Source organism: Triticum aestivum, chromosome 4B, assembly GCF_018294505.1.
Source record: "Triticum aestivum cultivar Chinese Spring chromosome 4B, IWGSC CS RefSeq v2.1, whole genome shotgun sequence".
Taxonomy (NCBI): Eukaryota; Viridiplantae; Streptophyta; class Magnoliopsida; order Poales; family Poaceae; genus Triticum; species Triticum aestivum.
The window spans coordinates 615418666-615490754 of NC_057804.1; positions in this window are offsets into that span (position 1 = coordinate 615418666).

Genomic DNA, 72089 nt, shown 5'->3' on the forward strand with positions numbered 1-72089 from the left:
CATAAGCAGATCGTTTATCCATAATCTAACATGACTCCAAAAATACTAACACTAACTTAGTCAACTTTCTCACTTATTGTAATCCAACATATTCACATAATCTAGCTTCCAACAGAATGAAAATAATATTTACTAGGTGATTCAAAATGCATGAACTAAATTTAATCATTCAAGTTTGAAAATAAATCACAAATATTGCAATGACACCATGAAAATGTTGTTGTGGCTTGCCTTAGTGCATATGAGAGTCACACTCCTCCTGGTGATCTTCAAGACAAGCTTCTTTCTCTGAAAACATTTATAAACACAAAAAGAGATCATCAAGAAACACTCTGAAATTCACCAGAAAATCTAGGCATCATAGAAAAATCTCATATCTTGTGAGCTGCTAAAGATTTTCATACAGAACACAATGCAAAAAAGAATCAATTCATTTGGACTTATGGTTAAAAAGTTGTGGCTATCTGAAGTGTTCTGTTATTATTTAAATTTTGAATTTAAATAAACAGAACTGGGGGGTGATGTCAAAGGCGTAAACCCACGGGGCGCCTCCCCTCGTACCGCTTCGGTCGCGTATAGAGTGGCTGACTAGCGGGCCCCGCTAGTTAGGTGAGAGAGAGGGCGAGAGGGAAACAGGGCACGGCGAGGCTCCGCCGAAGCACACGCCAGCGAGGAGAGCTCCTTGGCCCAAACTGGAGGGAGGGATTGAGAGAGGGGATGGAGACGCACCTGCCCGTATCCGTAGACTAGCTAGGGGTGGTGGGACGACGTCGAAAACGGCCTCTCCAGTGGCAACAGAAGGCAACGGTCGCCGGAGTTGAAGACGACGGTGACTAGAGGCGGCACCAGATGCTCCAATCGGATCGGACAACTCCACCGAGGCACGGCGGAGGCCCTGTAAGGGTTGCCTGAGCTTGGGAGGGGCTGGAGTGGTGCGGACGGACAGAGGGAATCGCCAGCAAGCTCGAGCTCGGGGACGGCGGCCCGAGGCCTGCCTGGCCGGGCCACGGCTTTCTACGGGTTTGCGGAGTGTGGGCGAGGAGAGGATGAGGCTCGAGGAGGCTGGGGAGAGCTCTTTTTATAGCCGAGCAACGGAAAGGGCTTGGGCTCCACCGGAGGACACCTGGACACTGCGCCTGGCGACGAGCAGCGTCAGTGAGAGAGGGGGAAGGCGACGCAGCTCACGCGGGAACTGTGGGCGCGCAGAGACGAGCACATGAGCGAGGAGAAGGCAACGAACACAGTGCGCGGCGCACTGTTGGATTGGCTGGACCGCGCCTGTGCTTGCTGCGGCTAGCTCCGGTGCTGGCGAGCTCCATTGTTCGTGGTTTGAGCCCAGGCGCAGTAAAGAAGAGTTTTACTTCACTGCAAGTTACTGGACAGTAACTTTGAGAGCTTGCTGTGGTAAAATGGCTGGGAGTTGGGAGCTATGCTTTGGTGTGCAGCAGTGAATTAGGAGGGTAGTGATGCACAAGAAAATACAGCACCAATGGAGCAAGTAAAATGGTAGTTGTTGTAGAAACCACCATTTCTGGCCAGAATATAAAATATTTTCTGTAGCAAAAATATTCCAAAAAGTGGCATGATATTTTTGCTCAGGGTGGTGCCCTAGGGTTCAAAGGATTTTTGTGATTTTTCTCAGATTTTTTTGGGCAAGAAAAATAGGGGTTGCTTTGGAGCACAAGTTTCTGGTTAGGGTTTTTGAGAGGGAAATGAATATTTTTCATTAAAGAAAAATATCCATGACATTATTTTGAGGTAGAACAGAGAGGAAATAATGATTTGGAGGAGGAGTGAGCCACTTGGGTGAAAGACAAGGTGATTCCCAAGTGTTTTAAGTCCAACTAAAGTGACTCAAATTCAAAATTCAAATTAAAACCCAACTGAAAGCTAGAAGAGAAAAGAGGGCAAAAACCAGGCTGTCACAACAACCCCTTTAACACGTCGGGTTGCGAGTATTTGTTATTTGTGTGCAGGTGTTGTTTATGTGGTGTGAGGAGGTTCTCCTACTGGTTCGATAACCTTGGTCTCATCAATGAGGGAAATACCTACCGCCGCTATACTGCATCATCCCTTCCTCTTTGGGGAAATACCGACGTAGTTCTAGCAGACATCACACCACTAAGGGAATCGCAACATACATATCATCAAAATATCAAACACATATCAAGTTCACATCATTACTTGCAACATTATTTCTCCCATGACCTCAAGAACAAAAGTAACTACTCACAAATGATAATCATGCTCAAGATCAGAGGGGTATTAAATAGCATAATGGATCTGAACATATAATCCTCCACCAAATAAACCATATAGTAATCAACTACAAGATGTAATCAACACTGCTAGTCACCCACAAGCACCAATCTATAGTTTCGGTACAAAGATTGAACACAAGAGATGAACTAGGGTTTGAGAGGAGATGGTGTTGTTGAAGATGTTGATGGAGATTGCCCTCCCCAAGATGGGAGAGTTGTTGGTGATGATGATGACGATGATTCCCCCCTCCGGGAGGGAAGTTCCCCCGGTGAAACCGCTCCACTGGAGGGCAAAAGTTCTCCTGCCCAAGTCCTGCCTCGAGACAGCGGCGCTTCATCCCGAAAGTCCTCTCCTTATTTATTTTTCTAGGTCAAAATGACTTATGTACCAGAAGAGGGGCACCGGAGGTGGGCCGCGGGGAGCACAACCCACCAGGGCGCGCCTGGGCTCCCTGGTGCACCCAGGTGGGTTGTGCCCACCTGGTGGGCCCCTCGGGTACTTGTTGGCACCAATATTCACATTTATTCCATAAAAATTCCTTGTGAAGTTTGAGCTCATTTTGAGTGTGCAGAATAGGTAGCCTGACGTAGCTTTTTCAGGTCCAGATTTCCAGCTGCCGGAATTCTCCCTCTTTGTGTGTACCTTGCATATTATGAGAGAAAAGGCATTAGAATTACTCCATAAAGCATTATTATGCAATAAAAGAACATAAATAACAGTAGGTAAACATGATGCAAAATGGACGTATCACCCATGCTCTTGGTCTAAGTTGAGCTTTTCAAAGCATAGCTTCTCATGAGTTTTTAAAAGTTCTCGATGATCCTCTAAAGTAGTTTCATGAGCTAACATAAGAGTGTTTAGTTCTTTAGTTAGGTGCTCAATCTCCTTCTTATCATTGTCATTCGTTTCATCTTGATTATCAAGATTAATAGTAATTTCATCATAGTTTTCATCACTAGCATTATCAACAAGCAAATCATCTTCATCACTATTGAAATCAATATACTCGAGGTGTGATACCTTAGGGCCTTTAGCCATGAAGCATCTTCCAATTCCTTCATTTGGTGAGTCAAATATGTCGTAGGAGTTGGTTGACACAAGTGAAGACCGGCAACACCTTCATCTTGAGTATATTCGGAGTCGGAGTGATAACTTCTCTCAGAGTGGTTGTCAGAGTCGGAACCCATACCCATTCACCAACATGATCTTGATATTTTCGTTTTGTGTAGCTCGTTGATGACTTGTCCTTCCTTTCCAAATCCTTGCTTCTGCAAGAGGGTCTTCGTTCATAACGATCATCACTACTCCTTCTCTCTATTGGAGGTGATTCATCTCTTCTACTTATCCTTTTAGGTGAGTCTTCTTTTCTTTTGTAGGGAGTCGTACACTCATTGGAGTAGTGTCCGGGTCTTCCACAATTGTAGCAATTTCGATCACGACTAGAAGATCTTGTGTCATTTAGGATCTTGACTTGGAGCTTCTCCCTTTGCTTCTACTCTTGTAGAATTTGTTGACGTTCTTCACCATTAAGCTCAATTCTTCATTGAAGACTTGTTTTTCACTTGATGTGGTAGGAGCATCACATGAAGCTTTGTAAGCACCACTAGACTTGTTGTGAATATCTTCCTTATCCTTGAGTGACATATCATGAGCGACAATTCTTTCAGTGACTTCCGTTGGCTTGAGATCTTTGTAATTGGGCATCACTTGGATCAAAGTGCACACGGTCCATCCAAGGCTCTTAGGATCTTCTTGATGATGAATCTGTCAGTCATCTCCTCACTTCCTAAGCCGGCAATCTCATATGTGACGAGAGCAAGCCTAGAGTACATTTCAGCGATACCTTCACCATCCTTTATTTTGAACTTGGCAAGTTGACTTTGAAGCACATCCAATTTGGATTCCATGACGGACTCGGTATCTTAGTGCATATCAATCAAAGTATCCCAAATTTCCTTTGCATTCTCAAGACGGATGATTTTGTTGAATTCTTTGGGGCACAATCCGTTGAAGAGGATATCGCAAGCTTGAGTGTTGTATTGCAGCATCTTCAATTCTTCAGCAGTTGCTTCATGATTTGGCTCTCTCCCATCAAAGAATTCACCTTGCGAACCAATACACACAAAAGCCCAAACGGCGGGGTTATGTCCAAGAATATGCATTTTCATCCTATGCTTCCAACTAGCAAAATTAGTACCATCAAATTAAGGACCTCTACGGTAGTAATTTCCCTTGCTAGACGCCATACTATCCTAGGTTGTGAAACCAAGGCTATGATCACCAGAGCTATGGGAATCAAGGAAAATGGAGACCAAAGCTCTGATACCACTTGTAGGATCGAAAGCAGGTCTAGAAGGGGGGTGATTGGACTACTTGACCAAATAAAAATCTAGCCTTTTCCAATTTTAAGTCTTGGCAGATTTTAGCAACTTAGCACAAGTCAAGCAATCAACCTACACATGCAATTCTAAGAGTGTGGCAACGGAAAGTAAAGCATTGCATATGAAGGTAAAAGGGAAGGGTTTGGAGAGGGCAAACACAATATAGACATGGAGATTTTTGGCGTGGTTCCGATAGGTGGTGCTATCGTACATCCACGTTGATGGAGACTTCAACCCACGAAGGGTAACGGTTGTGCGAGTCCACGGAGGGCTCCACCCACGAAGGGTCCAGGAAGAAGCAACCTTGTCTATCCCACCATGGCCATCGCCCATGGAGGACTTGCCTCACTTGGGTATATCTTCACGAAGTAGACGATCTCCTTGCCCTTACAAACTCCTTGGTTCAACTCCACAATCTTGACAGAGGCTCCCAAGTGACACCTAACCAATCTAGGAGACACCACTCTCCAAAAGGTAACAGATGGTGTGTTCATGATGAAATCCTTGCTTTTGTGTTTCAAATGATAGTCTCCCCAACACTCAACTCTCTCACATAGATTTGGATATGGTGGAAAGATGATTTGAGTGGAAAGCAACTTGGGGAAGGCTAGAGATCAAGATTCTTGTGGTTGGATTGGAATGTCTTGGTCTCAACACATGAGTAGGTGGTTCTCTCTCAGAAAATGAGTAGTGGAAGTGTAGGCACGTTCTAATGGCTCTCTCGCAAATGGAGAAGGGGGTGGAGGGGTATATATAGCCTCCACACAAAATTTAACCGTTACACACATTTTACCAAACTCGGTCAGACCAAATACATAAACTCGGTGAGACCGATTCAGTTCAAAATGTGAACGTTAGGAATCTCGGTGGGACCAACGGGATCAACTCGGTGGGACCAATGTGGTAGGGCTAGGGCAAAACCTCATCTTGGTGAGACCGATCGCATGAACTTGGTGAGACCAATTTCAGCACTTAATCAAACAGAGAGTTGGTCAAGCAAACTCGGTGGGACCGATCTCTCATTTCGGTGAGATTGAAATGTTACAAAAAGGAAAACATAGAGTTTGCAATGCAAACTCGGTGGGACCGATCGCTCATTTTGGTAAGAATGAAATGTTATGAAGGGAAATAGAGAGTTTGCAAAGCCATCTCGGTGGGATCGAGAGCCGTATCGGTGTGACCGAACTGATTAGGGCTTCTGGCTACGGCTATGTCAAGGGGACTTGGTGGCGCCAGATAGATCAAATCGGTGGGGTCGAGTTTGACTTTAGGTTTTGGACAAATGTGGAAACGAGAAAGTGGTTGAGGGCTTTGGAGCATATCACTAAGCATTTTGAGCAAGTAGATCATTAAGCAACACCTCATCCCCTTTTAATAGTATTGGCTTTTCCTATGGACTCAATGTGATCTTGGATCACTAAAATAGAAATGAAGAGTCTTGAGCTTTTGACAATATGTGCCTTAGCATTTTGAGGGGTCCACATCTCTAGTCCATGCCATGCCAAACACTGAACTTTCTGAAATATTTAACTTGAATGACTATTATTTCAATGAGTTATATGTTGTTATGAATTACCAAAACCACCCAGGGATTAGTTGCACTTTCAAACTTTCAAAGAGTTATTACTCACAACTCATATGTAGATTCTTAGAAAACCGATAATGTGCTAAAAAAATTAAGAACTTTCCAAACATTTGAAAACATGCTATGGAAATGCGATGCATCGGATGCACCACAAGCACCGGTGCACCATATTCTCCCAACAACCATGGCCAACGACGTGATGATGTTCAATGAACCTTGTTAACAAATATTTTATATCTTGTCTATTTTTTGTAATGATCAAATAACATAAATTCTAACAAGAATATGGGTCATGATGTAGCATACTATATACTGTTATACATTGACTCTGCACTTTGTCTACACTTGCCTACTAGAATACCACGAGCTAGTGACATCGGTGTGCAAGCAACTAGTAAATTGGGCCTCCTTTTGGTTTGTATAAATTTATAGGAATTCTAGAGGATTTTTGGACAAAGGGTAGATTTTATTAGCTCAAAATGATGCATCACAAGAATACATAACACAATGAGCACACACATGGTCACTGCGTAGCTAGGATGAACATAGCCAACCCAACACACACGCGTGAAAATATCCAGACAACTAGCAAAGTCATATAAGACCAAACCTATGCGTAGGCGAGAAAAAAACCTAAAGCAATGCACGGTTGGCAAATTGCAGCAATGGCCACATCCACACGAACCATCTCATGACACCATACGAATGACGAAATTTTTCAAAGCAACACCTTCAAGAAGGGAGTGATACTAAAGCGTCACCGTCATCGAATCCAACCATGAAGGAAAGAATCTAGGTTTACACCATGAAGAACCAACCCGAGCATATCCGAGCAATGCCTTCAACAAGTTAACGACGAAAAAGAAACATCGCCATTGCTAGGTATAATCAGGTTGGGTCAAACCTAGGGCTTTCACCTCACAGCTCGAGACCGGGTGCTTAAGTAGCACCACCGTTGCAGTCATTCAAGTGTTTTCGCCATTACTTTTCCGCGATCCCAGCAGCTACATGCGACCATCGTCGTCGTACAATCATACCATTGTGTCAAGTTTTCGTCCATAATTTGCATCTCACCACCGAAGTCAACCACTAGATCTTGAAAGATGAACACTCGTGAATATCTTCTTGTGCCCACCGCTGTCGTGGAGCCATAGGAGGTCACTGCAACACTATCTGCAGTCACCTCCACCTGGCCGATCGGATGTGGATCATCCACCACCAAGCAGTGGACCATAGCACCGCCGGCCAACCACTACCCGAGCAGAAGGCTAGCACCACGCCACCGCGGTCCACCTCCCAGTAGAGAGCAGAAGGTGTTGGCAAAGAACCAGCCAGATCTAGCCGCCTGAGCCAAATGCCACCTTCCACCGAAGACGCCACGCCTCCCAGCTCGAACCCAACCAAGCGTGTGCAACTTAGCTATCAGTGGGAGATGCGCTGCTGATCCCCATCACTGTGGGAATGCTGCCCTTGCGTCGAGTGGCACTGCGCGACAGAGCATCACAATCCCGTTGTCCTCGAAATGTCTTCGGATCGGTGATCCCGCCGCCATTCGACGCAGTGCACTAGCCACCACCACCAAGAAAAGCACCGCTGCCACCGTTCACCATGTGGCCTTTGGTTGGCAGCCTCCTCCGGTGACGGCAAAGTGCGGAGGGTAGACGAAGCCGGCGGCATATGAGCAAGTCACCACACTTGTCATCAAGTGAGCAACTCGGGGTCTGATCTAGTTTTACCGAAGTGGGAGTAATTAGCTTGGTCGTCCCGCATTTCTAAAGGATAGGTTGCGAATAGGATTTCTAAAGGAAATTTTTCAATAGAGCCCTTTGGTTTGTGGGAATTGACTCCTACTCCTGTGTAGGATTGGTTCCTATCCTTCATATTTAAAAAAACATTAGCTCAGACCTAATGGCAAAATTCCTATCCTATGAACCAACTGACATCTCTTTCCTATAGGAACTGAGCTACATGTCATCTTATTTCCTATTACTTCTCTATTCCTATGACTTTCCTATTCTACTAACCAAAGAAGGCCCAGTTTTGCGGTACGACATCTTGAGTGCTCTCTTCAGATGGTTTGTTCCCCTCTTACTCATTTTTGTTAGTGTGTTATGTTTTAATGCGTTTCTCCAGGTGGTATAGCTTCATAAAGAGTTGGTTAGGTGCATCACTTGATGCATGGTACAGTTAGGCTGGCCATAGTGGGAGTAATGTACCTAGTAACATAACGCACACCCAGGCAATTTTGCTTACGTGACGTAGTTAATGAGGAGAGAGATTATTGTGGTAACATAATATGTTACCATTACATAACACACACTGAGGCAAAATTAATGTACATCTAATTAAATGACGAATTGCATGACACTACACTTAAGTTAATACGCAATATATAAGCAGTAATGTATGCATGTTACTCATCTAAGTTACTCCTCACTATGACCAGCATTATGAATTTTCTTAGGAGAGGTGAGCTGCCGAACTGCACAATTTGGACAAGAAAGTTTAGTCAAAAACCATGTCACATAACCAGTGAAACCACTTTTATTAGATAAAATTAAGTTATCTGGTTTGAAAGATGAGTAGCCACTTTGTCCGGTGTCAAAGAGCAAGGACCACACACATATCTATCCTCCCAAGGGAAAAGGCGGCTATGGTTTCTACTTCCCCTGTTGGCACTGCCGATTTGCTTCGTCTCCTTTGGCCTTAGGGCCATTGGGCACGGTGGATCTTGACCCTTGCCAGTAGGGTGGGGGAGGGACAGTTTTTTAGACGTTCTTTGAGTTTTGTTAGGGTTTATGTCCTATTCAGGATGGCGAATGACGGTGACTCTCTGAAGATGGAATAAGGATTTGTGTCATGCTCGGGACAATTTCTTCATACTGGGTATTTTAATTAATATAAAAAAGGTATGTACACCACGTACAAGGCTAGCTAAAGAAAATAAAAGGCAACGAGCGAGGTGCCGACACTATTGGAAGGCCCGCACCGAATATTTGAAACAACTACAAATTTTTCTTTAAACAACTTGGAAGATCGAGAAGAGGGGTCTAGAGGGGGGGTTATTAGACCCTTCACAATTCAAAGTTACAGTTTTTAAGATCCTTCAAGTTAAGGTATAGTTTAGCACATGTTAAAAGACACACAAGGCATTCTACACAAGCATAGCAAGAGTATGAGCTGCGGGAAAGGTAAACCATGCAAGTGCAAGAATGTAAATGGGATGGGAGTTGGAAAGAGCAAATGCAATGGCGACACAGAGATTTTTGGCATGCTTCCGATAGGTAGTACTATCGTACATCCACGTTGATGAAGATTTCAACCCACAGAGGGTAATAGTTGCGCGAGTCCATGGAGGGCTCCACCCACAAATGGTCCACAAAGAAGCAACCTTGTCTGTTCCACCATGGCCTCGGTCCATGGAGGACTAGCCTCACTCCGGTAAATCTTCATGAAGTAGGCGATCTCTTTAATTACCCTTACAAATTCCTTGGTTCAACTCCACATCTTGGAGGCTCCCAAGTGACACCTCACCAACCTAGGAGATACCACTCTCCAAAAGGTAATAGATGTTGTGTTGGTGATGAACTCCTTGCTCTTGTGCTTCAAATGATAGTCTCCTCAACACTCAATCTCTCTCTCACAGATTTGGCTTGGGAGGGAGAAGGATTGGAGTGGAAAGCAACTTGAAGAGACTAGAAATCAAGGTTCAAATGGTAGGAATGGAATCTCTTGATCTCAACACATGAGTAGGTGGTTCTCTCTCAGAAAATGAATGGTGAAAGTTGTGTTTCGTTCTGATGGCTCTCTTAGATAGTATGTGGGGGTGGAGGTGTATAAATAGCCTTCACCCGAAATCCAACCCTTACACACTTTTGACCTAAATCAGTGAGACCGAATATAAAACTCGGTGAGACCGGTTAGTGTAAAAGATTATGAATGTCGGGCTTTTCGGTGGGATCGAAGTGGAAAAACTCGGTGGGACCGAAGTGCAATGGCTATGGCAGAACCCAGTCTCGGAATTTCCGATTGTTTCAACTCGGTGATTCCGAGGTGAAACAATGTCATCACATAAACTTGGTCAATCCATCTCGGTGGGACGGAGATCCTTTTTGGTCAAACCGAATTGCTAGGGTTTGGCAGTGCAATGGTAGTGGTCATCTCAGTGGGTCCAGATGGGATATTTTCGTGGGACCGAGATAGGAAATTAGGGTTTGGACAGATGTGTTATGAGATAATGACTGAGGGTTTTTGGAGCAATATCACTATGCACTTGAGCAACAACCTCATCAACAATACAACATCCCCCTTTAATAGTATTGGCTTTCCTAAGGCACTCAATGTTATCTTGGATCACTAATCCAAAGATGTAGAGTCTTGGTGTAGCCAATTCTTGTCCTTGACATTTTGAAGGGGTTCACATCCTTATGTCCTTGCCATGCCATTGTTGAAACCGTCTGAAATATACTAGATAAAAGTATTAGACCAACAATATGTATGTTGACATTAATTACCAAAACCACCAGGGGAGAAAATGTGCTTTCACAACTATATTCTTCCTCTGAGCTAAATATATAATCCACTTCAACTCCTACATTTCTTTTTCCAGCGAGCATACAATTTAGCGCTCAATTGCCTTGAAAATGAATTCACTGCGAGTAAACCTAATGAATCTTTGGTTCTCAATGTAGATCAGTGAAGACCTCTCGCAAACAAAAAGATAGGTGAAGGCTAAGAAATGAGGAAGTAAAAAATATCGGCTGATCTGTCTCCCAGTTAGTGGGACACAAAGCAGGGCCACTTGTTTTGTGTAATGAAAAAAGAATAGAATGAAAAACAAGTTGAAGGAAAGCAGGGCCACATGGTGATGAGGTCATTGGGCCGGCCGGGTATATCACATGGACATGGACATGACATGGTGGTCCGCTGGTCCAAGATCCAGACGGGATTTGTTTACGGGGACTCGGAATCCATTATGTGCGGCGTACGTGGAGCGTGTGCTGGACGGTGCGTGTAGAGAGAGAGATTGAGAGAGAGAGAGAGAGAGAGAGAGAGAGCATAGCTTGGCTGATGTTGATTAGTTAGTGGCTGCTTTCTACTCCTACTTGTGATCTGTACGTGCATGTGAATCTCCTCCCATTGGCGAACCGGTTAAGAAACCAAGATGCCTACTTGCCTCAACCAGAGATTGACACTTAATTAGCTGATTGCTTGTCAGGTTGCTGCATCTGCAATTCTTCGGTTTGCATACGTGTGCGCGTGCGTGGCCAAGTGCCAATCTCTAGCAAAGTAGTAGCAGGAGTAAACAAACTAAAGCTAATCACTTGCTTCCCTGATACTGTTTCTCTCTCCAGATGTGCAAATCTATACGCTTCATTGCTTCTTCGCCGGAAAGATTCTCGCTATATATAGACAACAAATGCAAAAGTTACCCCAAGTTGATGTAAACATCTCTACGTTTTTGTGCCTGTTGTTGGACTAGGTCAGAGCAAACCCGCGGGCGGCACGTAGCTTGCAAATGCCAAGGCCGGGGACCAATTATGCATCCGTCGCAGAGTTGCTTAATTAGTCACAATTTGCATACTGGTAGTACTAGATTAGTATACCCGGCCCTACTTGATTCAGCATAATTGCAACCCCCTGTCACTCGATCTTGCTGCAGTTTTGGTCTCCAGATCGAGATCGACGACGCTTTCAGACCCTGCAAGTGGTGCCGGACGGATAGATAGCCATGGCCCGGCCCGGAACAAATTGCAATACTAAATCTGGCATTTGCGCATCGAACCACGCACCAATTAACATCGCAATCCAATAAAGCTGTACAACTCACTGGACTCTTTTTTTTTCTCGAATATGCGCGAGTGTGCATATCATATATTAAAGAAGAAGGACAAAAGCATACCTCCACAGTTACATTACAAGCCCGTACCGCCTTACAACCCGTACCCACTCCACACACATCCACACATCCTACTCCTCCCTAATTAATCAACATCAGGCAAGAAGCGGCATTGCAACGGCGCCCTGCATTTCCAGGTCAACCTTGCCGTGGGCACCACTTCCCTTCCCCAAAATCTGCCTGCATACGCTGAGCGCACCGAGTACTTCCCACTCGCATCCCAGGACCACGAGAACTCATCTTGCTCACCGGGCATTGGTTCCCATGCCGTGACCCTCTGCCAAATCTGGAGAAACCGGTGTAGAGCTGCCGCATCCAAATTTGGGCCGATATCCAACGCCCACTGCCCATTGGCTACCACTTGCCCAACCGTCCTAGACTACCGAACCCTCCTTGGAATCCTACTGTATATGTCCGGGGCCATCTCTTGCATCCTCATTCCGTCCAGCCATCTGTCTTCCCAGAACAGAGTGGTTTCCCCGCTCCTTGCGTTGATTCTCAAAGCAGCTTGGCATAGTTGTAGTGACTCGTCCGGCACCTGAATACTGAATTCGCTCCATGGCCTACTCCCATCAGCACGTTTCAACCACGGCCATCGCGCTTGCATCGCCAAATTCATCCATCACAAGTTGGGGATGCCAAGGCCACCCGCCCACTTGGGTGCACAAACAGTTTCCCAAGCAACGGAACAATTGCCCCCGTTGGCCTTCTCCTTGTTGCACCAAAAGAATCCTCTACAAACTTTGTTCATCGCCGTAATCGTTTTTATTGGCAAATCCAGAGCCATCATCGCATGCATCGGCATGGCACATAACACTGACAAGACAAGCGTCAGTCTTCCACTCTTTGGCATTAGCGCGGCCTTCCATTTAGGCAAGCGGCTCGCCATGCTGTCCACAAGGTATTGTAGTTGCGCTGCGGACTGTTTCCTTAAAGCAAGCGGCAGACCAAGATACTTGATCGGAAAGGACCCGACCGGGCACCCGAGCTCATTCACGGCCAACGCGATCTCCTCCTCCGTGCACCTAATCGGCAGAGCTGCCGATTTTGTCATGTTAATGTGTAATCCAGAGGCTTCTCCAAACATGGCCAAGATTGCCCTACATGCCTCCAAATCCACCAGCCTCGGCTTGACGAACAGGACCACATCATCCGCATAAATTGACAGCCTTTGCTTCATTCCTCTCGTGGCCAAAGGTGCCAAAACTCCTCTATCTACGGCCATGTCAAACAACCTCTGTAGTGGTTCCATGGTGAGTATGAACAGCATAGGTGAGAGGGAGTCTCCCTGCCTCATCCCCTTGCAATTGTAGATTGTTTCCCCCGGTTCTCCATTCACAATCACTTTTGTAGTTGAAGTTGCTAATATTCCACAGATCCAAGCCCTCCACTTGGGACCGAATCCAAGCTGTTGCAAAACCTCCGGCAGAAAATGCCATTGGACAGAATCAAAGGCCTTAGATATATCCAACTTGAGCAACACCGCAGGCTGCTTCAACACATGCAACCGCCGTGCCATACATTGTACGAGCATGAAATTATCATGCAATGACCTCCCTTTAACAAACGCACTTTGATGATTTCCCACCAGATTGGGAAGCTCCACCGCAAGTCTAGTCGAGAGTACCTTCTCAAAAAATTTGATTGCTCCATGCACAAGATTTATTGGCCTGAAACCACCCACCTCCAACGCTCCTTCCTTCTTCGGCAGAAGAGACACCAGAGATTTATTGATTGCTGCCATACCCCTCATATCCTCTCGGTACATGCAGTCCATAACTTTCATGAAATCCGCCTTGATAATGTGCCAGCACATGGCGTAGAACCTGCCTGTAAACCCATCCGACCCTGGTGCCTTATCCAATGGCATGGCCTTTACCACGTTTTCCACTTCTTCTGGCGTGAACGGCTCCTCCAGGTGCATCAAGTCCCTCTGCGGCAGTCCCGTGTCATCAAGATTCAGGGCATACTCCCGCTGATCACAACATCCAAAGGCCTGCCCGTAGTACGCGTCCACAGCGGATGCGACCTCCTCCTGCCCCGTATACAACCTCCCATTGTATCTAACTAAGCGCATCACGTTTTTCCTTTGCCTATGGCTCGCCTGCTGATGAAACAATCTTGTGTTCCCATCTCCCTCCTTTAGCTGCAACAATCTCGACCGTTGCCTAGCAATTGACCTTTCCAAAGAACATAGCCCCAGGAGTTTTGTTTCAACGTCTTCCTCAGCCCCCTTTCCTCGTCCGAAAGATTCCTTAAATCCATTGCCACATCCAGCCTCAAGATCACCTCCATGGCAATGGCAATCTGCAACTTGACATTGCCAATCCACCGATCACTCCAACTTTGCAGGGCCTTTGTCGTGGCTCTCAATTTATTGTGCAGCGTGACATAGTCATTGGGAGCTACCGGCGTTGAGCCCCAAGCCCTCTGCACAGTCTCCAAAAAACCTGGCGCTCTGACCCAGAATGCTTCAAACTTGAAGCGCTTATGCATGCCAATCTCCACATTCATATCCAACATAAGAGGGCAATGATCCGAGATCGCCGTCCCAAGGGCATAAAGGAAACATGCTGGGAACGCAACATCCCACTCACTGGAAACAAAGACATGATCGATCTTCTCTAGGGTTGCATTCTGCCTCTCATTAGACCACGTGTACCGGCGCCCATTAAGATACAACTCCTTCATCTCAAGTCTATTCAGCCTCGACCGAAACCTTGCCAACATCCTTCTGTTAATAAGATCATTGCTCTTGTCTTCCTGCTTTGCTATCAAGTTGAAGTCCCCCGCGATCAGCCACGGCCCTGCATGCAAGTCCCTGATTTCCGCAAGCTCCTATAAAAACTCCACCTTTGCCCCATCCTCTTGAGGGCCATACACACAAGTCAGCCACCACTCCGCTGCACCCGGAGATTTTACCAACGCCGTGAGCGAGTTACTCTGGAAGTGTGGATTGGATAGCCTTGTTACAGTCTCATCCCAAGCTAGTAAAATTCCACCACGCGTTCCCAACGCCTGAACATAATAAAAAGTTGCCAAATTTATTCCCAAGGCATTGTTGTACAATCGATAGAGCCAATATAGTTGTTCACTGGATTCTAAAAATAATACAGTTGATACCCTGTAGCCGATATAGCCAATGGTATAAGATTTTTTTTAAACAACAACAACAACAACAAAAATCCATAGTGTTCTAACTTTTTTTTTGCGTTTGATTCTAACTTGTGGGTCATGAATCATATTCTTGGCTCGCCATTGGCCTACCTAGCGGCACCTCCGTGCGCACTATGCAACTGCCGGATATAAAACAAACCCAACCATTAACCATAACCCAAAGAGATCAGTTCAGACCAACTAAACTACTAACAGTTAAAGATATTTCTTTCTACTCTTTTGCAAGAATCATAATGGATACGGAATGAAAGTGCTAGGGGGGGCAGTTGGTTATGATGCGACGAACGGACTTGTGGCCTAATGGCGATGGCGAGGTTATCCACATAGCAATTGCGCAGTGTGTCATCAGTATTTATTTCGACACAATAGCTACATGTAAGTTGACTGGATACACAATTATTTGGACAAGTCAAAATTTTGGCAGAAAACACTGTTGGAAGAAGAGGGAAGAACAACCATTGGATCTCAATCTAACGGCCTAGAAAGTCTTATTCCGAGTGGCTAGACATAGAAAAATATCGTGTGCCTATATTTCTGGATGCCTCATCTAATGCGCGATCGAGCTCGATCATCCTCTGAGCGGAAAATAATATACTGGGTCGTGCAAGCTAGCGAGAGATCATGGAGGTATCTCAGCACGGTCAGGGAGAGATCAACAAGGGACTATACTAACCAACGACTATACTAACCAACTAAGCCGAGATTCGGATCGCGCCAGAGCGTGGCCCGGCCCCGTGCGCGGCCACTCACCCGACACTAATGCAACACTAATGCGACGCGGGAAGGATTATTAAGGGTCTAAGTCTACTCTAATCACACCAGTGGTCCAAGATTCCGCTGCTAATCAGGAGTAATTAACGCCCGCCTACGGATTCCCCGGTCCCCCGGAGAAATCCTCCCCGGCCGGCTGTGCCAATCATCGCCCGAGGTTCCCTGATTAGCTCACCGGCGATGGCGACGCCGGTTAGATTATGCTGGGGAGCGTGGCTGGGCGAGTGATATTTGTACGTGTGTGCGCGTGTGTCTGGATGAAGATAAAGGTTATGCTATAACGAGCTGGGGTGATGCTGTTCCTGTGGTCACACATACATATACAGGTTATAATTTGCTTCATGTAGTAGTATATGTAGGGATTGAAGAAAGCTGCGCTAGGGTAGATTGGTGGTGATGGGCTGTTAGTGTGGCGGGCGGAAAGAAATATTAGTTTTTAGAAGAACGAAATACTTCCTCCGTTCGGAAATATAAGATGTTCTAATTTTTTTTCTGAATCGTATATAGACATGTTTTTGTGTGTTTGTTTACTCATTTAAGTACGTATGTAATCTGTAATGAAATATCCAAAACACCTTATATTTATGAATGGAGGGAGTATTACGGTTTTTTTCTTTGAGAAACATCTGTAATTTTATTCATACTCATAAACTTTACGCGTACATTGATTTAGACCTAAGATCCAAGCAAATGTAAAGTAACTCCTATAACTAAGAATTACAATGAAATCCCTTGTAAACACCTTCTTACTGGTATCAATCTCTGCTCGAAGAATACTCCAAAAACTTCGCTAAAGAGGCTGGATTAGACTGGAACAACGATGTTATCACTTTTTGACCTGCACGAACATTACCAATAATGATTTTTGAAAGAGCCTTGAATCGCCCATCTAAAAAGATGGAAAGCCTTGGTCGATGACCGTATTTGGGCCAGGGATGATCCCCTAGAAGTACAGGTCATCGAATCACTATAATATATCTTCATCATGGTATCGATGAAGAATTTCATTTCCACAAAAAATTAAACCAACAAAAAATGCTGCTTTTGCTCCAGTTCTAGCGAGCTGCGCTCCAGCATATGTGCTAACTGGCATCTAAGCATACTACCTTTACTTTCGCTCCCGTTTATTAGAAGCTTCCTGCCCTATTTTGGCTGGTTTATTCTCTTCATTCATTGGATGTTTTTAATATTTTCATTTTAGGTGTTTTTCCTATCCTTTTTTAATTCGTATTTTTTGAATTCAAGATGTTTTTTCAAAATACGTGATATTTTTTTGAAAATCATGAATTATTTCCGTACTCATCAATATTTTCAAATCCTTGAACATTTTTAATTTGTGATTTTTTCCGAATCCATGAACAATTTAAAATTTTGCTTATTTATTTAAATATGATGAACTTATTTCCAAATACGTGAAATTTTTTTCGTTCATGACCCAACTTTTTTGAATTGCTCACATTTTTCAAATGCACAAACATTATTCAAAGTTGTGATTTTTACCAAATGTGTGAATATTTTTTAATTCATATTTTTTTCAAATCCATGAAAATTTTCAAATTTGTGAATAGTTTGAAATCAAGGATATTTTTTCGAATTCAAAAATCTTATTTTCAAAATTTTGAACATTTTTCAAATTCGTAAAGACTTTAAACTTGTGATTTTTTTAAGTTCATGTTTTTCGAACTGATGACAAACTTTTAATGCACTAATTTTTCCAATCCAGAAAACCAGATTGTGGTCTTCTCCTGACCGCAAACAACTGCTAGAAGCCTCGAAAAAAAATGAGCATTCAAGTATATGACGGCATCAATCATTTTCTGGCCAGACACAGGTGACTACATCACGGGGATGCCAGAACACTTCAACGAGAAAGAAGAACAAAACCTGTAAGGAGGGCAACGGTATAATGACCTGATACATCCATTTTGCATCATGTTTTCTACTGTTATTTATGATGTTTTATGTATAATAATGTTTTTTGGAGTAATTCTAATGTCTTTTCTCTCATATATGCAAGGTTCACATAAAGAGGGAGAATACCGGCAGCTGGAATTCTGGACCTGCTCAGGCTACCTATTCTGCACAACTCCAAATGAGCTGAAACTTCACGAGAAATTTTTATAGAATAAATAAGAATTATTGGAGCAAATAACTACCAGAGGGGCCCACCAGGGGGGCACAACCCACCTGGGCGCGCCAGGGAGCCCAGGCGTGCCCTGGTGGATTGTGCCCTCCTCGGCCCACCTCCGATGCCCATCTTCTGATATATATATATATATATATATATATATATATATATGTGTGTGTGTGTGTGTGTGTGTGTGTGTGTGTGTGTGTGTGTGTGTGTGTGTGTCATTTTGACCTAGAAAAAATAAGGAGATGACTTTTGGGACGAAGCACCGCCGTCTCGAGGCAGAACTTCGGCAGGAGCACTTTTGCCCTCCGGTGGAGTGATTCCGCCGGAGAACTTCCCTCCCGGAGGGGGAAATCATCATCGTCATCATCATCAACAACTCTCCCATCTTGGGGAGGTCAATCTCCATCAACATCTTTAACAGCACCATCTCCTCTCAAACCCTAGTTCATCTCTTGTGTTCAATCTTTGTACCAAAACTATAGATTGGTACTTGTGGGTGACTAGTAGTGTTGATTACATCTTGTAGTTGATTACTATATGGTTTATTTGGTGGAAGATTATATGTTCAGATCCATTATGCTATTTAATACCCCTCTGATTTTGAGCATGATTATCATTTGTGAGTAGTTACTTTTGTTCTTGAGGTCATGGGAGAAATCTTGTTGCAAGTAATCATATGAACTTGATATGTGTTCGATATTTTGATAGTATGTATGTTATGATTCCCTTAGTGGTGTCATGTGAACGTCGACTATATGACACTTCATCATATTTGGGTCTAAGGAAATTCATTGTGGAGTAGTTATTAGATGATGGGTTGCGAGAGTGATAGGATCTTAAAACCCTAGTTTATGCGTTATTCCGTAAGGGGCTGATTTGGATCCAAAAGTTTAATGCCATGGTTAGATTTATCTTAATAATTTTCTCGTAGTTGCAGATGCTTGCGAGGGGGTTAATCATAAGTAGGAGGTTTGTTCAAGTAAGAGCACCTAAGCACCGGTCCACCCACATATCAAATTATCAAAGTAGCAAACACAAATCAAACTAACATGATGAAAGTGACTAGATGAAATTCCCGCGTACCCTCAAGAACACTTTGCTTATCATAAAAGACCGTTTTGGCATGTCCTTTGCCTTAAAAGGATTGGGCTACCTTGCTGCACTTTTGTTATCGTTACCGTTACTAGCTCGTTACAAACTATCTTGCTATCAAACTACTCGTTACTTGTAATTTCAGTGCTTGCAGACATTACCTTGCTGAAAACCGCTTGTCATTTCCTTCTGCTCCTCGTTGGGTTCAACACTCTTACTTATCGAAAGGACTATGATTGATCCCCTGTACTTGTGGGTCATCATGACCATGTGCATGACTCAGGAGGATACCTCACGAAGCAAAGGGAACATCACATGATAACCAAAGGTTCACTTGAATGTCATTCGTGTAATCATAGGGATCGATATGAACGTCCATGATTCCACTATCGGTCATTTAACGAAGGAGTTTCGTTCCTATCTATGATTTACCGGACCTACGGGGGTCACAAGCTTAAGGTAATCACGATCGGTTGAGTATTAGTAGGACGAGAGTAACAATGATTTATTGATGGAATTGTTTCACTAATATTCTGAATAGTTCCGAGAGGAGTCGGAAGCGTTTCGGGGTCACCGGAAGCCTCCTAACAATTAATATTCAAAATAGTTCTGAGAGGAGCCAGAAGCGTTTCTGAGTTTATCGGGCAACACAGGGTAGTATCGATAAATAATATATAGGTGGAAAATGTTTTTGGTGATGTTAAATTGATAATAAAAGGCTCTAGTAATTGTTAGGAGGCTTTTATATTTAATTTAATATCAACGGGCCTTAAAAGGACAAGTGGTGGAAGGACTATTGGGCCACCATAGCCCAATAGGAGGTGGCGCCGCTCTCCCTTTCCTTGTGTGTGTGGGGGTGGGGGTGGGGGCGAATTGGACCTCTCCCTTGGCCGGCACCCCAAGGAGGGACTTTCGCTCCTTAGTGGCTGCCCCTCTCTCCCCCTCTATTCTATACATATTTGAGGTATTAGGCCCTTTTGATGTACAAGTTTTGGACCCTTCTCTAGTTCATCTAGTTATAGTTCTATTTGGTCCTAGTTGATCAATTAGAACTAAACCTAGTTCCTTTAATCCTTATAATTAGAAGTCCGGTGTGGTTCTAATCTCCTCCTTCTAATTCTCCGGCGACGATTAGCTCTGGACCGCGAAGCACTGCCGGGTCGTTAAGACTGTACGGTTACATCCAAGTAGAGAGGTCGTGATTTTGGTCTTCCATTCGAGGGATCGTTCGAGGGTAGTTCGTGGGATCTGTTGGGGAACGTTGCAGAAAACAACAATTTTCCTACGGTTTTGTGACGCCCCCGATTCAATCATACACTAATCATGCACGCAAATGTGTACGATCAAGATCAGGGACTCACGGGAAGATATCACAACACAACTCTAAAAATAAAATAAGTCATACAAGCATCATAATACAAGCCAGGGGCCTTGAGGGCTCGAATACAAGTGCTCGATCATAGACGAGTCAGCGGAAGCAACAATATCTGAGAATAGACATAAGTTAAACAAGTTGACATAAGATGGCTAGGACAAACTGGGATACAGATCGAAAGAGGCGCAGGCCTCCTGCCTGGGATCCTCCTAAACTACTCCTGGTCGTCGTCAGCGGCCTGCACGTAGTAGTAGGCACCTCCAGAGTAGTAGTCGTCGTCGACGGTGGCATCTGGCTCCAGGGCTCCAGCATCTGGTTGCGACAACCAGGTAGAAGGGAAAGGGGGAAAAGAGGGAGAAAAGCAACCGTGAGTACTCATCCAAAGTACTCGCAAGCAAGGAGCTACACTACATATGCATGGGTATATGTGTAAAGGGCCATATCTGTGGACTGAACTGCAGAATGCCAGAATAAGAGGGGGATAGCTAATCCTGTCGAAGACTACGCTTCTGGCAGCCTTCGTCTTGCAGCATGTAGAAGAGAGTAGATTGAAGTCCTCCAAGTAGCATCGCATAGCATAATCCTACCCGGCGATCCTCCCCTCGTCGCCCTATGGAAAAGCGATCACCGGGTTGTCTGTGGAACTTGTCTGGGTGTGTTTTATTAAGTATCCGGTTCTAGTTGTCATAAGGTCAAGGTACAACTCCAAGTCGTCCTGTTACCGAAGATCACGGCTATTTGAATAGATTAACTTCCCTGCAGGGGTGCACCACATAACCCAACACGCTCGATCCCATTTGGCCGGACACACTTTACTGGGTCATGCCCGGCCTCGGAAGATCAACACGTCGCAGCCCCACCTAGGCACAACAGAGAGGTCAGCACGCCGGTCTAAACCTAAGCGCACAGGGGTTTGGGCCCATCGCCCTTAGCACACCTGCACATTGCGTGGGCGGCCGGAAGCAGACCTAGCAACCTCCATTACAAAGGAAGTCACGTTACGCGGTCCAATCTGGCGCGCGCCGCTCAGTCGCTGACGTCACGAAGGCTTCGGCTGATACAACGATGCCGAGTGCCCATAACTGTTCCTGCGTAGTTGGTTAGTGCGTATAGGCCAGTAGCCAGACTCAGATCAAATACCAAGATCTCGTTAAGCGTGTTAAGTATCCACGAACGCCGAACAGGGCCAGGCCCACCTGTCTCCTAGGTGGTCTCAACCTGCCCTGTCGCTCCGCCACAAAGTAACAGTCAAGGGCCGTCGGGAACCCAGGCCCACCTCTACCGGGATGGAGCCACTTGTCCTTTCAGCCCCCTCGTCAGAATCACTTGCGGGTACTCATCGAGCTGACCCGACTTTAGTCACCATCTGTATAGTATGTATGTATGCATAGTATATACCCGTGATCACCTCCCGAGTGATCACGGCCCAATAGTATAGCAAGGCAGACTAACAAGAATGTAGAGCCAATGATGATAAACTAGCATCCTATACTAAGTATTTAGGATTGCAGGTAAGGTATCAACAGATGTAGCAACAATGTCAGGCTATGCATCAGAATAGGATTAACGGAAAGCAGTAACATGCTACACTACTCTAATGCAAGCAGTATAGAGGAGAATAGGCGATATCTGGTGATCAAGGGGGGCTTGCCTGGTTGCTCTGGCAAGAGAGAGGGGTCGTCAACTCCGTAGTCGTACTGGGTAGCAGCGGCGTCGGTCTCGGTGTCTAACGGAAGAAGAGGGGGAAGAAACAATGAATACAATGCAAACAGATGCATGACGATGCATGACAAAGCAAAACGTGATGCTAGGCTTGCCCTAACGCGGTATGAGGTGATGCCGGTGAAGGGGGGAAACATTCGGGAAGTATCCCCGGTGTTTCGTGCTTCCGGGCAGAGGAGCCGGAGGGGGAAAGTTGCGAGTTCGATAGGTTAGGGATGTGTGGTGGACGAACGGGCTGCGTTTCTGGATTCGTCACGTTTTTCTGAGCAACTTTCATGTAGAAAACATTTTCATCCGAGCTACGGTTTAATTTCTACGAATTTTCAAAGTTTAAACAGTATCCTGGAATTATTTAAAATAACAGAAAAGATAAAATGACGTCAGCATGACGTGCTGATGACGTCAGTAGTCAACAGACTGGCTGACCAGGTCAAACTGACCCGTGGGTCCCACCTGTCATGGACAGTGGACTAACAGAAGTTTAAACTAACTAAGACACAGTTATTTAGCAGGAAGGCCCCACATGTCATGGACTAATTAACTAAATTAATTAGTTTTAATTATGAAAAACACTTTAATTAGAGGAATAAGCGGTAGGGCCCGCTCGTCAGTGTCATAGAGACGCCCAGTCAGCTTGTTGACTGGGTCAACCCAGTCAATGGGGCCCGCGGGGCCCACTGGCAGTGACCCAGGGGTGGCCCCAGGTGTGCCACATTGGCGGTGGCCAGCGGCTCAACGCCGACGACGCCAAACGCGGCGGTGCAACACGGATCTCGGCGGAAAACGCATACAGGGCTCGGGGAGGAGCAGGGCTAGGCTCATTCGAACGAGCTCTCAGCGCCGCGTCTAGTGGTGGTCGTAGCATCGCCGGACTTGGCCGGAATCGGCGCCGGCGAGCGGCGGAGGCGGCGGCGTGCACGGGTGCTCGACGAAAATGGCGCCACGGGGCACGGGAAGGCTCGCGCGCGTGCGCGTTGGGCTCCTGGGAACCTCACAAGCTCGACTACGAGCTCGGACGCGAGCTGCGGCAACGGTGGCCACTGCGACGAGCTTCATCATGGCGGCGGGGCAGCACCAATGGCGACGGCAACTAGGGGGCGAGATCGACGGCGCTAGCATAGGGGAAAGGTCGGGGAGCTTACGTAGGAGCACACGGTGGCTCGTTGGAAGGTTAGGAGCAGCAGGGCGCCGGAATCGTAGAGGAACGCCGGTGGCTGCCTAGGAAGAAGAAGCTGGCGTCGGAGTCGATGCAGGGGCGCCGAGCTCGAGGGGCAGGTCGTGGGCGAAGGAGAGGTCGACGATGGAGCCCTCCTGCACGGTCCTTGGTGAAGGGGACGGCGGAGAGCGCGTAGACGGTGCCGGCCATGGCGACTGCGGTGGTGGCCGTGGCGGATCTGGGCGAGGAGGATTTTGTGGGAAGAGGGAAAGGCGGAGTGGGCGAGGGGAAGTGGGAGACTGGGAGTGGCAGGGGAGGAGGGGACTGAGGCATCGCAGAGGCTTATCCACCTCGACGTCGGTGAGCGGGTCTGGTGGCGACCGCGCCCTGTATCGGCGCGCAACCGAGGAACAGGAAGGGGGTGTGGTGTGGGGAGCTGGGCCGGCTGGGCCGGCCAGGCTGGTTGAGGTCCAGGGGGACAAGGGGGGTTCTCTCTCTCTCTCTCTCTCTCTCTCTCTCTCTCTGCTTTTCCTTTTCTTTAATTACTAGAGAAGGAAAATGGTTTATCTGGGGACCCTAATGATTTAGGAAAAATGTGGAACTGGATCATAAAAGTCAAGTGCATTTTTAGGCACTGCCATAATTATTTTTGGGAGAGGTTTAGATTCATTTGGAATTTTCATAAATGAATTTGCATCAAAAATTGCTGGAATGGCACTGTTATAAATGTTAGTGTCCATTTTAGCATAGTAGTGATGTTGTTTTTATTTACATCAAATTGTATTGGAATATTTGCTGAATGATGAACACTTTTCCAGCAACTTTTGTGCAACTTCAAGTTTCACTTATTATTTGAATTTGAATTCAGATGGGAGTTGAAAAGAGATATTGAACAAAGGTGATTAAGCATTCTTTAGCCAAATGATCAGGCTTAATCACAGAGGGTTACTCTAGCATGACACTGGGGGTGTTACAAATCTCCTCCACTACAAGAAATCTTGTCCCGAGATTTAAGAAGTGGAGTAAGGGGGAGAGGTCTAGTTACGAAATTCTAACAGATCTCCTCTGTCTTGGTTGCTCTTCTCGAAGTGGTCGATCATTATATTGATGTCTTCGTTTTTCTACTTCAAGTCATCAAGATGAAGTCGGCATCCTTTCTTCGGGGGTTCCATCGTACTTACGAATAGGTAACGGGGCAGATCGACAACGACAGAATGCTATAAGGGTAATAATCTGGGATTAACCCATGAAGGAGCATATGAGTACCTCTCGAGTTTGAAGAAATAAAACACATCGAGAGTAATGTTCGAAGGTACAATAAGAAGTTTCAAGCATCCAGGCAATCGTTCAATGCCTAGTCAGAAGGTGAAAGGGGTTTCAAAGCAACGGAATAATTATTGTGTCTGATGCCAGAATTGATGATCTCATCGGGAGGTGGCTCATGAATTACATACGAGTCCACGCGGGAGGAATAACTTTGGGAACAGGGGGTGTACAGGAGAGTCAGGTTTCGATCCTGGGACCTGTGGGTTATGGGCCCACCATGTGGGTTAAAAGTAGGAAGGTGGTGACGTCTTGCACGATCATGTAAGTAAGGCCTGTCAGAGGGTAGCATGTCAGTTATGTTGGCAACAACGTCGGTACCAAGGGCGAGGGACGAAGAGAACCCTTTTCCTGCTCGTTGAATGAGGCGGACCATTAGGCAAAGTTCTCGTCCATCGGTGGATACCGGAATGTCATCAACAATAGTAACAGGGTCTTGCTGACAGAATTGTACACCAAGGTGTTTACAATAAGTAGGAGAATATTACTGCTTAGATCATATAGATCACAAGACACGTTAAACCAACCAACGGAAAGGAAAATACGATTATCGGATTAAACAGAACAATGGAAAGGAAAATGTGTTTAAACACATATTTCAAGGGTATATCCTTCCCAAGGGCAATTAGAGCATGATATCCAAGACAGGATATAATGTAGAAAACTCTTTAGGTACGGGAGAGAATTTTCATGACATTACCCATACAGCGGTGTTTGGATAATTGAGCAGGAAACATTTAACATTGGGCTTCAAATGTTCCTGTTGAAAATCAGAGTACCATAGACATGCTTCGAGATAGCATTGACATGGTCAACAGGTGAAGGTCAGACTTTGGAAACAAAAAGGATCCATCAGGAACAACTTATAGAATAAATCTTACAATTTCCTCACGGAAGAATGACTAACCTTTCCAAAAGTAAACTATAACAATAGGTCCTCCGGCCAGGTGTGCTAGGCATGACATCATCTTACCGGGTCATATAAAGACCAATGTTATAACTCTTGGAAATATGTTCCAACCATCATATCTGACCGAGGTTCAGATCCGATTGGTGTCAGGAAACCTCCGTCTTAGGATGCCTGAGAAGAAAAGGTGCAACGCAATTGACGAGATAACATTATAAGATTCTCGGGCAATGAACTATGGAAGCGAGTTCGAAGACAAGGATTCATCATCATTAAACCAAGGAGAGGATGAGAGGGTGGCTGATGGAATCAGCGGCAATTTATCGAGATTAACAAAAGATGGATTTCCACAATTATGTGAACAAGGAGATAACATTTATCAGATCAAATGGTATAATGATGTATGCTCGAGGAAAACATACACAATTAATCATTAGTTGAAAGGTGTGCCCGAAATATGGCCTTAGGCAGCAAGATCAACGTTAGAATGATGATTCAATAACCAACAGTCTAAGAACGAACTGTCGATCGTTAACTTCAAAGCAATAGGGTTGCTAGAAGTACATAACTCAAATAGCATCATTAGCATATTGGTACCCTGGTTAAAAACAACACGGGGACCAAGAAAGAATGGTGATGTGAGAAGTACCATCATACTGAGAATTTCTAAGAGTTGGAGCAATCCCCACAACATTCTCGACGGAGAAGACAGTAATACTTCAAGGAAGAATACAACACTAGCTGGAGAGGAAGTTGTATTCATAATGTAGACAAGTTCGCGATGAAAGGAAGTCAAGGGTGTTGTCGATGATAATAAAAATCATCGAGGGCAAGGAGGGTATTTCTCATCATGAACACAGTTGACATCTCGGAAGAAGTCAAAGTGTTGAAGGTGATCCGACACATTTGCCGGGAGGTTTCAAGAGGATGCACTCAATCAACAACGGCAACAAGCAAGGAAATGACGAAGTGGCAAGATAGGATCAATATATAAGATGCAAGCTCGGAACCAAAATTGCCTTCCAAGACAAGCAACATGATGTTGAAAGCTCGACGTAAGTCGTGCTTACACAATGAAGAATTCGTGCACCAGAGAAGGACGAGGTAGCACAGTCAAAGATAGCAAGACCAAGATGCAGCCGATAGTCTAGGAATGACCAGATTGAGTTCAGAATTTCCTAGTAAAAATACTAGGGGTATTTGATTTGTAATGCGGAATAATTTCACTAGTCGATGTCCTCGGTTGACAACAATCCAGAATCTGTAGAGTGATTACGACAAAGAAAGACATTACTTTAACAAAGTTAGTAAGATGTGGTGCAATGGCCTGACATCTTCGAGATACCAGGGGATAATACTCGAAGGTAGAACATGATAGAAGTAGAACCGGGTCATTGACCTGTGACAGTAGATACTTCAACCTTGCCAAAAATAGACGAGGCACTGGAATGAATTCCCATCAGATATATCAGATCAGCTACAGCATGGTCGGACCCATAACTGTAAGGAATCAATTCAAGAATACCGAATGAATCATACAGCTGGATAATCATTTTGCAAGAAGCTTCCGAGACGGTCTACATCATTTTCATGGGCATGAACACAAAGTTCAAGGTCGACTCCCACTTCTTTAATGCATATCATTTGATTCACCTCTCGCTTTGATATAACTGTAATGTTGGAATTTTTATCTGTTAGAACACCGAAAGAGTATGACTTGTGAAAACTTTCGGGTTCTCACGGATTAGGGGAAGGCATAGGTTCAACCCATCGGGCATCTTAGTAACATATACCACAAGTTTCAAAAGTAAATACACAAGCTCGAAAGCAGAGCATGGTTGGCCAAGCAGAGGATGAAATTTGCCAAAGGCAATATATACCCGTGGAAAGGCTCATAAGGTTATTGAATATGAAGGACGATGTCGCATGAAATCCAATAATGGATCGGGCGATCCACAACGGAGCTGATGTGAGTATCGGTACTCAATCAGAGGAAGAAAGAATGCACGGGCATCAGATTATAGAACATCTGAATAATTCGATGATTAGATAGCAAAGGAATTATGATTTCCAAAACAAGGGATCAGAAGCAGACGCTCTGATCAAGGATGGATAAGTTGGATAGACCAGAGGCACAATTGACGGCAAATAGTTTGGTCCAGAACCAGCTCATGTTCAGAATGACGTCTGAGCCGGAAAGATAATTTAGAAGGGTCGATTGATGATTGTGTGCATTCGCACACATGTTGAATCAATAGGATCAAAATGACAGTGTCCAAGGATACTAATGAATATTGCTAGTGATATGGGAGCATCCATAATGTAAGCATACAAGTATTTGCAGAGCAATAGTTTGAAGAGGATGCTCAGAAGGTCGGATAGTATTTCAGAGTATCTTATGAAGCATACGAACAACTGGGGATGAATGAATTCCCGGTAATTGTGAGGAATTATCCATACATGTATTTGTGCGGAAAAGGAACCGCAAGGCAGTAAGCTTAAAGGATTTTCGGAACAACGGAGAGCAATTTGAGGCATCTTGTAATAACAAGAGCAACTGAGGATGAAGGTATGAACGACAATTGTAGGTAGTTATCCATAGAGGTTTATCGATGGATGGGAATTGCAAAAGCAATGGCACAAGTCTTGAGAGAACATCATAGAGTATCTTCGGAATCTTCTGGTGCAGCAGGCGGTCATTGGTAACACGGGGCTCTCCGGGTGGAAGTGATCACGAGATCCTAATGTTAGAGTTAGCAAAATTCATTTAACCCGAATAGAAGAGAGATCAGAGTCCCAGAGTATAGACTAGGAGTAAAAGATCCTAATTCCACCCAATGGCGACGTGGGCCCGTAAGGCACACAACCAAGTTACTAAAAGTTTTGTAGTGACTAGACTCGACTTCGGCCAAGGAGTGTGGAAGGGGGATTCCTACATGTAGTTGGCTCTGATATCAACTTTTGACGCCCCCGATTCAATCGTACACTAATCATGCACGCAAATGTGTATGATCAAGATCAAGGACTCACGGGAAGATATCACAACACAACTCTAAAAATAAAATAAGTCATACAAGCATCATAATACAAGCCAGGGGCCTCGAGGGCTCAAATACAAGTGCTTGATCATAGACGAGTCAGCGGAAGCAACAATATCTGAGAACAGACATAAGTTAAACAAGTTGACATAAGATGGCTAGCACAAACTGGGATATAGATCGAAAGAGGTGCAGGCCTCCTGCCTGGGATCCTCCTAAACTACTCCTGGTTGTCGTCAGCGGCCTGCATGTAGTACTAGGCACCTCCAGAGTAGTAGTCGTCATCGACGGTGGCGTCTGGCTCCAGGGCTCCATCATCTGGTTGCGACAACCAGGTAGAAGGGAAAGGGGGAAAAGAGGGAGAAAAGCAACCGTGAGTACTCATCCAAAGTACTCGCAAGCAAGGAGCTACACTAAATATGCATGGGTATATGTGTAAAGGGCCATATCAGTGGACTGAACTGCAGAATGCCAGAATAAGAGGGGGATAGCTAATCCTATCGAAGACTATGCTTCTGGCAGCCTCCGTCTTGTAGCATGTAGAAGAGAGTAGATTGAAGTCCTCAAAGTAGCATCGCATAGCATAATCCTACCTAGCGATCCTCCCCTCGTCGCCCTGTGGAAAGAGATCACCGGGTTGTCTGTGGAACTTGTCTGGGTGTGTTTTATTAAGTATCCGGTTCTAGTTGTCATAAGGTCAAGGTACAACTCCAAGCCGTCCTGTTACCGAAGATCATGGCTATTCGAATAGATTAACTTCCCTGCAGGGGTGCACCGCATAACCCAACACGCTCGATCCCATTTGGTCAGACACACTTTCCTGGGTCATGCCCAGCCTCGGAAGATCAACATGCCGCAGCCCCACCTAGGCACAACAGAGAGGTCAGCACGCCAGTCTAAACCTAAGCGCACAGGGGTCTGGGCCCATCGCCCTTAGCACACCTGCACGTTGCATGGGCGGCTGAAAGCAGACCTAGCAACCTCCATTACAAAGGAAGTCACATTACGCGGTCCAATCTGGCGCGCGCCGCTCAGTCGTTGACGTCACGAAGGCTTTGGCTGATACCACGACGCCGAGTTCTCATAACTGTTCCCGCGTAGTTGGTTAGTGCATATAGGCCAGTAGACAAACTCAGATCAAATACCAAGATCTCGTTAAGCGTGTTAAGTATCCGCGAACGCCGAACAGGGCCAGGCCCACCTGTCTCCTAGGTGGTCTCAACATGCCCTCGCTCCGCCACAAAGTAACAGTTGGGGGCCGTCGGGAACCCAGGCCCACCTCTACTGGGATGGAGCCACCTGTCCTTTCAACCCCCTCATCAGAATCACTTGCGGGTACTCATCGAGCTGACCCGACTTTAGTCACCATCTGTATAGTATGTATGTATGTATAGTATATACCTGTGATCACCTCCCGAGTGATCACGGCCCAATAGTATAGCAAGGCAGACTGGCAAGAATGTAGAGCCAATGATGATAAACTAGCATCCTATACTAAGTATTTGGGATTGCGGGTAAGGTATCAACAGATGTAGCAACAATGTCAGGCTATGCATCAGAATAGGATTAACGGAAAGCAGTAACATGCTACACTACTCTAATGCAAGCAGTATAGAGGAGAATAGGCGATATCTGGTGATCAAGGGGGGGCTTGCCTGGTTGCTTTGGCAAGAGAGAGGGGTCGTCAACTCCGTAGTCGTACTGGGTAGCAGCAGCGTCGGTCTCGGTGTCTAACGGAAGAAGAGGGGGAAGAAACAATGAATACAATGCAAACAGATGCATGACGATGAATGACAAAGCAAAACGTGATGCTAGGCTTGCCCTAACGCGGTATGAGGTGATGTCGGTGAAGGGGGGAAACATCCGGGAAGTATCCCCGGTGTTTCATGCTTCCGGGCAGAGGAGCCGGAGGGGAAAGTTGCGAGTTCGATAGGTTAGGGATGTGTGGCGGACGAACGAGCTGTGTTTCTGGATTTGTGACGTTTTTCTGAGCAACTTTCATGTAGAAAACATTTTCATCCGAGCTACGGTTTAATTTGTACGAATTTTCAAAGTTTAAACAATATCCTAGAATTATTTAAAATAACAGAAAAGATAAAATGATGTCAGCATGACGTGCTGATGATGTCAGCAGTCAACAGACTGGCTGACCAGGTCAAGCTGACCCATGGGTCCCACCTATCATGGACAGTGGACTAACAGAAGTTTAAACTAACTAAGACAGAGTTTTTAGCAGGAAGGCCCCACCTGTCATGGACTAATTAACTAAATTAATTAGTTTTAATTATGAAAAACACTTTAATTAGAGGAATAAGCGGTAGGGCCTGCTCGTCAGCGTCACAGAGACGCCCAGTCAGCTCATTGACTGGGTCAACCCAGTTAATGGGGCCCGCGGGGCCCACTGGCAGTGACCCAGGGGTGGCCCCAGGTGTGCCACATTGGCGGTGGCCAGCGGCTCAACGACGATGATGCCAAACGCGGCGGTGCAACACGGATCTCGCCAGAAAACGCGTATAGGGCTCGGGGAGGAGCGGGGCTAGGCTCATTCGAACGAGCTCTCAGCGCTGCATCCAGTGGTGGCCGTAGCATCGCCGGACTTGGCCGGAATCGGCGCCGGCGAGCGGTGGAGGCGGCGGCGTGCACTGGTGCTCGATGAAAACGGTGCTACGGGGCACGAGAAGGCTCGCGCGCGTGCGCGTTGGGCTCCTGGGAACCTCACAAGCTCGACTACGAGCTCGGACGCGAGCTGCGGCAATGGTGGCCACTGCGACGAGCTTCATCATGGCAGCGGGGCAGCACCAACGGCGACGGCAACTAGGGGGCGAGATCGACAGCGCTAGCATAGGGGAAAGGTCGGGGAGCTTACGTAGGAGCACACGGTGGCTCGTTGGAAGGTTAGGAGCCGCAGGGCGCCGGAATCGTAGAGGAACGCCGGTGGCTGCCGAGGAAGAAGAAGCTGGCGTCGGAGTCGATGCAGGGGCGCCGAGCTCGAGGGGCTGGTCGTGGGCGAAGGAGAGGTCGACGACGGAGCCCTCGGCGTGGTCCTAGGTGAAGGGGACGGCGGAGAGCGCATAGACGGTGCCGGCCATGGCGACTGCGGTGGCGGCCGTGGAGGATCTGGGCGAGGAGGATCTGGTGGGAAGAGAGAAAGGCGGAGTGGGCGAGGGGAAGTGGGAGACTGGGAGTGGCAGGGGAGGAGGGGACCGAGGCATCGCGGAGGCTTATCCACCTCGACGCCGATGAGCAGGTCTGGTGGCGACCGCGCCCTGTAGCGGCACGCAACCGAGGAACAGGAAGGGGGCGTGGTGTGGGGAGCTGGGCCGGCTGGGCCGGCCAGGCTGGTTGAGGTCCAGGGGGACAAGGGGGGTTCTCTCTCTCTCTCTCTGCTTTTCCTTTTCTTTAATTACTAGAGAAGGAAAATGATTTATCTGGGGACCCTAATGATTTAGGAAAAATGTGGAACTGGATCATAAAAGTCGAGTGCATTTTTAGGCACTGCCACAATTATTTTTGGGAGAGGTTTAGATTCATTTGGAATTTTCATAAATGAATTTGCATCAAAAATTGCTGGAATGGCACTGTTATAAATGTTAGTGTCCATTTTAGCATAGTAGTGATGTTGTTTTTATTTACAGCAAATTGTATTGGAATATTTGCTAAATGATGAACACTTTTCCAGCAACTTTTGTGCAACTTCAAGTTTCACTTATGATTTGAATTTGAATTCAGATGGGAGTTGAAAAGAGATATTGAACAAAGGTGATTAAGTATTCTTTGGCCAAATGATCAGGCTTAATCACAGAGGGTTACTGTAGCATGACATTGGGGGTGTTACAGGTTTCACCAAGTTCAATCTACGAGTTCATCTAGCAACGAGAGAGAGGAGTGCATCTACATACCCTTGTAGATCGAGCGGAAGCGTTCAAGAGAACGGGGTTGAGGGAGTCGTACTCGTTGTGATCCAAATCACCGGAGATCCTAGTGCCGAACAGACGGCACCTCCGCGTTCAACACATGTACGGTTAGCGTGACGTCTCCTCCTTCTTGATCCAGCAAGGGGGAAGGAGAGGTTGATGAAGATCCAGCAGCACGACGGCGTGGTGGTGGATGCAGCAGGGATCCCAGCAGGGCTTCGCCAAGCGTCTGCGGGAGGGAGAAGTGTAGCAAGGGGGAAGGGAGGCACCAAGTTCAAGGGTGCGGCTACCCTCCCTCCCCCCTCTATATATTGGGTCCCCAGGGGGCGCCGGCCCTAGGAGATGGGATCTCCTAGGGGGCGGCGGCCAAGGGGGTGCCTTGCCCCCCAAGGCAAGTGGAGGCGCCCCCTCCCCTAGGGTTCCCAACCCTAGGCGCAGGGGGGGCCAAGGGGGGGCGCACCAGCCCACCAGGGGCTGGTTCCCCTCTCACTTCAGCCCATGGGGCCCTCCGAGATAGGTGGCCCCACCCGATGGACCCCCGGGACCCTTCGGTGGTCCCGGTACAATACCGGTGACCCCCGAAACTTTCCCGATGGCCAAAACTCGACTTCCCATATATAATTCTTTACCTCCGGACCATTCCGGAACTCCTCGTGACGTCCGGGATCTCATCCGGGACTTCGAACAACTTTCGGTTTGCTGCATACTAATATCTCTACAACCCCAGCGTCACCGAACCTTAAGTGTGTAGACCCTATGGGTTCGGGAGACACATAGACATGACCGAGATGGCTCTCTAGTCAATAAACAACAGCGAGATCTGGATACCCATGTTGGCTCCCACATGCTCCTCGATGATCTCATCGGATGAACCACAATGTCGAGGATTCAAGCAACCCCGTATACAATTCCCTTTGTCAATCGGTATGTTACTTTCCTGAGATTCGATCGTCGGTATCCCAATACCTCGTTCAATCTCGTTACCGGCAAGTCACTTTACTCGTATTGTAATGCATGATCCTGTGACCAGATACTTGGTCACTTTGAGCTCATTATGATGATGCATTACCGAGTGGGCCCAGAGATACCTCTCCGTCATACGGAGTGACAAATCCCAGTCTCGTTCTGTGTCAACCCAATAGACACTTTCGGAGATACCCGTAGTATACCTTTATAGTCACCCAGTTACGTTGTGACGTTTGGTACACCCAAAGCACTCCTACGGTGTCCGGGAGTTACACGATCTCATGGTCTAAGGAAAAGATACTTGACATTGGAAAAGCTCTAGCAAACGAACTACACGATCTTGTGCTATGCTTAGGATTGGGTCTTGTCCATAACATCATTCTCCTAATGATGTGATCCCGTTATCAATGACATACAATGTCCATAGTCAGGAAACCATGACTATCTGTTGATCAACGAGCTAGTCAACTAGAGGCTCACTAGGGACATGTTGTGGTCTATGTATTCACATGTGTATTATGATTTCTGGATAATACAATTATAGCATGAATAAAAGACAATTATCATGAACAAGGAAATATAATAATAATCCTTTTATTATTGCCTCTAGGGCATATTTCCAACAGTATGCCACTTGCACTAGAGTCAATAATCTAGTTACATTGTGATGAATCGAACACCCATAGAGTTCTGGTGTTGATCATGTTTTGCCCGCGGAAGATGTTTAGTCAACGGATCTGCGACATTCAGATCCATATGTACTTTGCAAATATCTATGTCTCCATCTTGAACATTTTCACGGATGGAGTTGAAACGACGCTTGATGTGCCTGGTCTTCTTGTGAAACCTGGGCTCCTTGGCAAGGGCAATAACTCCAGTGTTGTCACAGAAGAGAGTGATCGGCCCTGACGCATTGGGTATGACTCCTAGGTCGGTGATGAACTCCTTCATCCATATTGCTTCATGCGCTGCCTCCGAGGCTGCCATGTACTCCGCTTCACATGTATATCCCGCCACGACGCTCTGCTTGCAACTGCACCAGCTTACTGCTCCACGATTCAACATATACACGTATCCGGTTTGTGACTTAGAGTCATCCAGATCTGTGTCGAAGCTAGCGTCGACGTAACCCTTTACAACGAGCTCTTCGTCACCTCCATAGACGAGAAACATGTCCTTTGTCCTTTTCAGGTACTTCAGGATATTCTTGACCGATGTCTAGTGTTCCTTGTCGGGATTACTTTGGTACCTTCCTACCAAACTTAAGGCAAGGTTTACATCAGGTCTGGTACACAGCATGGCATACATAATAGATCCTTTGGCTGAGGCATAGGGGATGACACTCATCTCTTCTTTATCTTCTGCCGTGGTCGGGCATTGAGCCGAGCTCAATCTCACACCTTGCAATACAGGCAAGAACCCTTTCTTGGACTGGTCCATTTTGAACTTCTTCAATATCTTATCAAGGTATGTGCTTTGTGAAAGACCTATGAGGCGTCTCGATCTATCCCTATAGATCTTGATGCCTAATATGTAAGCAGCTTCTCCAAGGTCCTTCATTGAAAAACACTTATTCAAGTATTCCTTAATGCTGTCCAAAAGTTCTATATCATTTCCCATCAAAAGTATGTCATCTACATATAATATGAGAAATGTTACAGAGCTCCCACTCACTTTCTTGTAAACGCAGGCTTCTCCATAAGCCTGCATAAACCCAAACGCTTTGATCATCTCATCAAAGCGAATGTTCCAACTCCGAGATGCTTGCACCAGCCCATAAATGGATCGTTGGAGCTTGCACACCTTGTTAGCATTCTTAGGATCGACAAAACCTTCCGGCTGCATCATATACAGTTCTTCCTTAAGATAGCCGTTAAGGAATGCCGTTTTGACGTCCATCTGCCATATCTCATAACCATAGTATGTGGCAATTGCTAACATGATTCAGACGGACTTCAGCTTCGCTACGGGAGAGAAAGTCTCATCATAGTCAACCCCTTGAACTTGCCGATAACCCTTAGCGACAAGTCGAGCTTTATAGATGGTAACATTACCATCCGAGTCCGTCTTCTTCTTAAAGATCCATTTGTTTTCTATCGCTCGCCGATCATCAAGCAAGTCTGTCAAAGTCCATACTTTGTTTTCATACATGGATTCTATCTCGGATTGCATGGCTTCAAGCCATTTGTTGGAATCTGGGCCCGCCATCGCTTCTTCATAGTTCGAAGGTTCACCGTTGTCTAACAACATGATTTCCAGGACTAGGTTGCCATACCACTCTGGCGTGGAACGTGTCCTTGTGGACCTACGAAGTTCAGTAGCACCTTGATCTGAAGTACCTTGATCATCATCATTAATTTCCTCTCCAGTCAGTGTAGGCACCACAGGAACAATTTCCTGAGCTGCACTACTTTTCGGTTCAAGAGGTAGTACTTCATCGAGTTCTACTTTCCTCCCACTTACTCCTTTCGAGAGAAACTCTTTTTCCAAAAAGGATCCGTTTTTGGCAACAAAGATCTTGCCTTCGGATCTAAGGTAGAAGGTATACCCAAGGGTTCCTTAGGGTATCCTATGAAGACGCATTTTTCCGACTTGGGTTCGAGCTTTTCAGGTTGAAGTTTCTTGACATAAGCATCGCATCCCCAAACTTTTAGAAACGACAGCTTAGGTTTCTTCCCAAACCATAATTCATACGATGTCGTCTCAACGGATTTAGACGGAGCCCTATTTAAAGTGAATGTAGCTGCCTCTAGAGCGTATCCCCAAAATGATAGCGGTAAATCGGTAAGAGACATCATAGATCGCACCATATCCAACAGAGTGCGATTACGACGTTCGGACACACCATTACGCTGAGGTGTTCCAGGCAGCGTGAGTTGTGAAACAATTCCACATTTTCTTAAGTGCGTACCAAATTCGTGACTTAAATATTCTCCTCCACGATCTGATCGCAAGAACTTCATCTTTCGGTCACGTTGATTCTCTACCTCATTCTGAAATTCCTTGAACTTTTCAAAGGTCTCAGACTTGTGTTTCATCAAGTAGACATACCCATATCTACTTAAGTCATCAGTGAGAGTGAGAGCATAACGATATCCTCCACGAGCCTCAACGCTCATTGGACCGCACACATTAGTATGTATGATTTCCAATAAGTTGGTCGCTCGCTCCATTGTTCCGGAGAATGGAGTCTTGGTCATTTTGCCCATGAGGCATGGCTCGCATGTGTCAAATGATTCATAATCGAGAGACTCTAAAAGTCCATCAGCATGGAGCTTCTTCATGTGCTTGACACCAATGTGACCAAGGCGGCAGTGCCACAAGTATGTGGGACTATCGTTATCAACTTTACATCTTTTGGTATTCACACTATTAATATGTGTAACATTACGTTTGAGATTCATTAAGAATAAACCATTGACCATCGGGGCATGACCATAAAACATATCTTTCATATAAATAGAACAACCATTATTCTCGGATTTAAATGAGTAGCCATCTCGTATTAAACGAGATCCAGATACAATGTTCATGCTCAAACATGGCACTAAATAACAAGTATTGAGGTTTAAAACTAATCCTGTGGGTAAATGTAGAGGTAGCGTGCCGACGGCGATCACATCGACCTTGGAACCATTCCCGACGTACATTGTCACCTCATCCTTCGCCAGTCTCCGCTTATTCCGCAGCTCCTGCTTTGAGTTACAAATATGAGCAACGGCACCGGTATCAAATACCCAGGAGCTACTACGAGCACTGGTAAGGTACACATCAATTACATGTATATCACATATACCTTTAGTGTTGCCGGCCTTCTTGTCTGCTAAGTATTTGGGGCAGTTCCGCTTCTAGTGACCCTTCCCTTTGCAATAAAAGCACTCAGTCTCAGGCTTGGGTCCATTCTTTGACTTCTTCCCGGCAACTGGCTTACCGGGCGCGGCAACATCCTTGCCGTCCTTCTTGAAGTTCTTCTTACCCTTGCCTTTCTTGAACTTGGTGGTTTTATTGACCATCAACACTTGATGTTCCTTTTTGATTTCTACCTCTGCTGACTTCAGCATTGAAAATACTTCAGGAATAGTTTTCACCATCCCCTGCATATTGTAGTTCATCACAAAGCTCTTGTAGCTCGGTGGGAGCGACTGAAGGATTCTGTCAATGACAGCCTCGTCTGGGAGGTTAATGTCCAGCTGGGACAGGCGGTTGTGCAACCCAGACATTTTAAGTATGTGCTCACTAACAGAACTATTTTCCTCCATCTTACAACTATAGAACTTGTCGGAGACTTCATATCTCTCGACCCGGGCATGAGCTTGGAAAACCATTTTCAGCTCCTCGAACATCTCATATGCTCCGTGTTGCTCAAAATGCTTTTGGAGCCCCGGTTCTAAACTGTAAAGCATGCCGCACTGAACGAGGGATTAATCATCAGCACGTGACTGCCAAGCGTTCATAACATCTTGGTTCTATGGGATGGGTGCTTCACCTAGCGGTCCTTCTAGGACATATGCTTTCTTGGCAGCTATGAGGATGATCCTCAGGTTCCAGACCCAGTCCGTATAGTTGATGCCATCATCTTTCAGCTTGGTTTTCTCTAGGAACGCATTGAAGTTCATGTTGACATGAGCGTTGGCCATTTGATCTACAAGACATTTATGCAAAGATTTTAGACTAAGTTCATGATATTAAGTTCATCTAATCAAATTATTTAATGAACTCCCACACAGATTAGACATCCCTCTAGTCATCTAAGTGTTACATGATCCGAGTCGACTAGGCCGTGTCCGATCATCACGTGAGACAGACTAGTCATCATCTGTGAACATCTCCATGTTGATCGTATCTTCCATACACTCATGTTCGACCTTTCAGTCTCTGTGTTCCGAGGCCATGTCTGTACATGCTAGGCTCATCAAGTTAACCTAAGTGTTTTGCATGTGTAAATCTGTCTTACACCCGTTGTATGTGAACGTTGGAATCTATCACACCCGATCATCACGTGGTGCTTCGAAACAACGAACTGTCACAATGGCGCACAGTTAGGGGGGACACTTTCTTGAAATTATTATGAGGGATCATCTTATTTACTACCGTTGTTCTAAGTAAACAAGATGCAAAAACATGATAAACATCACATGCAATCAAATAGTAGTGACATGATATGGCCAATATCATATAGCTCCTCTTATCTCCATCTTCGAGGCTCCATGATCATCTTCGTCACCGGCATGACACCATGATCTCCATCATCGTGTCTCCATGAAGTTGCTCGCCAACTATTACTTCTACTACTATGGCTAACGGTTTAGTCAACAAAGTAAAGTAATTACATGGCGTTAAATCATTGACACGCAGGTCATACAATAATTAAGACAACTCCTATGGCTCCTGCCGGTTGTCATACTCATCGACATGCAAGTCATGATTCCTATTACAAGAACATGATCTCATACATCACAATATATAATTCATCATTCATCACAACTTTTGGCCATATCACATCACAAAGCAATTGTTGCAAAAACAAGTTAGACGTCCTCTAATTGTTGTTGCATATTTTACGTGGCTGCAATAGGGTTCTAGCAAGAACGTTTTCTTACCTACGAAAAAGCCACAACGTGATTTGTCAACTTCTATTTACCCTTCATAAGGACCCTTTTCATCGAATCCGCTCCAACTAAAGTGGGAGAGACACACACCCGCTAGCCACCTTATGCAACTAGTGCATGTCAGTCGGTGGAACCTGTCTCACGTAAGCGTACGTGTAAGGTCGGTCTGGGCCGCTTCATCCCACAATACCGCTGAAGCAAAATAAGACTAGTAGTGGCAAGAAAGTTGACAACATCTACGCCCACAACAGATTTGTGTTTTACTCATGCAAAGAGAACTACGCATAGACCTAGCTCTGATACCACTATTGGGGAACGTTGCAGAAAACAACAATTTTCCTATGGTTTCACCAAGATCAATCTATGATTTCATCTAGCAACGAGAGAGAGGAGTGCAACTACATACCCTTGTAGATCGAGCGGAAGCGTTCAAGAGAACGGGGTTGAGGGAGTCGTACTCGTCGTGATCCAAATCACCAGAGATCCTAGTGCCGAACGGATGGCACCTCCGCATTCAACACACGTACGGTCAGCGTGATGTCTCCTCCTTCTTGATCCAACAAGGGGGAAGAAGAGGTTGATGAAGATCCAGCAGCACGACAGCGTGGTGGTGGATGCAGCAGGGATCCCGGCAGGGCTTCGCCAAGCGTCTGCGGCAGGGAGAGGTGTAGCAAGGGGGAAGGGAGGCGCCAAGTTCAAGGGTGCGTCTGCCCTCCCTCCCCCCCTCTATATATAGGGTCCCCAGGAGGGGCGCCGGCCCTAGGAGATGGGATCTCCTAGGGGGGCGGCCAAGGGGGTGCCTTGCCCCCCAAGGCAAGTGGAGGCGCCCCCTCCCCTAGGGTTCCCAACCCTAGGTGCAGGGAGGGCCCAAGGGGGGGCGCACCAGCCCACCAGGGGCTAGTTCCCCTCCCACTTCAGCCCATGGGGCCCTCCGGGATAGGTGGCCCCACCCGGTGGACCCCCGGGACCCTTTCGGTGGTCCCGGTACAATACCGGTGACCCCCGAAACTTTCCCGATGGCCAAAACTCGACTTCCCATATATAATTCTTTACCTCCGGACCATTCCGGAACTCCTCGTGACGTCCGGGATTTCATCCGGGACTCTGAACAACTTTCGGTTTGCTGCATACTAATATCTCTACAACCCCAGCGTCACCGAACGTGTGTAGACCCTACGGGTTCGGGAGACACGTAGACATGACCGAGACGGCTCTCCAGTCAATAACCAACAGCGGGATCTAGATACCCATGTTGGCTCCCACATGCTCCTCAATGATCTCATCGGATGAACCACGATGTCGAGGATTCAAGCAACCCCGTATACAATTCCCTTTGTCAATCGGTATGTTACTTGCCCGAGATTTGATCGTCGGTATCCCAATACCTCGTTCAATCTCGTTACCGGCAAGTCACTTTACTCGTACCGTAATGAATGCTCCCGTGACCAGACCCTTGGTCACTTTGAGCTCATCATGATGATGCATTACCGAGTGGGCCCAGAGATACCTCTCTGTCATATGGAGTGACAAATCCCAGTCTCGATCCGTGTCAACCCAACAGACACTTTTGGAGATACCCGTAGTATACCTTTATAGTCAGCCAGTTACGTTGTGACGTTTGGTACACCCAAAGCACTCCTACGGTGTCTGGGAGTTACACGATCTCATGGTCTAAGGAAAAGATACTTGACATTGGAAAAGCTCTAGCAAACAAACTACATGATCTTGTGCTATGCTTAGGATTGGGTCTTGTCCATCACATCATTCTCCTAATGATGTGATCCCGTTATCAATGACATCCAATGTCCATAGTCAGGAAACCATGACTATTTGTTGATCAACGAGCTAGTCAACTAGAGGCTCACTAGGACATGTTGTGGTCTATGTATTCACATGTGTATTACGATTTCCGGATAATACAATTATAGCATGAATAAAAGACAATTATCATGAACAAGGAAATATAATAATAATCCTTTTATTATTGCCTCTAGGGCATATTTCCAACAGGATCATCATCAATGGTTCGAGGGACTCCAAGTACAATCTACATCGACTCGTGTACTTCCGCTGCACTCCGGAGTCGGTAACGATCGTTGATCCAAACCCTTTATGCATCTTCATATTGTTCATGGGTGACCGTAAGACGATTATTTTTGTTTTCTACTACGTTTTCCAACAGGTCCAACATGGGAACAAGACATTTGCCCTCACCCATTGTTGGACGCTCATCAAAGATTGCCCCAAGTTTAAAGATCAATATGCTGCCCAAACGAGGAATGGAGGGTCGACGGCCATCCTTGAGCATGAAGGAGTGAAGTGGCCGAAGGGCAAGACCAACTCTAAGGTGGACAAGAAGCATGATGCGGCATCTTTCGCCTAGCAAGGAACTTTACAAGGCATAATGATCCAAAAGGAAGTATGGGACCAGATGAAGCACCACGAAAAAGAGAAGCTAATGAAGGCCTACATGAAGCTCAAAACGAACAAGCTCGAGATGGAGGAGGCCATCAAAATGAGGAAGCTTGAGATGGAGGAGGCCTTCCAAACGAAGAAGCTCGACATTGAGGCCACCAATGCGAACACCAAATAAAAGAGGTGATTCTAGCTTTCATTGCAAAGGAGGTGGAGATCATGACGGTGAACTTGAGCAAAATGTCCTGAAGAGAAGAGGTTTGTTTGAGAAGAAGCAAAAGGCGATGTTTGAGCTACGCCCAAGAGCGACATCATTTTGTATGTAGGCTTGTGTGCCGGCATGAACTAGGGCCACAAACTACGCCTATTTTTTTTTGTGCGCTCGTAAGTATGCCGGCTGCTGGCTCTTATATGTTGGTGTTAATCGTGGATGATATTTTTTTGTAGGTTAGCATGGCTGGAAGTCGCGGGCACTCTGGCCGGCATGAACTATGGCGATGGGATCTAATTTTATTTTTCATTTTTCTTGCAAAAATTTCAGACGGCTGGACAAAATCCGTCGGGCGAACTGCTAACGCAAACAAAGAAACGGACGGGCAACGTGATCTGTGGCGGGTTGATCTGATGTGATGCCTTTTTTCTATCCAATTCTTTTCTGTGGCTATCGCTTTTGACGTAATAATGTTGTAGCTAATGGTGGATGGTTGCGTAAATAAAATGTAATATGTTTATTGTACGACACAATGGAAATACTCTATTTTGGGCCAAAATTGACATTATAATGTGTAAATGTAGTATGCCAGGAAAGTATATTGAGTGAACATTGGCCAAACGAAATGTGTTTGGGTTGTGTCTAAATTTGTGAATGAAATGTGCTAGTGTGATGTATTTAAAGAAAGAGCTTAAATCTGTGATGATTTTTGTGACGAAAAGTAGTGTCCATTTAGGCAGACACGTCATTCTAATATGTCAATCCAAAATACTACATGGCGTCAATCCATGACGGATTGTTTCTGTCACCACGGCTTGGGCTTAGTATGGGCTGGGCGGGCCTAGGGCAGACCCGTGACGGACAAGAACCATCATGGAATGTACGGTATCAAATTATGACGCGGTATACATGATGGATTTGAAATCCGTCAAGGACGGTTACCCATGACAGTTTTTCACTAATCTATGACGGACAAGAACTGTCACGTATTAACAGATTTCTTGTAGTGAATGGGCATAATCCGGACAAAAATGACGTCCATTTCGGGTCGCGTGTTGGAGTTTGCCTTAAGCTTGCTCATGTTTATTTTTGCGAGATAACTTTCAATCTGTTTAACAACTGTCAAGATAGTATAAAGAACAACAGAAGTAAAAAAAATACATGATGACTTTATGTCTGCTATCCCGATAATTATTTTCCTACCCTTACGGGGAAAGTAAAGGCCCTTCCCCTTTGGAAGGCTTTGGGCGAGGACGGATTGGAACCCCCGACACCGTCGTTCGTAGCCACGTGCTCTAATCCTCTAAGCTACAGGCCCAACTGTCTCCACTGGATCTCTTCCCGGGGGTACCTCTTCATTTCAGGTGAAGAAGATGGGAAAGGGCCTTTTTCTCTGTAAAAACAGTGTGTTCCAAGGTGTGAACTAGGAGAGAGGGGATGTGATGATTGAGGTTTTGAATGACGACATTTGTTTGCATTTTAGATTTGGATCTTATTCTTATTTCAAAATAATGAGGTCCATAGACCACCTAGCAAAGACTATAAGATGTGTCACCATCATCATCCCTCCCTCATCGAAGTTTTTTTTTGAGCCCTGACCGTAGAACAATCGTTCTACGGTATTTTTGTTATATAAAATAAGAACAAGTTACAAATATGGTACATCTATAATACAAAAGTAAGAAATAGAAGACAAAGATCCTCAGCCAATCCCAGTTCTAGAAATCAAGTGCAAATCCATTAGAGATGGAAATCAGTCCATTCCTTGATCCTGTTCGCTTTGTCTTCTTTGGCTCGGAGTTGCACATCCCAAAGACCTTCTGACAGATGAAACTTCCAAGAATCAATAGCAGGTGGAGCAGACCGAAAGATCTTGTCATTTCTCACAGACCAAATGCTCCAGCAACTCATAACTATAATATCCAATGCCAAATCTTTGGGAAGCCGAGAGGAAATGAGTACAATCTCATCAAAAGTGGAGATACCTCTGGTTCTCTCAGGCACAATGACATCCCAGCAGGCTAAGGCAAATGGGCAGTCCCAGAATAAGTGAATTAGAGTTTCTTCCACTTTGTCTGAGCAAAGGGCACAATTGGAGTCACGGAGATGCATATTGCGTTTGAGGAGCATATTCCTTGTGTTAATTCTATCATGTATAGAAGCCAGCCAAAAATCTTGTGTCTCCATCTGTAGGAGGTGCCCCATAAGTTCTGGAAGATGCTATGGGCTATGGATGGGCCCATGAGACGCTTGTACATTTTCATAGAGGAGTACTGCCCTGAAGCCCAATGATATTTCCATATGTCCGTGCTATCAGTTTGAGTTCTGGAGGTTAACATGTCTTCCACCGTGTGTAACTGTTGGTAAGCCTGCATGGAGAGTGGCCTATGGAAGAGGGTGCTGAGATCATCCTGAGTTGTAACAGAATGCAGGGTACAGTCTTTTTGAATAGCAAAAGAGAATAGCTCTCGGAATTTTGCTATTAATGGTATTCCACCCCAATTATCAGTCCAAAAGAAGATGGTATTTCCTTGACCAGCTTGACAAATGGCATGTGATTTGTATATGGGAATGAGCTTGAGCAAGGTCTTCCACCAAAATGAACCAATCAATCTGTCACTAGGTGGGCCAACTTGGTAGTAAGTTTCCCAAATGATGTTCACCCAAGGAGTGTCCACTTTATTAAAAAAATTGTGAAGAAATTTCATCAGCAGGGCTTTGTCGTGGACAGAGATATCAAGAATGCCTAGACCACCTTGTGCCTTAGGCTTACAGACAGTATCCCATGAGATCAAAGCAGGTCTTGAGTCCATAGATCCAAATTCTCTCCACATACAATTCCTTAAGTAACCTTCAATTTGTTTGACCAAAGCTTTTGGTAACATTAAAGAGCACATGAAGAAGATGGGCATGCTGGCAAAAACTGATTTGATCAGGGTAAGTTTGTCACCAGTGGATAAAAGGGTAGAGCAACTTAAGAGTCTATTCTCAATTCTTCTCAACATAGGCATGAAGTCCACAATTCTTGGCCTATTGATACTGAGAGGTAAGCCAAGGTAAGCATGGGGGAGAGTACCAATTTTGAAGCCTAGAATCTATGAAAGCTCCATCATTTTGTCAGGAGGAGTGTTGATGGGAATCATAATGGATTTAGCATAATTAACTCTGAGACCAGTATAGGCTGCATAGTGGAGAAGGAGGTTTTTAATTTGAAGAAGTTGTCCAGAATCAGCATTGGCCACCAAGATAGTATCATCTGCATATTGAACAATAGGGTACTCTGGGCAAGAAGCATGAATAAGAGGGGAGCTGATCAAGGAGTGTTGCATGGCCTCATTGCACATAGTTTGGAGCAGATCAGCAGCTAGAACAAATATGAGAGGGGATAATGGATCCCCTTGTCTGACCCCTTTCTTACAAAGAAATTGCTTGCCAGGAATACCATTAAGCAGGATAGAAGAGAAACCAGATCCATATATCATCTTGATCCAATTAATCCATCTGCTACCAAAACCCTTTGCTTGGATAATATCCACGATAGTATCATGATTAATCATATCAAAAGCCTTTTCAAAGTCCAACTTGAGAAGAATGACTTCTTTCTTGGATAAGTGGCATTGGTGTATGTACTCATAGGAGCAGGCAAGGCAATCTTGGATGCATCTATTATTGAGGAAGCCATACTGATTCTTATGCACTAGAGTGAGGATGACCTTTTGCAGTCTGTTGGCAAGCAATTTAGTGAGGATCTTAAGAGTGCAATTCAGCAATGAGATGGGCCTGAATTCAGCTGGAGTGGATGCTGCCTCTATTTTAGGACTCAAGGTGATGAAGGAGTAGTTGATGCTCTGAAGATTGACTTTCCCATGATAGAAATCATTAATAAGTTTGTAGAAGTCAGGAGAAATGATAGGCCAACAAGCTTTCAGAAATGAAGCATTAAAGCCATCTGGTCCAGGGGCTTTGTCTGCAGGCATATGAAGAACCACCTGATCAATCTCAGCAGTGGTGAAAGGGACCTCAGGTTGTGCCAGATTCTCATTAGGAGATATAAGTTGGTTCACGAGAAGAGGATTTTGTGTGGCAATAGTAGTACCCAGTCTGTCCTTGAATGCTCTGAATAGGATAGCAGCTTTAGCACTGTGAGAGTAATGTTCCAAGTCATCCTCATCTTTGAGCATAGTAATACAATTATTTCTATGTTTGATAGTAGTCTTGGCTTGAAAATATTTAGTGTTAGTCTCTCCCACCTGAATTTTCCTGATAGTGGCTCTTTGCTTCCAGTAAAGTCTCTGATGTTTAAGGACCTTTTCCAAATGTGACTTCAGGATGTTCCTACCATTAGTTTCCACAGCTGTGAGGTCCCTGGCTTCTTCCAAATAATCAAAACACATGATCAGGAAGTTGGTATTATCAATAATTTTCTTGAGATCAGAAAGGTTTCTGGCCCAGTTTTTCAACCCTTTCCTAAGTCTCTTAAACTTGGTAGCAATGACCTTGGCACTATCTGACTCATTCGCATCCTGTGTCCAGATACTGTGCACCACTGACAGAAAATCATTATGTTCCAACCAAAAATTCTCAAATCTGAAAATGTGAGATTTAGGAATAGAGGTCCCAATCTTGACCATAAAAGGAACATGATCAGATGTGGTTTTGGCAAGAGGGTGTGCCAAAGTAGCAGGGTAGCTTAAAGTCCAGTTCTCAGAACTAAAACACCAAACTATTTTTTCCAAAAGAGGTCAGTCCTGCATATTGCTCCAGGTAAAATTTCTGCCTTTGATAGGGATTTCAATCAAAGATAAGTTGCTAGTAGCTTCATTGAAAGCTAACATATTGTGTATATTGCCCCCTTCCAGATTTCTGTTGTGAGGGTATCTGATATGATTGAAATCTCCAAGTACCATCCAGTTACTGTCCTCAGGAGTTTGGAAGTGTTTAAACCATTCAATAAAAAGTGACCTCTCATCTTGTTGGCTAGGACCATAAACATTTGTCAAAATCCAATTATTCCCATTGTGTGAAGAAGTGAAAGAGACTGAGATGGAGTAGTTATTGGAGTGGAAAAGTTGACCCTGGAGCACCTGATCATTCCAACAACTAACAGTCCACCTGCAGCACCTATAGATGGTAGGTATTCAAATTTACTGAGTCTCCTTGGGCAGAAGTTTTGCAAGAATCTACTATCAACCAGTTCTCTCTTGGTTTCTTGAATGCATAAGATGGTACAATTAGATTCCTCAATCTTATTCGTGATAGCTGTCCATTTCTTTGGGTCGTTCAAACCTCTAATATTCCAGTTGAGGATTGACCAATCCATATTCATGATTAAAGACAGAGTAAAACTGGCATAGAAACCATCTGAAAATTGTGCTCCCTTTCTGAGAGAAACGAGGACTGACACATGTATAATACTAAGAAATGCACTATACATAAAAATAACTCAGCGTGACACGCATCCACATCCCAAACCAGAGCAGACAGAGACAAATCATAGAACAGAACACCTCAAACAGCTGGAGAGGACTGTGAGCATCATAGTCAGAAGTAGACAGCTTAACATAGTGACAAAAGGCCCTGTTTAGCAGAACTATTACACCCTTGACAACTTTACAAGAATCTTTACAAAAGCTAGACTCAGCCATACACAGGGAAGGGTGCTAAGAGTCTACTGAGGATAACTGAAACTAGAAATTAGGTGCTGACTCCTGGTGCTTCCTTGGCAGCTGGATTGCCCTTGGTTTTCTTGTGTTCGGTCAGACCTTGTCGTAGTTGACAGTTGGGAAGTCTTCGTGTTAAGGCGCCATAGGACCGACTCATCAGAACAGCCACGGCCGCCGATGAAGTGTAGGGTAGATTGCAAGGATGCAACCTGCATACACACGGACGAAGACCAACGAAGATTTGGATCGCGCCAAAGCTTGTTGCGCGCACAGCCACTCCCAATGCTAATGCAACACTAGGCGATGCGGATTATTGAGGGTCTAATCTACTTTTAATCATCCCGCACCCCCTGTGCCAATCATCGCATATCGAGATTCCCTACCGCTGATGGCGACAAGCTCCCATTAGATTAACCCCGGGAGCCGGAGCGTGGCTGGGCGAGTGGTATGTGTGGGGAGGCTCTGCATGCAGATAAAGATTACGCTAGTCTGTGGTATGAGCCTGCTTGTGTGATGCTGCTCCTTGGGTCATACGTACATTCATACGGTAGTTTTTTATTTTGCTACATTTGGGCGGTGCATAGTGGTTTAGTGAAGAGCGCGTGCCAGAGAAAGTTGCAGTAGATGGGCAGGTTCATAGAAATATTTGCAGTAGATGCGCTAGTTCTACTAGTTTGTGCGGACGGAGCAAGTGTTGTTTAGTTTACACTTCTTCGGTACAACCCCCTAAACACAACAATGGCTGAGATCGCTCCGTACCCCTTCGTTAAAAAGGGTAGGATCGTTCCAGCACATAAAAAGCCGCCGCCCGCGCGACGGGGCTATACCCGCCCGCGCGACGAGGTTGTACCCGCACGACGGGGGCTCTACGCCGACTACCCTGTACACGCATCCGTCCACGTACGTACGACGACGACCAAAGAAAGAAAACGACGTGACACGCATCCGTCTGCGTACGTACGACGACAACCAAAGAAAAAAAACGACGTGACCTGTCGAGCGACGTACTCGTGGCGACGTGGCGTCGGCTGGACGGGAAAAAAATAAGACAATGCGACGTGTGCGGACGGGCGGTTGCGTGTCGTCTAAGCATCGGTCAAGGGCGGTTCCCGACGCGGCGGCCGGCCCGATGCGCCATTAATGCCGGCATTACGCCGGGCGTCGGTCACCTACCGGACGGCCTCCCCCACCCACTGACGCCTGCCTTTAAAACACTGCTCGTCGCCCCGTCTGCCTCCCCCACTCCACTCGACGTGCCTCGACCCGCTCACCCCACCCACCGACACGCTCCACCGATGATGAGCTCCCATTCCCGGCGGCCTCCATGGCGTCCGACGGCCACGACGGTGGTAGCTCATCCGTCTCAGGCTGATGGTACCGTCGGGCTGTCGTCTGCCTCGTGTGTTCCACATCACCGCCGACGGGTACCTGACGAGGGGGCCCGGCGCGACGCCGACCGAGCTCCGCCAGCACGAGGGCGGCCGGTGGAACATCGTCGGCCGCACGAGATTTTGGAAGGGCAAGAACTTCTGGGCCGTCGTCGCGCAGGCTCGTCGGGAGTTGTGGTTCGGCGGGTCGTCGTCGGGCCCGGGCGGCTCGTCGTCTGCCGCGCGCGGCTCATCTTCCGCCCCGCGCCGTCCCCCTCCGGCGGCCGCGCCGACTCCGAGCTCGTCCCGCCGTCCGGTTCCCGCCATCGCCCGGCCCGCCTCCCCTCCAGTCGTCGAGATCCCGCCGGAGCAGTTCGCACTGCACGAGGACGGCGACCCCGACGACTGCCCCGGCTATCTCATCGCACTGCCGGCATCGCAGGCAGAAGCGGTGGCCGCGGCGGCGGCCGCGGAGGCGAGAGAGGCCGCCGAGCTGCAGGCCACACTCGACGCGGCGGCGGCTATGGTAGCGGCAGCAGAGGCCGCCGAGCTGCAGGCCGCACTCGACGCGGCGGCGGCCATCGAAGCGGTGCAGCCGCAGGTGGCTCCGGAGGAGGACGACGGTGGCTACTGGGACGACGGCGGCAAGAGCAGCGACGACGGCGACGGTGACGACGACGGTGACGTCGGTGCGGGCGAGATCATGGACCTCGCCGCCTCCGACAACGACGAGTAGATTAGGTCATTATGTTTAATTAAGTTTAATTAAGTCATGTTTAATTAAGTTTTTTATGTTTTAATGTAAATGAACCGTCGTTATGTTGAATGAACTATCGTTTATCGTTATGTTGGAGTGATGAAAATTAGTATGAAATATTATGGAAAAAAAGTGAATCATTTTATAAAAGAAAAGTGACCCAAAAGAAATTAAAATTAAATAGTTTACCGGTATAATTGAAAGATTATATAAAAAAGGATGAAGAGAGGAAAAAAGGAAAAAGAAAAAAAACAAAATTAGAAGAAGGCATTTGTAAAAAAATTAAAAAAATGAGTATGAAATAATTTTAAATTAAAAACAGTGTTTTACGACTGTCGAAGCCAAAAACCGTACAAAATGCAAACAAACCAAAAATGCACATAAAAATTTAGTATGAAATATTATAGACAAAAAGTGAATCATTTTATAAAAGAAAAGTGACCCGAAAAAAATTAAAATTAAATAGTTTACAAGTATAATTGAAAGAATAGTAAAAATTATATAAAAAAAGATGAAGAGAGGAAAAAAGGAAAAAGAAAAAAAGAAATTAGAAGAAGGAATTTGTAAAAAAATTTAAAAAATAAGTATGAAATAATTTTAAATTAAAAACAGTGTTTTAGGACTGTCGAAGCCAAAAACCGTACAAAATGCAAACATACCAAAAATGCACATAAAATTGGCACGCATGATTCTCATGTAGATACAATTCGATAAAAAAAATTGGACATGTTTGTAAGTTACAGAAAGAAAGGTGTTCGGTACACACCTTTTCGCACCGAAACCACCGGGTTGCACAACAAGTGCCAGTTTAGTTTGCCAGAATGCACCCAACTTTTGGCAGCGCGTGTGGGGACCCGCCCGGTGACCGCACGCCAGAGATGAACGAAATCGGACTACGAACGCATGTTGCGTCATGTCCGGGCAGTGCTTTCGGGGTTTTCGGTGTGGAAAATCATAGAAAATCCGTACAGCGTCGGAACGCGACAAATTTTGGCGTGCGTTCCCTACATGGTCACTGTGGCCCGTGGAAAAAAATGAGCGACTTTGGCGGATGCGACGGAGAGACGTACAGCCGAGGGTCCCCTCCACCCATACCGAGCCACCGGGTTGCACAGCAAGTGTCAGTTTGGTTTGCCGGAATGCACCCAAATTTTGGCAGCGCGTGTGGGGACCTGCCCGGGGACCGCACGCCAGAGATGAATGAAATCGGACTACAAACGCACGTTGCGTCACGTCCGGGCAGTGCTTTAGGGCTTTTCGGTGTGGAAAATCATAGAAAATCCGTACAGCGTCGGAACGCGACAAATTTTGGCGTGCGTGCCCTGCATGGTCACTGTGGACGTGGAAAAAAATGAGCAACTTTGGCGGATACGACGGAGAGACGTACGGTCGAGGGTCCCCTCCACCCATACCAAAACCACCGGGTTGCACAGCAAGTGCCAGTTTGGTTTACCGAAATGCACCCAACTTTTGGCAGCGCGTGCGGGGACCCGCCCGGGGACTGCACGCCAGAGATGAATGAAATCGGACTATGAACGCACGTTGCGTCACGTCCGGGCAGTGCTTGAGGGGTTTTCGGTGCGGAAAATCATAGAAAATCCGTATAGCGTCGGAACGTGACAAATTTTGGCGTGCTTTTCCTGCATGGTCATTGTGGCCCGTGGAAAAAAATGAGCGACTTTGGCGGATGCGACGGAGAGAATTATGGCCGAGGGTCCCCTCCACCCATACCGAAACAACCGGGGTGCACAGCAAGTGCCAGTTTGGTTTGCCGGAATGCACCCAACTTTTGGCAGCGCGTGTGGGGACCCGCCCGGGGACCGCACGCCAGAGATGATAGAAATCGGACTACGAACGCACGTTGCGTCACATCCAGGCAGTGCTTTAGGGGTTTTCGTTGTGGAAAATCATAGAAAATCCATACAGCGTTGGAACACGACAAATTTTGGCGTGCGTGCCCTGCATGGTCACTGTGTCCCGTGGAAAAAAATGAGCGACTTTGGCGGATGCGACGGAGAGACGTACGGCCGAGGGTTCCCTCCACCCATACCGAAACCACTGGGTTGCACAGCAAGTGCCAGTTTGGTTTGCCAGAATGCACCCAACTTTTGGCAGCGCGTGTGGGGACCCGCCCGGTGACCGCACGCCAGAGATGAACGAAATTGGACTACGAACGCACGTTGCGTCACGTCCGGGCAGTGCTTTAGGGGTTTTCGATGCGGAAAATCATAGAAAATCCGTACAGCGTCGGAACGCAACAAATTTTGGCGTGCGTGCCCTGCATGGTCACTGTGGCCCGTGGAAAAAAATGAGCGACTTTGGCGGATGCGATGGAGAGACGTACGGCCGAGGGTTCCCTCCATCCATACTGAAACCACCGGGTTGCACAGCAAGTGCCAGTTTGGTTTGCCGGAATGCACCCAACTTTTGGCAGCGCGTGTGGGGACCCGCCCGGTGACCGCACGCCAGAGACGAATGATATCGGACTACGAACGCACGTTGTGTCACGTCCGGGCAGTGCTTCAGGGGTTTCGGTGTGGAAAATCATAGAAAATCCGTACAGCGTCGGAACACGACAAATTTCGGCGTGCGTGTCCTGTATGGTCACTGTGCCCCGTGGAAAAAAATGAGCGACTTTGGCGGATGCGATGGAGAGACGTACGACCGAGGGTTCCCTCCACCCATACCGAAACCACCGGGTTGCACAGCAAGTGCCAGTTTGGTTTGCCGGAATGCACCCAACTTTTGGCAGCGCGTGTGGGGACCCGCCCGGTGACCACACGCCAGAGATGAACGAAATCGGACTATGAACGCACGTTGTGTCACGTCCGGGCAGTGCTTTAGGGGTTTTCGGTGTGGAAAATCATAGAAATTCCGTACAGCGTCAGAACATGACAAATTTTGGCGTGCGTGCCCTACATGGTCACTGTGGCCCGTGGAAAAAAATGAGCAACATTAGCGGATGCGACGGAGAGACGTACGGCCGAGGGTCCCCTCCAGCCATACTGAAACCACCGGGTTGCACAGCAAGTGCCAGTTTGGTTTGCCGGAATGCACCCAACTTTTGGGAGCGCGTGTGGGAACCCGCCCGGTGACCGCACGCCAGAGATGAACGAAATCGGACTACGAACGCACGTTGCGTGACGTCCGGGCATTGCTTTAGGGGTTTTCGGTGTGGAAAATCATAAAAAATCCGTACATCGTCGGAACGCGACAAATTTTGGCGTGCGTGCCCTGCATGATCACTGTGGCCCGTGGAAAAAAAATGAGCGACTTTGCGGATGCGACGGAGAGACGTACAGCCGAGGGTCCCCTCCACCCATACTGAAACCACCTGGTTGCACAGCAAGTGCCAGTTTGGCTTGCCGGAATGCACACAACTTTTGGCAGCGCGTGTGGGGACCTGCCCGGGGACCCCACGCCAGAGATGAACGAAATCGGACTACGAACGCACATTGCATCACGTCCGGGCAGTGCTTTAGGGGTTTTCGGTGCGGAAAATCATAGAAAATCCATACAGCGTCAGAACGTGACAAATTTTGGTGTGCGTGCCCTGCATGTTCACTGTGGCCCATGGAAAAAAATGAGCGACTTTGGCGGATGCGACGGAGAGACGTACAGCCGAGGGTTCCATCCACCCATACCGAAACCACCGGGTTGCACAGCAAGTGCCAATTTGGTTTGCCGGAATGCACCCAACTTTTGGCAGCGCGTGTGGGGACCCGCCCGGGGACCCCACGCCAGAGATGAATGAAATCGGACTATGAACGCACGTTGCGTCACGTCCGGGCAGTGCTTTAGGGGTTTTATGTGCGGAAAATCGTAGAAAATCCATACAGCGTCGGAACGCGACAAATTTTGGCGTGCATGCCCTGCATGCTCACTGTGGCCGGTGGAAAAAAATGAGCGACTTTGGCGGATGCGACGGAGAGACGTACGGCCGAGGGTCCCCTGCACCCATACCGAAACCACCGGGTTCCACAGCAAGTGCCAGTTTGGTTTGCCGGAATGCACCCAACTTTTGGCAGCGCGTGTAGGGACCCTCCCGGTGACTGCACGCCAGAGATGAACGAAATCGGACTACGAACGCATGTTGCGTCACGTCCGGGCAGTGCTTTAGGGGTTTTCGGTGCGGAAAATCATAGAAAATCCGTACAGCGTCGGAACGCGACAAATTTTGGCGTGCATGCCCTGCATGGTCACTCTGGCCCGTGGAAAAAAAATGAGCGACTTTGGCGGATGCGACGGAGAGACGTATGGCCGAGGGTTGCCTCGACCCATACCGAAACAACCGGGTTGCACAGCAAGTGCCAGTATGGTTTGCCGGAATGCACCCAAGTTTTGGCAGCGTGAGTGGGGACCCGCCCGGTGACCACACGCCATAGATGAACGAAATCGGACTACGAACGCACGTTTGCTTTATGTCCGGGCAGTGCTTTAGGGGTTTTCGGTGTGGAAAATCATAGAAAATCCATACAGCGTCGGAACACGACAAATTTTGGCGTGCGTGCCCTGCATGGTCACTGTGGCCCGTGGAAAAAAATGAGCGACTTTGGCGGATGCGACGGAGAGACGTACGGCCGAGGGTTCCCTCCACCCATACCGAAACCACTGGGTTGCACAGCAAGTGCCAGTTTGGTTTGCCAGAATGCACCCAACTTTTGGCAGCGCGTGTGGGGACCCGCCCGGTGACCGCACGCCAGAGATGAACGAAATTGGACTACGAACGCACGTTGCGTCACGTCCGGGCAGTGCTTTAGGGGTTTTCGATGCGGAAAATCATAGAAAATCCGTACAGCGTCGGAACGCGACAAATTTTGGCGTGCGTGCCCTGCATGGTCACTGTGGCCCGTGGAAAAAAATGAGCGACTTTGGCGGATGCGACGGAGAGACGTACAGCCGAGGGTCCCCTCCACCCATACCGAGCCACCGGGTTGCACAGCAAGTGTCAGTTTGGTTTGCCGGAATGCACCCAAATTTTGGCAGCGCGTGTGGGGACCTGCCCGGGGACCGCACGCCAGAGATGAATGAAATCGGACTACAAACGCACGTTGCGTCACGTCCGGGCAGTGCTTTAGGGCTTTTCGGTGTGGAAAATCATAGAAAATCCGTACAGCGTCGGAACGCGACAAATTTTGGCGTGCGTGCCCTGCATGGTCACTGTGGACGTGGAAAAAAATGAGCAACTTTGGCGGATACGACGGAGAGACGTACGGTCGAGGGTCCCCTCCACCCATACCAAAACCACCGGGTTGCACAGCAAGTGCCAGTTTGGTTTACCGAAATGCACCCAACTTTTGGCAGCGCGTGCGGGGACCCGCCCGGGGACTGCACGCCAGAGATGAATGAAATCGGACTATGAACGCACGTTGCGTCACGTCCGGGCAGTGCTTGAGGGGTTTTCGGTGCGGAAAATCATAGAAAATCCGTATAGCGTCGGAACGTGACAAATTTTGGCGTGCTTTTCCTGCATGGTCATTGTGGCCCGTGGAAAAAAAATGAGCGACTTTGGCGGATGCGACGGAGAGAATTATGGCCGAGGGTCCCCTCCACCCATACCGAAACAACCGGGGTGCACAGCAAGTGCCAGTTTGGTTTGCCGGAATGCACCCAACTTTTGGCAGCGCGTGTGGGGACCCGCCCGGGGACCGCACGCCAGAGATGATAGAAATCGGACTACGAACGCACGTTGCGTCACATCCAGGCAGTGCTTTAGGGGTTTTCGTTGTGGAAAATCATAGAAAATCCATACAGCGTTGGAACACGACAAATTTTGGCGTGCGTGCCCTGCATGGTCACTGTGTCCCGTGGAAAAAAATGAGCGACTTTGGCGGATGCGACGGAGAGACGTACGGCCGAGGGTTCCCTCCACCCATACCGAAACCACTGGGTTGCACAGCAAGTGCCAGTTTGGTTTGCCAGAATGCACCCAACTTTTGGCAGCGCGTGTGGGGACCCGCCCGGTGACCGCACGCCAGAGATGAACGAAATTGGACTACGAACGCACGTTGCGTCACGTCCGGGCAGTGCTTTAGGGGTTTTCGATGCGGAAAATCATAGAAAATCCGTACAGCGTCGGAACGCAACAAATTTTGGCGTGCGTGCCCTGCATGGTCACTGTGGCCCGTGGAAAAAAATGAGCGACTTTGGCGGATGCGATGGAGAGACGTACGGCCGAGGGTTCCCTCCATCCATACTGAAACCACCGGGTTGCACAGCAAGTGCCAGTTTGGTTTGCCGGAATGCACCCAACTTTTGGCAGCGCGTGTGGGGACCCGCCCGGTGACCGCACGCCAGAGACGAATGATATCGGACTACGAACGCACGTTGTGTCACGTCCGGGCAGTGCTTCAGGGGTTTCGGTGTGGAAAATCATAGAAAATCCGTACAGCGTCGGAACACGACAAATTTCGGCGTGCGTGTCCTGTATGGTCACTGTGCCCCGTGGAAAAAATGAGCGACTTTGGCGGATGCGATGGAGAGACGTACGACCGAGGGTTCCCTCCACCCATACCGAAACCACCGGGTTGCACAGCAAGTGCCAGTTTGGTTTGCCGGAATGCACCCAACTTTTGGCAGCGCGTGTGGGGACCCGCCCGGTGACCACACGCCAGAGATGAACGAAATCGGACTATGAACGCACGTTGTGTCACGTCCGGGCAGTGCTTTAGGGGTTTTTCGGTGTGGAAAATCATAGAAATTCCGTACAGCGTCAGAACATGACAAATTTTGGCGTGCGTGCCCTACATGGTCACTGTGGCCCGTGGAAAAAAATGAGCAACATTAGCGGATGCGACGGAGAGACGTACGGCCGAGGGTCCCCTCCAGCCATACTGAAACCACCGGGTTGCACAGCAAGTGCCAGTTTGGTTTGCCGGAATGCACCCAACTTTTGGGAGCGCGTGTGGGAACCCGCCCGGTGACCGCACGCCAGAGATGAACGAAATCGGACTACGAACGCACGTTGCGTGACGTCCGGGCATTGCTTTAGGGGTTTTCGGTGTGGAAAATCATAAAAAATCCGTACATCGTCGGAACGCGACAAATTTTGGCGTGCGTGCCCTGCATGATCACTGTGGCCCGTGGAAAAAAAATGAGCGACTTTGCGGATGCGACGGAGAGACGTACAGCCGAGGGTCCCCCTCCACCCATACTGAAACCACCTGGTTGCACAGCAAGTGCCAGTTTGGCTTGCCGGAATGCACACAACTTTTGGCAGCACGTGTGGGGACCTGCCCGGGGACCCCACGCCGGAGATGAACGAAATCGGACTACGAACGCACATTGCATCACGTCCGGGCAGTGCTTTAGGGGTTTTCGGTGCGGAAAATCATAGAAAATCCATACAGCGTCAGAACGCGACAAATTTTGGTGTGTGTGCCCTGCATGTTCACTGTGGCCCATGGAAAAAAATGAGCGACTTTGGCGGATGCGACGGAGAGACGTACAGCCGAGGGTTCCATCCACCCATACCGAAACCACCGGGTTGCACAGCAAGTGCCAATTTGGTTTGCCGGAATGCACCCAACTTTTGGCAGCGCGTGTGGGGACCCGCCCGGGGACCCCACGCCAGAGATGAATGAAATCGGACTATGAACGCACGTTGCGTCACGTCCGGGCAGTGCTTTAGGGGTTTTATGTGCGGAAAATCGTAGAAAATCCATACAGCGTCGGAACGCGACAAATTTTGGCGTGCATGCCCTGCATGCTCACTGTGGCCGGTGGAAAAAAATGAGCGACTTTGGCGGATGCGACGGAGAGACGTACGGCCGAGGGTCCCCTGCACCCATACCAAAACCACCGGGTTCCACAGCAAGTGCCAGTTTGGTTTGCCGGAATGCACCCAACTTTTGGCAGCGCGTGTAGGGACCCTCCCGGTGACTGCACGCCAGAGATGAACGAAATCGGACTACGAACGCATGTTGCGTCACGTCCGGGCAGTGCTTTAGGGGTTTTCGGTGCGGAAAATCATAGAAAATCCGTACAGCATCGGAACGTGACAAATTTTGGCGTGCATGCCCTGCATGGTCACTCTGGCCCGTGGAAAAAAAATGAGCGACTTTGGCGGATGCGACGGAGAGACGTATGGCCGAGGGTTGCCTCGACCCATACCGAAACAACCGGGTTGCACAGCAAGTGCCAGTATGGTTTGCCGGAATGCACCCAAGTTTTGGCAGCGTGAGTGGGGACCCGCCCGGTGACCACACGCCATAGATGAACGAAATCGGACTACGAACGCACGTTTGCTTTATGTCCGGGCAGTGCTTTAGGGGTTTTCGGTGTGGAAAATCATAGAAAATCCATACAGCGTCGGAACACGACAAATTTTGGCGTGCGTGCCCTGCATGGTCACTGTGTCCCGTGGAAAAAAATGAGCGACTTTGGCGGATGCGACGGAGAGACGTACGGCCGAGGGTTCCCTCCACCCATACCGAAACCACTGGGTTGCACAGCAAGTGCCAGTTTGGTTTGCCAGAATGCACCCAACTTTTGGCAGCGCGTGTGGGGACCCGCCCGGTGACCGCACGCCAGAGATGAACGAAATTGGACTACGAACGCACGTTGCGTCACGTCCGGGCAGTGCTTTAGGGGGTTTCGATGCGGAAAATCATAGAAAATCCGTACAGCGTCGGAACGCGACAAATTTTGGCGTGCGTGCCCTGCATGGTCACTGTGGCCCGTGGAAAAAAATGAGCGACTTTGGCGGATGCGACGGAGAGACGTACGGCCGAGGGTTCCCTCCATCCATACTGAAACCACCGGGTTGCACAGGAAGTGCCAGTTTGGTTTGCCGGAATGCACCCAACTTTTGGCAGCGCGTGTGGGGACCCGCCCGGTGACCGCACGCCAGAGACGAATGATATCGGACTACGAACGCACGTTGTGTCACGTCCGGGCAGTGCTTCAGGGGTTTCGGTGTGGAAAATCATAGAAAGTCCGTACAGCGTCGGAACACGACAAATTTCGGCGTGCGTGTCCTGTATGGTCACTGTGCCCCGTGGAAAAAAATGAGCGACTTTGGCGGATGCGACGGAGAGACGTACGACCGAGGGTTCCCTCCACCCATACCGAAACCACCGGGTTGCACAGCAAGTGCCAGTTTGGTTTGCCGGAATGCACCCAACTTTTGGCAGCCCGTGTGGGGACCCGCCCGGTGACCACACGCCAGAGATGAACGAAATCGGACTATGAACGCACGTTGTGTCACGTCCGGGCAGTGCTTTAGGGGTTTTCGGTGTGGAAAATCATAGAAATTCCGTACAGCATCAGAACATGACAAATTTTGGCGTGCGTGCCCTACATGGTCACTGTGGCCCGTGGAAAAAAATGAGCAACATTAGCGGATGCGACGGAGAGACGGACGGCCGAGGGTCCCCTCCAGCCATACTGAAACCACCGGGTTGCACAGCAAGTGCCAGTTTGGTTTGCCGGAATGCACCCAACTTTTGGGAGCGCGTGTGGGAACCCGCCCGGTGACCGCATGCCAGAGATGAACGAAATCGGACTATGAACGCACGTTGCGTGACGTCCGGGCATTGCTTTAGGGGTTTTCGGTGTGGAAAATCATAAAAAATCCGTACATCGTCGGAACGCGAGAAATTTTGGTGTGCGTGCCCTGCATGATCACTGTGGCCCGTGGAAAAAAAATGAGCGACTTTGCGGATGCAACGGAGAGACGTACGGCCGAGGGTCCCCTCCACCCATACTAAAACCACCTGGTTGCACAGCAAGTGCCAGTTTGGCTTGCCGGAATGCACACAACTTTTGGCAGCGCGTGTGGGGACCTGCCCGGGGACCCCACGCTAGAGATGAACGAAATCGGCCTACGAACGCACATTGCATCACGTCCGGGCAGTGCTTTAGGGGTTTTCGGTGCGGAAAATCATAGAAAATCCGTACAGCGTCAGAACGCGACAAATTTTGGTGTGCGTGCCCTGCATGTTCACTGTGGCCCATGGAAAAAAATGAGCGACTTTGGCGGATGCGACGGAGAGACGTACGGCCGAGGGTTCCATCCACCCATACCGAAACCACCGGGTTGCACAGCAAGTGCCAGTTTGGTTTGCCGGAATGCACCCAACTTTGGCAGCGCGTGTGGGGACCTGCCCGGGGACCCACGCCAGAGATGAACGAAATCGGACTACGAACGCACGTTGCGTCACGTCCGGGCAGTGCTTTAGGGGTTTTATGTGCGGAAAATCGTAGAAAATCCATACAGCGTCGGAACGCGACAAATTTTGGCGTGCATGCCTGCATGCTCACTGTGGCCGGTGGAAAAAAATGAGCGACTTTGGCGGATGCGACCGAGAGACGTACGGCCGAGGGTCCCCTGCACCCATACCGAAACCACCGGGTTGCACAGCAAGTGCCAGTTGGTTTGCCGGAATGCACCCAACTTTTGGCAGCGCGTGTAGGGACCCTCCCGGTGACTGCACGCCAGAGATGAACGAAATCGGACTACGAACGCATGTTGCGTCACGTCGGGCAGTGCTTTAGGGGTTTTCGGTGCGGAAAAATCATAGAAAATCCGTACAGCATCGGAACGTGACAAATTTTGGCGTGCATGCCCTGCATGGTCACTATGGCCCGTGGAAAAAAAATGAGCGACTTTGGCGGATGCGACGGAGAGACGTATGGCCGAGGGTTGCCTCGACCCATACCGAAACAACCGGGTTGCACAGCAAGTGCCAGTTTGGTTTGCCGGAATGCACCCAAGTTTTGGCAGCGTGTGTGGGGACCCGCCCGGTGACCACACGCCATAGATGAACGAAATCGGACTACGAACGCACGTTGCGTCATGTCCGGGCAGTGCTTTAGGGGTTTTCGGTGTGGAAAATCATAGAAAATCCATACAGCGTCGGAACACGACAAATTTTGGCGTGCGTGCCCTGCATGGTCACTGTGTCCCGTGGAAAAAAATGAGCGACTTTGGCGGATGCGACGGAGAGACGTACGGCCGAGGGTCCCCTCCACCCATACCGAAACCACCGGGTTGCACAGCAAGTGCCAGTTTGGTTTGCCGGAATGCACCCAACTTTTGGCAGCGCGTGTGGGGACCCGCCCGGGGACCGCACGCCAGAGATGAACGAAATCGGACTACGAACGCAAGTTGCGTCACGTGCGGGCAGTGTTTTAGGGGTTTTCGGTGCGAAAAATCATAGAAAATCCGTACAGCGTCGGAACGCGACAAATTTTGGCGTGCGCGGCCTGCATGGTCACTGTTGCCCGTGGAAAAAAATGATCGACTTTGGCGGATGCGACCGGGAGAAGTACGACCGAGGGTCCCCTCCGCCCATACCGAAACCACCTGGTTGCACAGCAAGTGCCAGTTCGGTTTGCCGGAATGCACCCAACTTTCGGCGGCGCGTGTGGGGACCCGCCCGGGGACCGCACGCCAGAGATGAACGAAAACGGACTACGAACGCAAGTTGCGTCACGTGCGGGCAGTGTTTTAGGGGTTTTCGGTGCGAAAAATCATAGAAAATCCGTACAGCGTCGGAACGCGACAAATTTTGGCGTGCGCGGCCTGCATGGTCACTGTTGCCCGTGGAAAAAAAATGATCGACTTTGGCGGATGCGACCGGGAGAAGTACGACCGAGGGTCCCCTCCGCCCATACCGAAACCACCTGGTTGCACAGCAAGTGCCAGTTCGGTTTGCCGGAATGCACCCAACTTTCGGCGGCGCGTGTGGGGACCCGCCCGGGGACCGCACGCCAGAGATGAACGAAAACGGACTACGAACGCAAGTTGCGTCACGTGCGGGCAGTGTTTTAGGGGTTTTCGGTGCGAAAAATCATAGAAAATCCGTACAGCGTCGGAACGCGACAAATTTTGGCGTGCGCGGCCTGCATGGTCACTGTTGCCCGTGGAAAAAAATGATCGACTTTGGCGGATGCGACCGGGAGAAGTACGACCGAGGGTCCCCTCCGCCCATACCGAAACCACCTGGTTGCACAGCAAGTGCCAGTTCGGTTTGCCGGAATGCACCCAACTTTCGGCGGCGCGTGTGGGGACCCGCCCGGGGACCGCACGCCAGAGATGAACGAAAACGGACTACGAACGCAAGTTGCGTCACGTGCGGGCAGTGTTTTAGGGGTTTTCGGTGCGAAAAATCATAGAAAATCCGTACAGCGTCGGAACGCGACAAAATTTGGCGTGCGTGGCCTGCATGGTCACTGTGGCCCGTGGAAAAAAATGATCGACTTTGGCGGATGCGACCGGAGAAGTACGACCGAGGGTCCCCTCCGCCCATACCGAAACCACCGGTTGCACAGCAAGTGCCAGTTCGGTTTGCCGGAATGCACCCAACTTTTGGCAGCGCGTGTGGGGACCCGCCCGGGGACCGCACGCCAGAGATGAACGAAAACGGACTACGAACGCAAGTTGCGTCACGTGCGGGCAGTGTTTTAGGGGTTTTCGGTGCGAAAAATCATAGAAAATCCGTACAGCGTCGGAACGCGACAAATTTGGCGTGCGTGGCCTGCATGGTCACTGTGGCCCGTGGAAAAAAAATGATCGACTTTGGCGGATGCGACCGGGAGAAGTACGACCGAGGGTCCCCTCCGCCCATACCGAAACCACCTGGTTGCACAGCAAGTGCCAGTTCGGTTTGCCGGAATGCACCCAACTTTTGGCAGCGCGTGTGGGGACCCGCCCGGGGACCGCACGCCAGAGATGAACGAAAACGGACTACGAACGCAAGTTGCGTCACGTGCGGGCAGTGTTTTAGGGGTTTTCGGTGCGAAAAATCATAGAAAATCCGTACAGCGTCGGAACGCGACAAATTTTGGCGTGCGCGGCCTGCATGGTCACTGTTGCCCGTGGAAAAAAATGATCGACTTTGGCGGATGCGACCGGGAGAAGTACGACCGAGGGTCCCCTCCGCCCATACCGAAACCACCTGGTTGCACAGCAAGTGCCAGTTCGGTTTGCCGGAATGCACCCAACTTTCGGCGGCGCGTGTGGGGACCCGCCCGGGACCGCACGCCAGAGATGAACGAAAACGGACTACGAACGCAAGTTGCGTCACGTTCGGGCAGTGTTTTAGGGGTTTTCGGTGCGAAAAATCATAGAAAATCCGTACAGCGTCGGAACGCGACAAATTTTGGCGTGCGCGGCCTGCATGGTCACTGTTGCCCGTGGAAAAAAATGATCGACTTTGGCGGATGCGACGGAGAGAAGTACGACCGAGGGTTCCCTCCGCCCATACCGAAACCACCGGGTTGCACAGCAAGTGCCAGTTCGGTTTGCCGGAATGCACCCAACTTTTGGCAGCGTGTGTGGGGACCCGCCCGGGACCGCACGCCAGAGATGAACGAAAACGGACTACGAACGCACGTTGCGTCACGTGCGGGCAGTGTTTAGGGGTTTTCGGTGCGAAAAATCATAGAAAATCCATACAGCGTCGGAACGCGACAAAATTTGTCGTGCGTGGCCTGCATGGTCACTGTGGCCCGTGGAAAAAAATGATCGACTTTGGCGGATGCGACCGGAGAGAAGTACGACCGAGGGTCCCCTCCGCCCATACCGAAACCACCGGGTTGCACAGCAAGTGCCAGTTCGGTTTGCCGGAATGCACCCAACTTTTGGCAGCGTGTGTGGGGACCCGTCCGGGGACCCACGCCAGAGATGAACGAAATCGGACTACGAACGCACGTTGCGTCACGTGCGGGCAGTGTTTTAGGGGTTTTCGGTGCGAAAAATCATAGAAAATCCGTACAGCGTCGGAACGCGACAAATTTTGGCGTGCGCGGCCTGCATGGTCACTGTTGCCCGTGGAAAAAAATGATCGACTTTGGCGGATGCGACCGGGAGAAGTACGACCGAGGGTCCCCTCCGCCCATACCGAAACCACCTGGTTGCACAGCAAGTGCCAGTTCGGTTTGCCGGAATGCACCCAACTTTCGGCGGCGCGTGTGGGGACCCGCCCGGGGACCGCACGCCAGAGATGAACGAAAACGGACTACGAACGCAAGTTGCGTCACGTGCGGGCAGTGTTTTAGGGGTTTTCGGTGCGAAAAATCATAGAAAATCCGTACAGCGTCGGAACGCGACAAATTTTGGCGTGCGCGGCCTGCATGGTCACTGTTGCCCGTGGAAAAAAATGATCGACTTTGGCGGATGCGACCGGGAGAAGTACGACCGAGGGTCCCCTCCGCCCATACCGAAACCACCTGGTTGCACAGCAAGTGCCAGTTCGGTTTGCCGGAATGCACCCAACTTTCGGCGGCGCGTGTGGGGACCCGCCCGGGACCGCACGCCAGAGATGAACGAAAACGGACTACGAACGCAAGTTGCGTCACGTGCGGGCAGTGTTTTAGGGGTTTTCGGTGCGAAAAATCATAGAAAATCCGTACAGCGTCGGAACGCGACAAATTTTGGCGTGCGCGGCCTGCATGGTCACTGTGCCCGTGGAAAAAAATGATCGACTTTGGCGGATGCGACCGGGAGAAGTACGACCGAGGGTCCCCTCCGCCCATACCGAAACCACCTGGTTGCACAGCAAGTGCCAGTTCGGTTTGCCGGAATGCACCCAACTTTCGGCAGCGCGTGTGGGGACCCGCCCGGGGACCGCACGCCAGAGATGAACGAAAACGGACTACGAACGCAAGTTGCGTCACGTGCGGGCAGTGTTTTAGGGGTTTTCGGTGCGAAAAATCATAGAAAATCCGTACAGCGTCGGAACGCGACAAATTTTGGCGTGCGCGGCCTGCATGGTCACTGTTGCCCGTGGAAAAAAAATGATCGACTTTGGCGGATGCGACCGGGAGAAGTACGACCGAGGGTCCCCTCCGCCCATACCGAAACCACCTGGTTGCACAGCAAGTGCCAGTTCGGTTTGCCGGAATGCACCCAACTTTCGGCGGCGCGTGTGGGGACCCGCCCGGGGACCGCACGCCAGAGATGAACGAAAACGGACTACGAACGCAAGTTGCGTCACGTGCGGGCAGTGTTTTAGGGGTTTTCGGTGCGAAAAATCATAGAAAATCCGTACAGCGTCGGAACGCGACAAATTTGGCGTGCGCGGCCTGCATGGTCACTGTTGCCCGTGGAAAAAAATGATCGACTTTGGCGGATGCGACCGGGAGAAGTACGACCGAGGGTCCCCTCCGCCCATACCGAAACCACCTGGTTGCACAGCAAGTGCCAGTTCGGTTTGCCGGAATGCACCCAACTTTCGGCGGCGCGTGTGGGGACCCGCCCGGGGACCGCACGCCAGAGATGAACGAAAACGGACTACGAACGCAAGTTGCGTCACGTGCGGGCAGTGTTTTAGGGGTTTTCGGTGCGAAAAATCATAGAAAATCCGTACAGCGTCGGAACGCGACAAATTTTGGCGTGCGTGGCCTGCATGGTCACTGTTGCCCGTGGAAAAAAATGATCGACTTTGGCGGATGCGACGGGAGAAGTACGACCGAGGGTCCCCTCCGCCCATACCGAAACCACCGGGTTGCACAGCAAGTGCCAGTTCGGTTTGCCGGAATGCACCCAACTTTTGGCGGCGCGTGTGGGGACCCGCCCGGGGACCGCACGCCAGAGATGAACGAAAACGGACTACGAACGCAAGTTGCGTCACGTGCGGGCAGTGTTTTAGGGGTTTTCGGTGCGAAAAATCATAGAAAATCCGTACAGCGTCGGAACGCGACAAATTTTGGCGTGCGTGGCCTGCATGGTCACTGTTGCCCGTGGAAAAAAATGATCGACTTTGGCGGATGCGACCGGGAGAAGTACGACCGAGGCGTCCCTCCGCCCATAACGAAACCACCTGGTTGCACAGCAAGTGCCAGTTCGGTTTGCCGGAATGCACCCAACTTTTGGCGGCGCGTGTGGGGACCCGCCCGGGGACCGCACGCCAGAGATGAACGAAAACGGACTACGAACGCAAGTTGCGTCACGTGCGGGCAGTGTTTTAGGGGTTTTCGGTGCGGAAAATCATAGAAAATCCGTACAGCGTCGGAACGCGACAAATTTTGGCGTGCGCGGCCTGCATGGTCACTGTGGCCCGTGGAAAAAAATGATCGACTTTGGCGGATGCGACCGGGAGAAGTACGACCGAGGGTCCCCTCCGCCCATACCGAAACCACCTGGTTGCACAGCAAGTGCCAGTTCGGTTTGCCGGAATGCACCCAACTTTCGGCGGCGCGTGTGGGGACCCGCCCTGGGACCGCACGCCAGAGATGAACGAAAACGGACTACGAACGCAAGTTGCGTCACGTGCGGGCAGTGCTTTAGGGGTTTTCGGTGCGGAAAATCATAGAAAATCCGTACAGCATCGGAACGCGACAAATTTTGGCGTGCGTGCCCTGCATGGTCACTATGGCCCATGGAAAAAAATGAGCGACTTTGGCGGATGCGATGAAGAGATGTACGGCCAAGGGTTCCCTCCACCCATACCGAAACCACCGGGTTGCACAGCAAGTGCCAGTTTGGTTTGCCGGAATGCAGCCAACTTTTGGCAGCGTGTGTGGGGACCCGTTCGGTGACCGCACGCGAGAGATGAACGAAATCGGACTACGAACGCACGTTGTGTCACGTCCGGGCAGTGCTTTAGGGGTTTTCGGTGCGGAAAATCATAGAAAATCCGTACAGCGTCGGAACGCGACAAATTTGGCGTGCGTGCTCTGCATGATCACTGTGGCCCGTGGAAAAAAAATGAGCGACTTTGGCGGATGCGACGGAGAGACGTACTGCTGAGGGTCCCTTCCACCCGTACCGAAACCACCGGGTTGCAAAGCAAGTGCCAGTTTGGTTTGCCGGAATGCACCCAACTTTTGGCAGCGCGTGTGGGGACCCGCCCGGGGTCCCCACGCCAGAGATGAAAGAAATCAGACTATGAACGCACGTTGCGTCACGTCCAGGCAGTGCTTTAGGGGTTTTCGGTGAGGAAAATCATAGAAAATCCGTACAGAGTCAGAACACGACAAATAGTGGCGTGCGTGCCCTTCATGGTCACTGTGGCCCGTGGAAAAAAATGAGCGACTTTGGCGGATGCGACGGAGAGACCTACGGTCGAGGGTTCCCTCCACCCATACCGAAGCCACCGGGTTGCACAACAAGTGCCATGTTGGTTTGCCGGAATGCACCCAACTTTTGGCAGCGCGTGTGGGGACGCGCCCGGTGACCGCATGCCAGAGATGAATGAAATTGGACTACGAACGCATGTTGCGTCACGTCCGGGCAGTGCTTTATGGGTTTTCGGTGCGGAAAATCATAGAAAATCCGTACAACGTCGGAACGTGACAATTTTTGGCGTGCGTGTCCTGCATGGTCACTGTGGCCCGTGGAAAAAAATGAGCGACTTTGGCGGATGCGACGGAGAGACGTACGGCCGAGGGTCCCCTCCACCCATACCGAAACCACCGGGTTGCACAGCAAGTGCTAGTTTGGTTTGCCAGAATGCACCCAACTTTTGGCAGCGCGTGTGGGGACCCGCCCAGTGACCGCACGCTAGAGATGAACGAAATCGGACTACGAACGCACGTTGCGTCACGTCCGGGCAGTGCTTTAGGGGTTTTCGGTGCGGAAAAGTCATAGAAAATCCGTACAGCGTCGGAACGCGACAAATTTTGGCGTGCGTGCCTGCATGGTCACTGTTGGCCCGTGGAAAAAAAATGATCGACTTTGGCGGATGCGACGAAGAGATGTACGGCCGAGGGTTCCCTCCACCCATACCGAAATCACCGGTTGCACAGCAAGTGCCAGTTTGGTTTGGCCGGAATGCACCCAACTTTTGGCAGCGCGTGTGCGGACCCGCCCGGTGACCGCACGCTAGAGATGAACGAAATTGGACTACAAACGCACGTTGCATCACGTCCGGGCAGTGCTTTAGGGGATTTCGGTGTGGAAAATCATAGAAATCCGTACAGCGTCGGAACATGACAAATTTTGGCATGCGTGCCCAGCATGGTCACTGTGGCCCGTGAAAAAAAAATGAGTGACTTTGGCGGATGCGACGGAGAGACGTACGGCCAAGGGTCCCCTCCACCATTACGAAACCACCAGGTTGTACAGCAGTGCTAGTTTGGTTTGCCGGAATGCACCCAACTTTTGGCAGCGTGTGTGGGGACCCGCCCGGTGACCGAAGGCCAGAGATGAACGAAATGGACCTAACGAACGCACGTTGCGTCACGTCCGGCAGTGCTTTAGGGGTTTTCGGTGCGGAAATCATAGAAAATCCGTACAGCATCGGAACGCGACAAATTTTGGCGTGCGTGCCCTGCATGATCACGGTGGCCTGTGGAAAAAATGATCGACTTTGGCGGATGCGACGGAGAGAAGTACGACCGAGGGTCCCCTCCGCCCATACCGAAACCACCGGGTTGCACAGCAAGTGCCAGTTGGTTTGCCGGAATGCACCCAACTTTTGGCAGCGCGTGTGGGGACCCGCCCGGGGACCGCACGCCAGAGATGAACGAAAACGGACTACGAACGCACGTTGCGTCACGTGCGGGCAGTGTTTTAGGGGTTTTCGGTGCGAAAAATCATAGAAAATCCGTACAGCGTCGGAACGCGACAAATTTTGGCGTGCGTGGCCTGCATGGTCACTGTGGCCCGTGGAAAAAAATGATCGACTTTGGCGGATGCGACCGGAGAAGTACGACCGAGGGTCCCCTCCGCCCATACCGAAACCACCGGGTTGCACAGCAAGTGCCAGTTTGGTTTGCCGGAATGCACCCCTCTTTTGGCAGCGCGTGTGGGGACTCACCGGGGGACCCCATGCCAGGGATGAACGAAATCGGACTACGAACGCACGTTGCGTCACGTCCGGGCAGTGCTTCAGGGGTTTCGGTGTGGAAAATCATAGAAAATCCGTACAGCATCGGAACGCGACAAATTTTGGCGTGCGTGTCCTGCATGGTCACTGTGGCCCGTGAAAAAAATGAGCGACTTTGGCGGATGCGACGGAGAGACGTACGGCCGTGGAAAAAAAATGAATGACTTATGCGGATGACGGAATAAAAAAATGGTACAAACATGTTTGTTTTTGGTGCAAAGTTTTAAAAAAATACACTAAATGACAAAATTCTACAACTAAATAAATACATATTTAATATTGCGATGTGACTTTACCTAACTGCCCGGTCAGTACAACCCGGACAGTTGTACTGTCGAGCAGTTATGTAGAGCCATATCATAATATTACTTATGACCATGTATGGGTTAACTGACACGGCTATATAAGCTGGTCGGGGCGTCGTTCGGCGGCCGAGGTGGGACTAAACTTGCCAACTAGCCGTCGCCCACACTGATATAGTAGACGGGCCGTCGCCCAGTTAATAATTGTCGCAGGCCCGACGCAGCAAAATATCTGCACGAGCCGTCGCTATCTGAGGGAATATTCCCGACAAATGCGCACGTCGCCCAATCACGTCGCGCATGCACTTTTTGTGTCGTACATGCCGACGACGCGCCCGATCTGATCCCCGTCGCCCGCCGCCGCCCACATTGTCGTTCCCCGCCCGACAGCATCGCGCCGCCGTCAACGCCCATTGTCACCCCGCACTAGTCGACGTCACCACCCGCCGTCAGCGCCGGTCGTCAGCGCCCGTCGTCAACCCCACACCAGTCGACGTCACCACCCGCCGTCAGCGCCGGTTGTGAACGCCCGCCGTCAGCCGCTGTGATTGCCGTCGCCTGCTCTTCTCGCCGTCAGGCAGGTATTTCTTTTAATATTTTCAACAGTATATAACACATTAGTTGCATGCAACATCACATAGATATTATTATATGCAGTATGGACATCGATGTTGTGATTGCATGTTCCGTAGAAAAGTGGGTTATTTTTGTTAATAAGTTAACACCAAGTCAGCGATTTTCGTTTTACGAAACGAAGATGGAGGGCATGTTACGAATACCTTCGGTCAAGATGCGTGATAATTTGCTTGCGCTTATGATTCAAGATTACAATCCTAGTAGTAAAAATTCATGGTGCAAGAGGCAGACGGAAAAAAAATGGTTGATTTCATTGAGGCCTGATGATGTGTTCCCTATATTTGGTTTGAAGAATGAAGGAGTTGATGTTTCTAGTTTTTTGAGTATGGACCAAGGCAAAGCAATAAAAAAATCCAGCTAGTTTTGTTAACAAGAAGAATGGTAAAATATTGATTGATGATCTTATTGACAAGATTGTGAGAAATAAAAACACGGACGATGAATTTGTTCAAATGGCGTTTCTCGTCCTGTTAGGGATTATAATTGCACCAGTGTCTGATGAGTACGTTCCGAAGAATTATTATGCACTAGTGCAAGATGTTAGGCAGATAAAAAAGTTCAACTGGAATGCATTCACTTTGCGGTTTTGTTTGTCGAAGATTGGTATGGTCTTGCAACCCGGTCGTGTTAGGGAATGGCCCCGTGGCAACCTAGCACTTCTGCAGGTATGATTTATTTTTTAAATTGAATAGTTGTATTATGTAATAATACTGTAACACATGCTAAATGGTTGTTTGTTTGTTTTGCAGTATCTATATTGGGAGAAGGTGCAGCCAACCATCGGTCCACAGTATGATCCTTTAGTGCCGTTGAGCCCCTTGATGAGGAATTGGACAAAATCGGCAGCGGAGAAAAGAGACAAGTACGACTTTGAATATGGTCGTGGTGTTGGAATGGTAATGCGTTAAATATATATTTTTCCATTTAAAGTCTGCAATTAATTATTAATTAAATATGATTGTATGATTCTTTATGTTGTAGATCGATGACACCATTACTGAAGAGTACCGCTTAAACAAAATTAGAATGGAGCAGGTTGAAAAGAACAAGAAATCCAGTACGAGAAAGTCTAACATTACTAGAAGGAGAACAGGCGTGAGTACATCTGAGGCTTCAGCTACCCAGAACCCTATTATGGATCGGATTTTGACTGAGCTGAAGCACATTCGTAAGGATATGCTTCGTATGCCGGAGCTATGCGCGCAGGTACAAGTTTTTTGATTTTGCCGTTCACTATGTTTTTTGATGTGTCATATAACTAATTACAACTAATTTTTAATCACAGAGGTTCATAGAGAAATTGAACAAAAGCGCTGTATTCTACAAAGCCGGTGATATTGAAAAAGAAGAGGAGAATGAGTATGGTGAAAATAGTGAAAGTAGAAACTATGGTGGGAAACCTCGTAAATTTGTATATAATCCTGATGTGGACAATTTCAAAACACCAGGAAAAAAGAATGTGCAAGAGGATGATAAAGATGATATTAATGATTCTGAAGAGAAGACACCTTATTATTGCACACCTGAATATTGGGATAGTTTCAAGGGTGATAAAGAAGATCCTATCGAAGTTCCTGAGGTATCTGATGAGAAATCCGTTACATCTTTAGGAACAGATGAAATCGCATCAGGTGGATCCGTAGATTGTATTGGAGAAGATGAGGTACAGGAGGAGGGTGTAGGGAAACGGAAGCGGAGGGTATCAAACCTTATAAAGTCTCCTTATATTCCAGTTAAACCTATAAAGCATGCAAAACGTTCAGCAAAAGCAAGTGAGTTTTATCATATTGTTTTCGAGCTGAACTTTCTACTTATCATTGACTTATTAACATATTACCGTCATGTATTGCAGAACTATTCGAGAAAGAAGTCTTTCAAGATGAATACGATGTGATTAAAGCTAGTGTTATGTTTGTTCGTGCTTATGAGCGGTCAGCAAAACATAGAAAGAAGGAAATATTCAATGATGGCATGCGCGAAGGTCTCAGTGCGGAGAGGGCTTGTGAGATTCTTGACCATCAATGGCTAACCGGTGATGTAAGTTATTGTTGTGTTTTATATTAGCTTTCAATGCAAATTGTAATTGTTATACATCATATAAATTATTTTCAGGTTATCAATGCTTATTCGTCGTATCTGTTGGGAGTTGTTGGTGACGATCGTCATATAATGCCGACCTGGCTGGTCAATTGGTTACTTGAATTTAGACCGGACACCGAGCCAGGAAAAATGACAACGAAGTTGTGGCGAAGAAGAATGGACCCGTGAATAGATGCACCGATGAGTATTTTAAAAAAGATAAGGTAAGTTCAACTGCCTTAATGTATGCATATATGGGATATAAATAATAAGAGAGTATGTGTTGATTGCATCATATTTTCGTTGTGATGCAGATTTATATTCCTCTTAATAAGGGAAATGCCCACTGGGTTTCGGTTGTCATGCATCGCCCGAAGGAAGAGTTCCAGGTTCTTGATTCTTTGATGGGACCCGAACTTGACAGTGAAATTACAGAAAAGTTGAGGAGCTGGTACGGCATAAATTTACATGAGCATATTGAAACTATCATTTAGTAATTGAACGGTGTTAAATTATTTTCGTGCTATCATCTATATGAATAGAGAAAACAACTTGGATATGACATATGT